At 44.3% G+C, this 72,089-nt stretch overlaps 2 protein-coding genes across 2 annotated transcripts; both read right to left on the bottom strand.

Annotated features, from left to right (window-relative positions):
- Nucleotides 1-30,898: 30,898 nt before the first annotated feature.
- On the bottom strand, nucleotides 30,899-44,015 carry LOC120930722 (olfactory receptor 10A7-like). Its single transcript, XM_040341898.1, has 2 exons — nucleotides 43,982-44,015; nucleotides 30,899-32,178 (listed from the first exon to the last, which is right to left on the bottom strand). The coding sequence occupies exons 1-2, from the start codon at nucleotides 44,013-44,015 to the stop codon at nucleotides 31,211-31,213; spliced, it is 1,002 nt and encodes a 333-aa protein (XP_040197832.1). The 3' UTR covers nucleotides 30,899-31,210.
- Nucleotides 44,016-60,521: 16,506 nt separating this feature from the next.
- Nucleotides 60,522-62,394, bottom strand: LOC120930721 (olfactory receptor 1468-like). Its single transcript, XM_040341897.1, has 2 exons — nucleotides 62,313-62,394; nucleotides 60,522-61,635 (listed from the first exon to the last, which is right to left on the bottom strand). The coding sequence occupies exons 1-2, from the start codon at nucleotides 62,392-62,394 to the stop codon at nucleotides 60,569-60,571; spliced, it is 1,149 nt and encodes a 382-aa protein (XP_040197831.1). The 3' UTR covers nucleotides 60,522-60,568.
- Nucleotides 62,395-72,089: the final 9,695 nt, after the last annotated feature.

The raw sequence follows: 72,089 nt of genomic DNA, 5'->3' as shown, positions 1-72,089 counted from the left end.
CGACGCATGCGTGGAAGCCTTTAAATGGCAGGCCCGCCCACGTCTCCGCGTCATCGCCGCGTCATCGTCGCGGCGACAACGCGGACACGCCCCGCGTATTGTTTACGCGCGGACTTCTGTACGATGGTTAGTACAACCATCGTACAGAAGCCCTCTGGCAGGCATGTACGGTGAAAACGGTCCGACCGATCGGTTTCACCGTACATGTTTGCTCGTGAGTACCCGGCCTTAGGGGTTTTCAGGGGTTTTCACTCTTCCTCACTTTATTGACAACAAAAATGGCTATACATACATTTTATTTCAAGATAGTTAGAGTGGATTGAAAATGTATTCATAACACATAACACAACTGCAAACCTACCAAGACATGGCTGTCCACGTAAACTGAGGAGAACATTCATTAGAGAAGCAGCCAAGAAGCCCATGGTAACTCTGGAGGAGCTGCAGAGATCCACAGCTCAGTTGGGAGAATCTGTCCACAGGACAACTATTAGTCGTGCACTCCACATATCTGGCCTTTATGGAAGAGTGACAAGAAGAAAGCTGTTTGTTTGAAAGAAAGTCATAAGAAGTCCTGTTTGCAGTTTGTGAGAAGACATGTGGGGGACACAACAAACATGTGGAAAAAGGTGCTCTGGTCAGATGTGACCAAAATTGAACTTTTTGGCCTAAAAGCAAAGCACTATGGGGGTGATTTATTTATAAGGCACTCCAGTTCACACATTAATTGGTGCACCTGAAATTTCATTAATTGAACATGTGAATCGGCGATCATTGAAGCACAAATAGTGATAATAAATACCTGCATATGTTGGGCTAGATTCAGAAACAAATGACTATCTTTAGGCGGGCGTAGCGTATCTCATATACGCTACACCGCCGTAACTTTGAGAGGCAAGTCCTGTATTCAGAAAGAACTTGCGCCCGAAGTTACGGTGGCGTAGCGTATATGAGCCGGCGTAAGCCCGCCTAATTCAAAATAGGCTGTTAGGGGGCGTGTTGTATGCTAATTAATCATGACCCCACGTAATTGACGTTACTAACGAACGGCGCAAGCGCCATCCGTGAAAGTATCCCAGTGTGCATGCTCCAAATTACGCCACAAATAGTCATTGCTTTAGACGTGAACTTACGCACAGCCCTATTCGCGTACGACTTACGCAAACAATGTAAACGACGCAAAATTCGACGCTGGTCCAACGTCCATACTTAACATTGGCTACACCTCATATAGCAGGGGTAACTTTATGCCGGAAAAAGCCTAACGTAAACAACGTAAATCAATGCGCCGGGCGGACGTACGTTTCTGAATCTGCGTATCTATCTCATTTGCATATTCTATGCGGAATCCTACGGAAGCGCCCCTAGCGGCCAGCGTAAATATGCACCTAAGATACGACGGCGTAGGAGACTTACGCGGCTCGTATCTAGGCAACATTGAGGCGGATCTGATTCTATGAATCAGGAGTCGAGATGCGACGGCCCGCATTCAGAGTTAGGACGGCGTATCTGGAGATAACTCCGACGTAACTCCTTTCTGAATCTAGCCCGTAAACTGCAACTGGCGCTAGGGTAACTGCTGTTTCATCATTGATTAAAATTGGTTGATTTCATCTTATTGGATGTGTCTTGTTAGGCAATTAGTAGGTGTTCTCAGTTAATTAACCTTTTTGATGCTAATCTCATTCCTATCACTTCTAATATATCTTTGAAATGTGTTTTTTTCTTTTTTTTTTACCCAAATCTTTCAATACATTACAAATTGGATTTAGTGCAAGAGCCTGTTTGATTTCCTATAATTTGAAGCGTTCATTCAAATGCATCTTCCTATTACCTGTTTTGCCTAAATATCGAGTTGTACAGAGATTGGCCAATCATGTCCCATGACCCACTTGTATTTCCCAAACAATATTTTCTGGGCATTATACAAGGCACATGAAAAAACACCTTTTTTTAAAGACATGCTAGAGTGATCAGGAAACTACGGCTCTCCAGCTGTTTTGGAACTACACATCCCATGAGGCATTGTAAAACTCTGAAATTCACAGACATGACTAGGCATGATGGGAACTGTAGTTCTTGAACAACTGGAGGGCCGTAGTTTGAAGACCATTATTATACCTCTAGAATTGGGAGTGTGGCATCTACCCAACTTTTCTCTGCTGGTGGACACAATTACCTACATCTATAAATATATCTATATCTATCTATATATATAAATATATCTATATATACACACACACTGAAGCAGGAAGCAATACACATTGGCCCAGAAGTGAATCTGTACACAGGAAGTAGGTGTGTGTTTTAAGACCAAATCATTTAGACATACACTCATGACCCACACAAACAGCACCCCATGTAAAAATTTAATAAAACAAATGATCTTAACCACTTCAGCCCCGGACCATTTCGCTGGCCAAAGACCAGAGCATTTTGTTACGATTCTGCACTGCGTTGCTTTAACTGACAATTGCGCGGTCGTGCAAAGTGGCTCCCAAACAAAATTTACGTCCTTTTTTCCCCACAAATAGAGCTTTCTTTTGGTGGTATTTGATCACCTCTGCGGTTTTTATTTTTTGCGCTATAAACAAAAATAGAGCAACAATTTTGAAAAAAGCTATATTTTTTACTTTTCTATATATTAAATATCCCCCAAAAATATATAAAAAAATATGTTTTTCTTCAGTTTAGGCCGATACATATTCTTCGAAATATTTTTGGTAAAAAAAATTGCAATAAGCGTTTATTGATTGGTTTGCGTAAAAGTTATAGTGTCTACAAAATAGGGGATAGTTTTATGGCATTTTTATTAATATTTTTTTTACTAGTAATGGCGGCGATCAGCGATTTTTAGCGTGACTGCAACATTATGGCGGATACATCGGACTCTTGACACATTTTTGGGACCATTGTAATTTTTACAGCAATCAGTGTTATACATATGCACTGATTACTGTGAAAATTACACTGGCAGTGAAGGGGTTAACCACTAGGTGGCGCTGAAGGGGTTAAGTGTGCCCTAGTGAGTTATTCTTACTGTTAGGGGGCGTGGCTACATGTGACACGTCACTGATTGCTTTTCCTGATCACAGGGAACAGACAATCAGTGACAGTTTTACTAGGCAGACTGGGGAGATGCATGTTTACACTTGCCTCTCTCCGTTCTGCAGCTCTGTGAACCAGTCATGGGACACTGACGGACATCGAGTCCGCGGGTCCCGCGGGCACGGTCATGGAGCTCGTGGCAGGGGCGGCGGGAATTTCAAAGTGACGTATATATACATTCTGCCGACGTATATCTACAGGAGCCGGTCAGGAACTTCCAGAACCAGACATGAGCCACTGGTACATACCTACGCGCACAGCACTCTCACATGGGCACACAACACTCGCGTATCTCGCATACACAGCTGTCATGCGTTTAGCTGCAGGAATCCATTTTTTTAGGGAAATTAATAGTAAAACTAATGCAGATTTCCAGGACTGGACTAACAAATGTTTCTAGTGAAAGGCAATTTGTGTCTTATAATAATCAAAGCCTTAATGTGCCATTGACATGGATCACTGTTGAATTTAGGAATGAGTCTTTGCAAAGTTAAATTAAATAATTTGTTAGTTTTGCTTGGGGATAGAGTACAGAGTGATTTTAAGTCTGGACATTTTTTGGGAATGTCTGCACCCCTGATAGGGTAAATACACCTCCCAAATGTGTCCAGTTTCTCCTTCAAATTTGTTGACAAAGTCCAAGATACCTTTAAAATTTGCAGTGTCCTCAGCACAATCCTAGAGTGCAATTTGCCTAATGGGTACGCTAGTTAGATTGACCTGTGTGTCCCCAAGAAAAGACATTAGCAGGGTTTTACCCTCACTTCCTGCTAATTTGAGGAAAAGGGACACAAAACCTAAAAAGCCAAGCAGGGGTTCTAACACTCACTTGGTTACCCGCAAATACCCACAATTATAATAGGATTGTCTTAAAGGGGTTGTAAAGGTAAATAGTTTTTTCCCTAAATAGCTTCCTTTACTTTAGTGCAGTCCTCCTTCACTTACCTCATCCTTCCATTTTGCTTTTAAATGTTCTTATTTCTTCTGAGAAATCCTCACTTCCTGTTCTTTTGTCTGTAACTCCACACAAGGCTGTCTCCTTGGTCGTGCTTGAGGGGGGAGGGGGCGAGCAGGAGAGTCAGGACGCCCACTAACACACAGCTCCTTTCTCTATCTGCAACATAGAGAGCGTCCTGACTCTACTGCTCGATCCCATCCCCCCTCAAGGGAGGGGGCAAGCACGACACTCCACACCAGGGAGAAAGCCTTGCATTACTGTGTGGAGTTACAGACAGAAGAACAGGAAGTGAGGATTTTTTAGAAGAAAAAAGGACATTTAAAAGCAAAATCGAAGGATGAGGTAAGTGAAGAAGGACTGCACTAAGGTAAAGGAAGCTATTTAGGATTTATTTTTTTACCTTTACAACCCCTTTAAGCTAGATTTTATTTAGCTCAGTGCTAAAGCAGTGGTTCTCAACCCTGTCCTCAAGTACCCCCAACAGGCCATGTTTGCAGGTCTACCTTCATCTTGCACAGGTGCTTTAAATAAGAGTCAATGGCTTGGTGTTTTGGACAGCTATTTTAGCTAAGATAAATTCCCAAAACATGGCCTGTTGGGGGTACTTGAGGACTTAGGCCCCGTACACACGACCGAGTTTCTTGGCAGAATTCAGCAAGAAACTCGATGGGAGCCGTATTCTGCCGAGAAACCCGGTCGTGTGTACACTTTTCGCCGAGGAACCCGACGAGGATCTCGTCGAGCCAAATAGAGAACATGTTCTCTATTTCCTCGTTAGTCAATGGGGAACTTTGGCTCGCCGAGATCCTCGGCGGCTTCACAAGGAACTCGATGAGCAAAACGATGTGTTTTGCCCGTCGAGTTTCTCGGACGTGTGTACGGGGCCTGAGGCTAAGAACCACTGTGGAAAATGGAAAATTGAATACTTACATCTCTGTAATTTTCCTTTCTGGTGCCTATCCATGGCAGCATACACACAATCCATGCATATGCTACCATGAGGGCACCCCGAAAAGTAGCTTTTAGACCAATCACACTTTTTTTTTGTTTTGCCATGCCAATCAGCCTAGTTAAGCTTCATATGGGAAATCTGCTGCATAAAAATAGTTTGGGGGATGGTGTAAAATGCATTACTTGGATTGAGCATGCATCTGCAAAACAAATTATTAACAAAACACATAAAACATAAAAATTTGCTACAAATTTTATTGGTCAACAAAACAGGAATTCCTGTCTCGACTACGCAAACTCCCTCTACCTAGCACTTCCGAAATACCAAATTCCACATCTACAAGTTGTCCAGAACACAGTAGACAGACTGGTAACTGGAAAAAAAAAACGGGAATCAATCACCCAGTCCCTGAGGACCCTCCTGTGGCTAGCCATGAAGGATCGGGTTACATTTAAGACCCTCTGCCTCATTCACAAATGTACACAAGGAAAATACCTCTGCATTAAAATAAAGTACTACACCCCAAGTTGCCCCCTCCGGTCAACTAACCAGAACCTTCTTCACATTCCGAAGACCCACTACAAATCAAAGGTGAATGAAGATTCGCAGTCCAAGGACCCCGGCTATGGAATGCTTTACCTGCGGACATCCGTTTGGAAAAAAACATCTGGCATTCAGGAAGAAGCTTAAGACCCATCTCTTCTGAAGACAGAGGTGGACACTGGCTGCAAAAGGGTCTTGAAGCGATTTAGTTCGAGTTTATAGCGCTATTCAAGTTACTAATTCATTCATTCATTTAAAATGCGATCGTGTGTACGAGGCTTTACAGAATATGCTTTTGAGGTCTGACCATTTTGCAGAGGAAATTAACAGAGAGTTAAAAGACAATTTTTGGTTATGGGCACCAGCACCAGTGTCTAAGGCCCAATTTTTCTGCCCCTGTTTAACAGGGAGGTGTAATTACAATTTTTGATGCAATACTTTGCAGCGGGCTCATTCCTGCGCTCCAACTAGAGTATCAGTGAGGGGTTGCAGTGTTGTGGCACCAGCACCAGTGCCTGAGGCCCAATTTTTCTGCCCCTGTTTAACAGAGAGGTGTAATTACAATTTTTGATGCAATACTTTGCAGCGGGCTCATTCCTGCGCTCCAACTAGAGTATCAGTGAGGGTTGCAGTGTTGTGGCACCAGTGCCTAAGACCCAATTTTTCTGCCCCTGTTTAACATGGGTGTGTAATTACAATTTATAATGCAATACTTTGCAGCGGGCTCATTCCTGAGCTCCAACTAGAGTATCTGTGAGGGGTTGCAGTGTTGTGGCACCGTGCTGGTGCCACAACACTGCAACCCCTCACAGATACTCTACCACCATTTTTTTGCCCCTATTCAACAGGGGCATGTAATTACAATTCTTGATCTAATATTTCACAGCAGGGCCCATTCCTGTGCCCACCAAGACTAACTGTGAGGGCTTACAGTGTTGTGGCAACACCAACACCTAGGGCCCAAATTTATGCCGAGTATATACGGCAGGCCCCTACTTTCAAACATCCAACTTACAAACGACTCCTACAGACAACAGGAAGTGAGAGGAAATCTACCCCTTGGAAGGGAAATTCTCTTCTATAAGAGGTGTTTCCTGTCCACTGATGCTTTATCACCAATCCTTGTTTCACTAAAAAAAATTTTTTTTCAAAAATTCATTTGTCATTCGGACAGAAAGTGAATTGCAATCTTCTGAACAGATGCACACAGACAGCAAAACAAATGTTACAGGGGTGATAACCCTTCTCTATGTTAAAGTGTACACCCAACAATCTGGCATGAGCATTGCCACCATCCCTGGTATATCAAAAAGAAGAAATTACCTCTTGGAAATGGGATTTTGTGGGCAATGAAACGAAAAATAAAAAAATTCTAAAAATATATATAATTTAATATACAAAAAATATATCCAAATCACATAATACATATACCACACAGTGGTGCATTAAAAACAGTACATAAATAAGATGTACATGTATACAACGAGTGGTGTTTGACAAATGGACCTCAAGAACCTACAAAGGAAGGCTCAAGGGTATGTATAAATAGCTGAACCAACGTGTTTCAACTTGTGAGTTACACTGAATGTCTTCATCAGGAAAAGACAGCATCTCTGCAATTGAAAAAACAGCCAAATGATACATGTACTTAATACAGAAAATGGACAATGATAAATGGTCATAAATCGATCCTCTGTGAAAATACCATTTAAATACAAAAAACAAGAAAAACTTACATGTACATGCGTCTGTCATCAAAGAATCAAAACGAACCATTCCCCTCCAATGGAATCCACATAGATCTCCCTCCACAAAAAGTAGATGTCCACAGCAAAGGAAACCAATAAATGAATAAACAATGGTTCAATCAAAAAAGGATTGCCACAATAATGGGTATAGATAATATCCAAAAAATCCAAAAACCCAAAAAATCCCCATAGAGACAATGCAGTAATGGGGAATAGGGGCAGGTTGACCTAAAAAGGAAGGGAAAGGAAGACAACTAAGTTATTGTACCAAAAACCCTTCCATATAAAAACAAGGATCCTATTCAATAGAGAAAGCCCCGTGGGAAAGACTTACCGTGCCACTAAGCAATGTCCCGAAAGGGGGAAAAGTCCAAAAGGGATCCCGAGCGGCCAAGGCAAAAATAGCTAGACGGTCTTAGGACAGACCCATCAGATACAAAGTCCATGGAGTGAATGGCAATCAAGGTTTGTCGGCGTTGTCCTAAATACCCTCAGGATCCCGCCCCCCGATGACACGCAAATGGGCGAAGCCATGGCGTTACCAATGGGACGGATTAGGATCGCCGAATGGGTGGCAGCTAATTGGCTAAACAGCCCAGCATTATACAGTCGACCAAAAAGACGCACCTACTGAATGTGTTCATGGCTTAAAAGAAAGTCATGACAGCCGCATATTTTGTGATTGTCCGGCCGCGTCACTGCTAAAATCGCCGTAATGACGCGATAATGTCACGCCGGTGTCATGGTCTTACCTCTTGCTGGCTTCTTTCATCTGACATGTGCTGGCGGCCATGTTGGTTTCTGGGCTTCTTATAACTTACCACACCCTGCGGCTCCTCCTTCCCACTGGGAGGAGCTGGATGCCTTGCATATATATAGGAGGTCTGTTGCTTAATTTCCCTGCTTGGTCCTCTTGTATTCACATGCTCCTGAGATTGTGCTGCTGCTTTTGGTTTCCGACCCGGCTTCCACGGACTACCCTTCTGGCTCCTGATCCCTGGCTTCGTTCGGACTACCCTTCTGGCTCCTGATCCCTGGCTTCGTTCGGACTATCCTTCTGGCTCCTGATCCCTGGCTCCGGTGGAAGACTCTGCACTGTTTGATCATCCGTTTGGACTTTTACCTTGCTGTTTGGTTTTCAATAAAGTCTTCCTATTTCATTTATCTATTGTTGTCTGATTCATGCTTCCGTGACACTAGGACCAAGCCATAAATTCTGACGGTACAGGGCCACCTTCGCTACCCATGCTGGTTGCCAGACTTGATCAGCAGGATCACCTGCTGGGTCAGTTCGCTCAGGCGTTGCAAACCCTGCTTGCACGCACGGCTCATCTCGCTCCCATTGCCGATAGGCCGGTTGTCGCTCCTGGGTCCGCTCCTACTGCCGCTCCGGTTGTTGCGCCAGAGTCTACCCCGACACCTGTTGCGCCTGCGGTGTCTCGGGGTATGACCGGTTCTGCCCCCCTTCCGCAGCGCTTTGGGGGAGAGCCAACTCTGTGCCGAGGTTTCCTTAACCAAGTGGGCATTTATTTCGAGTTGCTGCCACATGCCTTTCCCACTGAAAGATCTAAGGTGGGCTTCTTGATCTCGCTGCTCTCGGACAAGGCCTTGGCCTGGGCCAGCCCTTTATGGGAGAACAACAATCCGGTGGTTGCCGAGTTTTCCGGTTTTGTTGCTTCTCTTCGGAAAGTATTCGATGTACCGGCTCTGTCAGGAAGGGCATGCCAGCACCCAAAATGGCGACCATGGAGGTCGAGCTGGGTCTTCAGCTTCCACGGGAGCGCCGTTAGCGCGTGTGCGCGCGCCCGCGCGCATGCGCGTGCACGAGCGGGCACCGTGGCGTGCACTCTCTGAGTGTTTTTGGCGCCAGACAGGCTATTTAGGCTGGCCTCTTCTTGGACTCAGGTGCTGTCCGTTCTATAGCGTTTAGCGAACCTACCTAGTAACCTGTATCCTGTTTCCTGTACCGTTGAACTGACCCGCCTTGCCTTTGATACCCATGCTCTCCGCCTGCACCGACCCGGCTTGTTTTGGACCCTGCTTTCGCCTACTGATTCTGCTACTCTGCTGCCAGCCCAATACCGACCCAGCCTGCGCCGTCACCTCTCTTCCGGCTTCCGCCTATGTTCTAGACGTATCCGATAGTGCATGACCCGGCTTGACCACTTCCTCTACCCGCTGACAGCTGCCTGGGACTACCACCTGCACCTGTGCCTCTCCGCTACCTGCTCAGCAACTCCAGCTCAGCGACTCACCAGCGATCCTGCAAGGCACTCGTGCGACTTTGTACTTTGGAGTCTCCTGTCCACTTTACCAGGAGCTCGGAGTCAGAGCTGCAAGGGAGGCCGTCTTCCGCACATCAGGCTCTTACCGTCAGGGGCGTGACAGGCTCGCTCTGCCTCTGCTGCGAAGCTCCTTATGTCCGTCAGACAGGGTTCACGATCGGTAGCCGAATACGCCATTGAGTTTCGTACCCTGGCAGCAGAGGTGGGCTGGAATAATGAGGCTCTGGTCGCTGCTTTCTCCCATGGTCTCTCGAATGCTTTGAAGGATGAGGTTGCAGCTAAGGACCTACCAGTGGAGCTCGAGGCTCTTATTTCTTTCCTGATATTGATTGACACCAGACTCAGGGAGAGACCTTCCTTTAAGGAGTGCCTGCGGAGGTCTCCTAACAGATTGGCGCCTATGTTTGCTGTCCCACCCGTGCCTCCCTCTCCTCCCATGCCTCCTGGAGTTGACATGTCTGGGGGTGAACCCATGCAGCTGGGGTTTGCTCGCCTGTCCGAGGGGGAGAGGGCACTCCGGAGACACGAGGGCCGATGCATGTACTGTGGTCTCGGTGGGCATTTTCGGTTGGCCTGTCCGAACCGTCCGGGAAACGCTCGCACCTGAGATCCTGTCGGGGGCAGATCTTGGGTGGAGTCTCTTTGTCCCCGGTTTCCCGTGCTGATAAACCACTGATCACCGTTGTTCTCTCCTGGGTCAGGGGCTCGGTGACGACCCAGGCGTTGGTGGACTCTGGTGCTGGTGGATTTTTCATTTATAGTAAGTTTGCTGCCGCCAACTCCATTCCTCTGCAGGCTCGAGTTTCCCCGCTGGTTCTCGAGGCGATAGACGGCAGACCCCTCCAGCCATCACACGTGACTCATGAGACCCTTCCAGTGGGGATAGCCATTGGGGCCGTTCACAGGGAGTCGGCCTGCCTTCAGGTCATTTCGTCTCCACACTACTCGGTGGTCTTGGGGTACCCCTGGCTCCAGAAGCATAATCCGACTTTCGATTGGAGATCAGCCGAGATCCTCTCGTGGTCACCACAGTGTGGGGCTAGTTGCATCCATGGGCCTGTCAAGTTGTTGTGTACCTCCTCGGACTCTGTGTTGCCTCCTGAATACGAGGGGTACCGGGATGTATTCGATAAGGTGCGCGCTGTTGCCCTGCCTCCGCACCGCCCATACGATTGTGCCATAGAGTTACAACCTGGTGCCGTTCCTCCTCGTGGCAGGGTCTATCCACTGTCGGTTGTGGAGAATGAGGCCATGGAGGAGTACGTGAAGGAGGCGCTTTCCCGTGGTCACATTCGCAAATCCTCGTCCCCGGCAGGGGCTTGATTTTTCTTTGTGAAAAAGAAGGGCGGAGAGTTGAGGCCTTGCATCGACTATAGAGGCCTTAATCGCATCACGATCAAGAATGCATACCCGATACCCTTGATTTCTGAGTTGTTTGATCGCCTGAAAGGGGCCACGGTCTTTACTAAACTCGACCTGAGGGCGGCATATAACCTGGTAAGGATCAAGGCTGGTGACGAGTGGAAGACCGCGTTCAACACCAGGACCGGTCATTATGAATCCTTGGTTATGCCCTTTGGGTTGTGCAATGCGCCCGCAGTCTTTCAGGAATTCATCAACGATGTTTTCCATGACCTGTTGCAGCAGTGTGTGGTGGTCTATTTGGATGACATCTTGGTATATTCTGAATCCATGGAGGCCCACATTCTGGATTTCAAGCGAGTGTTGCAACGGTTATGAGAGAACAAGCTGTTCGGTAAGCTTGAGAAATGCGAATTTCACCGGTCCCAGGTAACCTTCTTAGGTTACATCATTTCCGCTGAGGGGTTCTCCATGGACCCTGAGAAGGTTTCGGCTGTCTTACAGTGGCCCCAGCCCAGTGGTCTTCGTTCCCTGCAGCGCTTTTTGGGCTTCGCCAATTATTATCGGAAGTTCATCAGGGACTTCTCCATGCTGGCCAAGCCTCTCACAGATCTGACCAGGAAGGGCAGTAATTCCCAGGTCTGGCCGCCCGAGGCCATCCGGGCTTTTGAGGCTCTAAAATCTGCCTTTGTGTCGGCTCCAATACTGTCTCATCCCAACCCTGGGTTGCCCTTTGTTCTCGAGGTGGACGCGTCTGAGATGGGAGTAGGCGCCCTTCTGTCTCAGCGTCGAACACCAGAGGGTCCTCTGCTTCCCTGTGGGTTTTACTCCCGGAAACTGTCTCCCGCGGAGTGCAATTACCAGATTGGTGACAGAGAGTTGTTGGCCATCGTGCAGGCTCTCAAGGAGTGGAGGCATTTGCTCGAGGGTTCGGTGGTTCCGGTTCTCATCCTGACGGACCACAAGAATCTGACTTACCTTTCTGAGGCCAAGAGATTGACACCACGTCAGGCCAGATGGGCTCTGTTCCTGTCACGTTTTAATTATGTGGTCTCTTACCTACCCGGTTCCAAGAACGTCAGGGCGGATGCCTTATCACGTCAATACTCCGAGCTGTCCAGGGAGGAATCGATACTGACTTCGGTCATACCTCCTAATCAGATCTTGGCCACCATTCGCACCAGCCTGACCTCTCCCCTTGGAGAGCAGATTTTGGCGGCCCAATCTGGTGCTCCCTCTGGGAGACCCAACGGCAGATGTTTTGTGCCTGAGGAGTTGCGCACTCGGTTGTTGCGAACCTACCATAACTCCAAGACCGCGGGGCATCCTGGAAAGAATCAGCTGTCCTGGGCTGTTTCACGTTTGTTCTGGTGGCCTTCTCTACGTTCTGACATCGCCGCATATGTAGCGGCATGCTCTGTTTGTGCCCAGAGTAAATCCCCTCGGCACCTTCCGTTGGGCCTTCTGCAACCCATCGCTACCGGGGAGCGCCCATGGTCACACCTTGGGATGGACTTCATTGTGGACCTTCCTGCATCCCGAGGCCATACGGTCATTCTCATGATTGTGGATTGGTTTTACAAAATGTGCCACTGTGTTCCTCTCAAGAAATTACCCTCTGCACAAGAGTTGGCCACGGTTTTCGCCAGGGAGGTCTTCCGGTTGCACGGTTTGCCCAAGGAGATAGTGTCGGATCGGGGGAGTCAGTTTGTGTCCAGGTTCGGGCGCGCCTTTTGCTAACAGTTGGGGATTCATCTCTCCTTCTCCTCGGCCTACCACCCTCAGTCCAATGGGGCCGCAGAACGATCCAATCAGGCCCTGGAGCAATTCCTTCGTTGCTATGTCTCCGATCATCAAGACAATTGGGTTGACCTTCTGCCTTGGGCTGAGTTTGCCAGGAACATGGCGGTGAACTCTTCCTCTGGGACGTCTCCCTTCATGGCCAATTATGCCGTGTTACCGGAGTCATTCTCTCCCCAAGATATTCCGGCTGTGGAGGATCACCTTTCCGCTCTACGTGCTTCTTGGATACAGATCCAGAGGTCCCTTGAGGTCTCTGCGCAGCGCCAGAAACTCCAGGCTGATCGCAGATGGGCGCCTGCTCCTTCCTACCAGGTCGGAGACCGTGTATGGTTGTCCACTCGCAACCTCAACCTTCGAGTGCCCACTCCCAAGCTGGCTCCTCGCTTTGTTGGTCCCTTCCGAGTGCTTCGCAGGGTAAACCCAGTTGCCTATGCCCTTGCGCTCCCACCTGGCATGCGGATCTCCAACGTGTTTCATGTTTCCCTGTTGAAACCACTGGTGTGCAATCGCTTCACCTCCTCGGTTCCTCGGCCTCGTCCGGTCCAGGTTGGCGATCATGAGGAATATGAGGTGAGCGATATCCTGGACTCACGCTTGGTCCGTGGTCGGGTGCAGTTTTTGGTCCACTGGCGTGGTTATGGTCCAGAGGAGCGTTCCTGGGTTCCCTCCGCAGATGTCCATGCTCCTGCCTTGCTCCGAGACTTCCACGCGCGCTTCCCCCAGAAACTGTTTTTTGCACCGCGGAGGAGGGGCCCTTGAGGGGGAGGTACTGTCATGGTCTTACCTCTTGCTGGCTTCTTTCATCTGACATGTGCTGGCGGCCATGTTGGTTTATGGGCTTCTTATAACTTACCACACCCTGCGGCTCCTCCTTCCCACTGGGAGGAGCTGGATGCCTTGCATATATATAGGAGGTCTGTTGCTTCATTTCCCTGCTTGGTCCTCTTGTATTCACATGCTCCTGAGATTGTGCTGCTGCTTTTGGTTACCGACCCAGCTTCCACGGACTACCCTTCTGGCTCCTGATCCCTGGCTTTGTTCGGACTACCCTTCTGGCTCCTGATCCCTGGCTTCGTTTGGACTATCCTTCTGGCTCCTGATCCCTGGCTCCGGTGGAAGACTCTGCACTGTTTGATCATCCGTTTGGACTTTTACCTTGCTGTTTGGTTTTCAATAAAGCCTTCCTATTTCATTTATCTATTGTTGTACGTCTGATTCATGCTTCCGTGACAGCCGGAAACTGGAAGTGGGCGTATCTACGACTCCACATTTCCAACAATCACCCGTAAACCAGAAGCGGTCACAACTAAGGCGCCGCATTCTAAACAATAAAACGGAAGTGGGCACGGGTCTGATTGAAGACACCCGGAAGTGAACAAAGACACCGCGGGTTCTTTCATGCATAAAAATGATTGTTTCATTGCACAATGAAACAATCTACTTTTTGTGGAGGGAGATCTATGCGGATTCCATTGGAGGGGAATGGTTCTTTTTGATTCTTTGATGACAGACGCATTCTAGTTTTTTGTATTTAAATGGTATTTTCACAGAGGATCAATATATGACCATTTATCATTGTCCATTTTCTGTATTAAGTACATGTATTATTTGGCTGTTTTTTCAATTGCAGAGATGCTGTCTTTTCCTGATGAAGACATTCAGTGTAACTCACAAGTCGAAACGCGTTGGATCAGCTATCTATACATACATTGAGCCTTCCTTTGTAGGTTCTTGAGGTCCATTTGTCAAACACCACTCACTCATTGTATACATGTACTGTCATCTTATTTATGTACTGTTTTTAATGCACCACTGTGTGGTATATGTATTATGTGATTTGGATATATTTTTTGTAATTTTTTGTATATTAAATTATATATATTTTTAGAATTTTAGAATTTTTTGTTTCATTGCCCACAAAATCCCATTTCCAAGAGGTAATTTCTTCTTTTTTGACCCTTCTCTATGTTTTCAGAAAAGCTTAAAAATAGATTTTATGGCTGGAGTTACCCTTAAAAAAAGTATCAGTTTTCAATTACAAACAGATTCTACTTAACAATAAACCTACAGTCCCTGTCTTGTTTGCACCGCCTATATACTGCTGTTCAAAGTATATAGGGCCACAGGGGCTTGTAATGACCTGGGGGGAGTTGGGGGAAACCCATGCTATTTTCTCAATGATTTTCATCCATATTGCAGGGACCAGACATTACATTTAAGCCGCAAGCAGTTTTAAATTACTTTTTCTTATAGTAATCTCATTTTGTGCAGGGACAGTTCTAAACATGTGCCACTTCACAGGCATACTATAGACACCCAGCAGGTACGATATTTAAAGGAATTTTTCATTTTTTTTTCACTCTAAGCATCATTAAAATCACTGCTCCAGAATAAACGACCGTTTTTAAAAAAAAAATTTCCATTGATACATGTTCCCTAGGGCAAGATCCGGGTTCTCAAACCAGTTTATCGACAATAACTTGCATATTAGGCTTTAAAATTAGCACTTTTGAATTTGAACGTTCGAGTCCTATAGACATCAATGGGGTTCTAAATGTTCGCGCGAACGTTCGGTCAGTTCGAAGGTTCTGGTGCGAACCGAACGGGGGGGGGATGTTCGGCTCATCCCTATTCCTCATTATGTCCTCCTTCAGAGGGAAGCTTTGCAGACAACAAATAATATCCCTGGGGGAGCCGAATCCGGGCCTCTGTCTCTGAGAGCACTGTGTGCATGCACAAATTCAATGGCCGTATCCTCCTGCCATTCCAGCAGGCTGTTGAATACTCTCTGCAATACAGGGACAATTTGATCTGCTTCCACTGACTCAGGGATCCCCTGAACCCTGATGATACATCTCCTCCCTCTATTGTCCAAATCCTCTATATGGCGGTTCATTTCTATGAAGTGAGAGGAGTGTGAGACCGCAACTTTCTCCAGTCTCTGTATTGCCTTATCTCTGTGCTTCCCAGTGTTCTCTGCCGCGGCCATCTTTTCCTGAAGGACAAGCAGGCTAGATTTCAAATCCGTTATTGCTGCAGAGAACGTGGATTTTATATCTGCGGGAAAACCCGACATGGCAGCAAAAGTTAGGGGCTGATCGGGCTGATTGTAGCACCTACCTGCGTCCTCCGTGGCTGATTGGGAGGCTTCACTGAAGTCCTCCATCTCCCTCAAGTCCCGCGCCATCTTGTTCCCCGCCGCGCTGCTCCTCGAGAGCGATTGTTCTTTAAAGATGTCAGAGATGTTCCGCACCAAGCTAGACGATGTATTGCGGCGGGATCTCGACTGCGGTGTCTGGTATGTCCTCTTGCCCATTTCCAGCTGCAGGTTCACAGGGTAATAGGCTGTTGGCTGTGTTGGTCTCCAGAGCTCAGCTAGTGTGCTACCATCTCAGCTGCGCACCAAGCCACGCCCTGTTACCTCTCTTTCTATGTTAGACCACCTGTTATCTGTTTGGCAAGAAAACCAGTACTGCATTCAGTCAAGTATTGCAGCTGCATATTCCAGACACTGTGTTTGGTATAAATCATAAGGGGGAACTCCACGCCAAATTTTAAATTAAAAAAACGGCATGGGTTCCCCTCCAGGAGCATACCAGGTCCTTGGGTCTGGTATGGATTGTAAGGTGAACCCCCTACGCTGAAAAAACGGCATGGGGGCTCCCCCACAATCCATACCAGACCCTTATCCAAGCACACCGCCCGGACGGTCAGGAAAGGAGTGAGGACAAAAGAGCGCCCCCCCTTCCTGAACCGTACCATGTCCTCAACATGGGGGGTAGATGCTTTGGGGCAGGGGGGCAGCTCTTGCAACTCTTTTACTGATTACCCCACCCCCTTATGTCATCACCACCCGGAGCATGACCCCCAGAGAGCGGAGAAGTCGGAAGAAGACCCCCGGAGCTGACTAATAAATAACTTTATAAACCTGTGTAGTGTGTTAATTTTTTTTACACTTTTCCTTCAGGTGAATTGGTAGGGGTACGATGTACCCAATACTCATTCAACTAGGGTGGGGGGCCGGGATCTGGCCGCTCCCTTATTAAAGGGGCTCCCAGATTCTGATAAGCCCCCCTGCCCGCAGACCCCAACAACCAATTGCCAGGGTTGTCGGGAAGAGGCCCTGTCCTCATCAACATGGGGACAGGGTGCTTTGGGGTGCCCCACTGCCCCAAAGCACCTACTCCCCCATGTTGAAGGCATGCGGCCTGGTATGGTTCAGGTGGGGGGGTGCTCACTCGTCCCCACTCCTTTCCTGACTGGCCGGGCTGCGTGCTTGGATAAGGGTCTGGTATGGATCATGGTAGAACCCCCACACCATTTTTTTGGCGTAGGGTGTACGATGGTTCCCCTTACAATCCATACCAGACCCAAGGGCCTGGTATGCTCCTGGAGGGGAACCCATGCATTTTATTACAAATTTTGCGTGGAGTTCCCCCTCATGATTCATACCAAACACAGTGTCTGGAATTGGCGGATCCAAGTTGGATCCCCGTTCATTCTAAGCTGGATGTATGTGAGCTTTCTCCCTTCCCTGCAAGCCTGCTCAGTGCTGGCTCCCGCGACGGGGCTCGTAGGTGGTCAATCTCGCAGAGAAAAGGAGCGAGATTGACACAATATTGCGGTCACTTACTGTATCAGGCCAGATTTACCGAATTTGTGCAGGGTGCTAGAGAGGTATGCCAGTGATAGGGTGCCAGTGGACCCTATCAAAGGCCTTTTCTTCATCCAGGGCCAGGAATCTGCTAGGTGTCTGTGAAACATTTGCGTATCTCAGAAGGTTCAGCATTCTCCTTGTCCCGTCTGGTGCCTGTCTGCCCTTTACAAAGCCCACTTGATCTAGTCCTATGAGGGATGGGGTGATCTCCATTAAGCGGTTAGCTAACACTTTTGCGAATATCTTCAGATCAGAATTTAATAGGGAGATAGGTCTAAAGTTTTGGGGGAGAGAAGGATCTTTACCTGGTGTTGGTAGGGTGACTATCACTGCCTGTAACATTTCTTTCAGAAAGGAGCCTTTGGATGCTGCAGTATTGAAAATGTCTACTAGTTTGGGGGTTAGAATAGGCGAAAACGCCTTGTAATATTCGGCGGAGAATCCGTCCGCCCCAGGTACCTTATGCATAGGGAGTGAATTTATGATGGTCTCAACCTCTCCAGCGGTGAATGGGGCATTCAGTGTATGGAGATTGTGGCATCTATTGTAGGAAGCCTGATCCCTTGTAAGAACTTGTTTATCTCTGCCTCCGTTGGTTGGTAGGTGAGCGGGTCTTTGTTAAGGTTGTCGAGTGATTCGTAGTAATCCCTGAAAACATTGGCTATGTCTTTAGGATTAAAGACAATGGAGTAGGATTGGTGGTGTCTAATGTGTGTGAGATTGGAGAGGGCTTTTTGAGTTGGGAAGCTAGTAATTTGCCTGCTCTGTTATTTTGTGAGTAGAAGGACAGTTTCAGTCTTTTAAAGTAAGTATCGTAGTCCGCTCTGAGTTCCTGTCACAATTTCTCACGGCAGGAAATCAGGCGATCCAGTATTTGTGTGGATGTTGTAGCAGGGTTGTTTGTATTGAGCCTCTAGGTCTGCAATGGATTTATAGAGTTGTGATAGTCGCTGAGTTTTCTTTTTTCTTTCTCTAGCTGCTATTTGGATGAGGATGCTCCTAGCGAACGCCTTATGTGCACACCATGTTGTCAGAGCTGAGCATTCTCCATTATCATTGATTTGAAAATATTCTCTAAGTTTTCCTGCTACCTCATCCTTAATTTTGGGTGTGATAATAGGAAGGTGTTTTTGCCCCACAGTGGTTTGTGAGAAGCTTTGGTTGTATCCACAACATCTATAGAAACTGGTGCGCAGTCCGACCACGTGGTGTTGTGTAATTCGGCTCTTCGAACTTTCTGAAGGGTATACATGTCTGTCAGAAAAAAGTAAATTCTGGAGTAACTGCTATCGGTCACAAAACTTGTTCCCAAAATGTAAAGGATCGACAGCCAGGGCTGTCTTAATGAGAGGGCACACCTGAGCACGGCCCAGGGGCCCCAGCTGCATGGGGGCCCCTGCACTTTCCCCAGCTGGTACTTGAGCCCACGCTCCCCTAAAATTGGGGGCCCCATGATGGCACTGAGAGTGATGAATACACAGGGAAGACAAGCTGGCAGCGATGCGCCGTGCTGTGCAGAACGATACCTATCATTTCACAGTCAACAGGGAGCGCCAGTACTGCTCTGACCCTGCCCCATGCAGCTTGAATGCTCAGGACTCGAAGGCTGAGGTAGGAGCTGATGTGGGAGCTGCCGAGTCAGCAGCACTGAAAGCCCACCTGCGGAAGTAGCATTGTGGATGGTGTCATGGTGAGCCCAGCTGTGCAGAACTGTTTTCACCAAAAGACTTGGAATGCCTGAAAGAGATGATCCCTCCTCTGTCCTGCTATAGTGCTAGAGGTATCAAAGATGTAGAGAAGCCACAGTGTAGGGTATATCAGGGATGTAGTGGGGTCACAATACAAGGGGTATTTTATGGTACACGGTTACAGTGCTGTTGTGGGATATCTGGGATGTAGAGGGGTCAGAGTACTGGGGGATATCTTGGGTGTAGAGGGGTCAGAGTGCTGAGGGGATATCTGGGGTGTAGAGGGGCCAGAGTGCTGGGCGGATATCTGGTGTGTAGAGGGGTCAGAGTGCCAGGGAATATCTGGGGTGTAGAGGGGCCATAGTGCTGGGGAGGCATCAATCTAGCAGACATATTATATGCACAGGACAGCTTTGATACTTTATGTACTGTATGTAGTATTTTCACACTGTTTCTTTGCTGTACAGAATGATTGTTCATGTAGTTAATGCTGAGCTCCAACCAAAAGGGGAAGCTCCGCTTGTCTGCCTCCTACCTAGGGATGAGCTTCGAGTTTGAGTCGAACTCATGTTCGACTCGAACATTGCCTGTTCCGCGAACAACGAACAATTAGGGGTGTTCGCGTCAAATTCGAAAAGCCGCGGAACACCCTGTTAAAGTCTATGGGAGAAATATAAAGTGCTAATTTTAAAGGCTAATATGCAATTTATTGTCCTAAAAAGTGTTTGGGGACCTGGGTCCTGTCCCAAGGGACATGTATCAATGCAAAAAAAAAGTTTGAAAAATGGACGTTTGAGCGCATGCGCGGGGTCTAGCTGCACGGTAATGCGGCACTAGAGCTCCGCTCCGTGGGGTGGACAGATCGCGGGTGAATTCTTATTTTTAATCACCGCTCAACATCGGGACTAGCAGGATATCATTCCCAGAGGTGAGGAGCAGCCTTTCATACAAAAATGGTGCTCGGGGGTGCCAGGAGTAAAGGGAAATCTAACCCTATTAGCGCAGCACAGCAGCCAAAGGGCTCAGTGAAAAAGGCGCCATTCACCTCAGGTACCTCAGAGACAAGCGCTGCAGGGAACAGCAAGCAGCGCTTGTCACAGGGGAAAAAGCCAACAGCATCTCTCAGTGTACTGAGCACGGACAGTGAGGAGGATAATATGTCTACATTATCGCAATTGCCTACAATAAATGCCACTGTCCCCTCAGAGATCCTAAAACAATTTGAGAGAATGCTAAATAAGGCACTGCAACGCACCTCAGAACAGATTACCACAAACCTGACTAAGGAAATTAGAGACCTGGGCAGCCGCACAGAAACTCTAGAGGCAAAAATGGATGAAATAGAAGTTTACACACAGGATTGTCAATCAGAAATAGATATATTGAAGGAAGAGAACATGGAACTCCATAGTAAATTAGAAGATTTTGAAAACCGCGCCAGAAGATCGAATTTAAGATTTAGGGGACTTCCAGAGTCAGTTCTTGACCTCTCAGGTACCATCCTGGCATTATGTCAGGAATTAGTACCAGGACTTGATGTTCAGAGACTGGAATTTGATAGGATTCACAGAGCATTAGCCCCTAAAAAAACGGATGGCCCCCCCAGGGACATAATAGCTAAATTCCACTACTACAGGTCAAAGGAGCAGGTTTTGGAAGCAGCTAGAGCGAAAGGTAATCTCACATTTCAAGGCCATACTTTTCAAATATTCGCTGACTTATCGCAGCTGACCATCACCAAAAGACGTGCTATGAAGCCCCTTTTAGTGGAATTGCAACAACGAAATATTAAATACCAATGGGGGTTCCCCTTTTCTTTACGATTTACATTCCAGGGAGCTAAAATAGTGTGTAGGACACCCGATCAATTGCACCAAGCCTTAATTGATTTGAAGCTCATTGATATCAGTAATACACACAGCTCCTCACGCAGACGCACAGCATCAGCATCATCCCGTAATGGCACCACTCCACCTGAGAGAAATAACGGCATACATCATACAAACAAGCGTGGCCGGTTTGTACCTCAGCCCCAAGATCAGGAGGACACCATGGACTGATTAATCTCTGGAGAACTTCACGATTATTTTTTCTCTCATGCCCATGAGAATGCCCAGTGAGATGAAGGGAAAAATGACAGAACCTAAAATAAGATGATTTTTATTTTTGTTTTTTATTTTTATTTTTATTTCTATATTCATTTTTATGTTTATCTTAGTTTTTCTTAACTGTTTCTTCTTTATCTGTTTTCACTTTTTCCCTTTTGCCCTAATTGTATTTTTATTTTTATCATCATTTGCTGATCTAATCTTCCGCTCCTCTTTCCTCTTTTTTGCTCAACAACTTTAGTTTGTTGATTTTTTATCTCTCTTTTTACATCTTAATCTTTCAATGCTCCACATTCTTAAACCATCTTTTCTCCTGCGTTATGGCCTTTTTCCCTCCCCCCTGCCATTTGGCAGGGAGGAGGGAGGGGAGAGGCATTAAAGCCAGTTGTGCCCACTGTAAGGCACCTTATACTCCTGCTGACAGTTATTGTTTCTTATTCCTTAAGACGCATTACAAGATCCTCTTTTAACAAACTCTTTTATTAATTTATAGTTACACTACCTGTATTTTACATCATATTGCACCCCCTCATGCATTGGCAGCTCATTCTGCTCCTGATTGAGTGGCAAACTAAGAAGTATAGAATCTGTTATGATTAATTATATGTAGTATAGATACTTCATTTAATATATGATTTAGGTAAAGAATTCCACTCCCGCATATACTGTAGTACAATACAATAGATCCTGTGCGGGTAGAATGTACAGACATATCTGACCCTTTTTATTGTGCACTACATACAGGTTGACTTATTTCTTTTTTCTTCCTTTTCCCCCTTTTTTATATGTATATTCTCTTAGTCAGTTTAACTAAGGATTTTTTGCCTCTGCACACACTTTTCACCCACTTAATAGATAGAGGGTCCTTAGCAGTGTCCCATATGACATGATAACACGGCTGTACCGTGTATTATCACTTATTACAGGTATACACTTGTACATTCGCCCGGCGGTCTTCCACCTCACGGAAACTACTTGTGCTCCTTAATGATCTCCTCGGTTCCCCGCACTAATTTGCGGGGAATTGATGGGATCCCCTTTCCCCCTGGCGGGGGCAGTTTAGCCCCGTCACGGGTTAACACGATGGACATTATTGGTCTAATGTTGAATATATATTTCTTAACTTTTTTTGTGTTTTTCTCCCCTTTCAAGGTTAAATACCCTACAGTTCCCTTTCCTTTTTCCATCCCTAAGTCTGCAGGGATTGGGTCGGTCAGCTGTTCTTTGATTTGTAATGGTAAGATGAGCAGTGAGGTAAAACTACCATGGCACCACTAAACGTATTATCGCTGAATGTACAGGGATTGAATGTACCACAGAAAAGAACTAAGGCGTTTAGAATGTTTCAGGCCAAAAAAGCCCATATAGTCTGTTTACAGGAGACCCACTTTACTACAAGCACAACTCCTAAATTTTTTAACCCCTCATACCCTCAAGTCTATACTGCCTCAGCCTCAGTTAAAAAACGGGGCACGCTAATTGCATTCCATCGTACCACTCCTTTCACTCTACGAACTGAAATTAAAGATCCGCAGGGTAGATACCTCATATTAACAGGTCAGGTGCTTGATTCGGAGATCACAATAGTTTCTTATTATGCCCCAAACCTCAATCCAGTACCATTCTTATCACATCTTTTTCAAATGCTTAACACACACAAAAGGGGGACGCTCCTCATTTGTGGGGACTCTAATCAAGTCCTTCTTCCATTTTTAGATAAATCCCCCTATGTCTCGCCTAAACATTTGAATACAGGATCCCTTTCCACCTTATTGGCTAAATACAACTTAGTGGACACTTGGAGAGAGCATAACCCCACCAAACGGAACTACACACACTTTTCACATCCACACCAATCATTCAGTCGAATTGATCACATATTTGTGACAATTGGTATGGCTCCAGAAATATTATGTTCCAGTATAATACCCATCCCTTGGTCGGATCATGATGCGGTGTTTACTACAATAGCTTCTACTATTCCGAAAAAACGTGATCCTACCTGGTACCTTCCTGAGGTAATTCTCAAACACCCTGCTCATTGCCCAGTGATTAAACAAGCACTGAAAGAATATCTTGATATCAATTCTAGTCCTGACATATCCCCGATTACGTTATGGGAAGCTCACAAACCGGTCCTTAGAGGAGTATTCCAACGACAAATAGGGATCCTAAAAAGGGAAAGGATTTTGATGGCAAATAAACTGGAAACAGAGTATAATGCAGCATTTCAGGCCCTTCAAAATCACCATTCTCATGCTAATCGATCTCGGCTCGACAAAGCGCGCTTAGAATACGATCTATTCTTGACTGATGCGGCGAATAGAACTCTTAATAGATCGAGACATACTTTTTACAAACAAGCCAATAAGCCAGGTGCATATTTAGCTAAAGCTCTCAATAAACTTGATAAGACCTATAAACCCATAAAATTAAAAATAGCTAATCAAATATATTCCAGTAATCCTCTTAAAATAGTACAAAAATTTAGCTCACATTTGAAAGCTCTTTACTCGGAATCCACAGAATTTAATACTTCGGAAGCTAACACCTTTTCTGCCCATGTCGACCTTCCACAATTAAGTCAATTGCAGAAAATACAATTGGAAGAACCCGTTACGAAAGATGAGGTTGCTTTGGCCATTCGTGAGCTGAAACTTAATAAAAGGCCGGGACCTGATGGGTTCTCGGCGAATTATCTTAAAACCTTCTCTGAACTACTATCACCCAGACTAGCTGAGGCCTTCAACAACTTGTTAGAGCAGAAAACTTTCAGACCGGAATCTTTGTTAGCAACGGTTTGCATGATCCCCAAACCACATTCGGATGACACGCTATGTACTAATTATAGGCCCATATCTATGCTCAACATAGACATAAAATTATTAGGCAAAATTTTGGCCACTCGCTTAAACAGTTTTATCGGTAATCTTATAAATCGTGATCAGGTAGGCTTTATGCCTTCAAGACAAGCAGGTAATAATGTCCGCAGAGCATGTGTCTTAGCTCACATAGCTAAAAAAAGGGGTATACCAGCATGTTTTCTTTCTTTGGATATCAAGCAGGCATTTGACTCAGTGTCCTGGGCGTACTTAGAGTTTACACTACAGAAATGGGGCTTTCGTCCTAACTTTATTAATTGGATTTTGGCACTATATAATAATCCGAGAGCATATGTTAAGTATGCGGGATACAGGTCAGACGTGTTTGAGGTCAGAAGAGGAACGCGTCAAGGTTGCCCGCTATCTCCGTTATTGTTTGCCCTTCTTATAGAGCCACTCTCCCAAAAAATTAGATCTGATCCCACTATACTAGGCATAGAATTAGGGGGATACAAGCACAAACTATGCATGTTTGCAGATGACATACTCTTATTTCTTTCATCCCCACAAGTCACTGGTCCAAATCTCATCCCAATACTTACCAAATTCGCATCGTTTTCAGGTCTAGCTATTAACCCCAAGAAATGTGTAGCTTTAAACATATCTCTTTCAACTATGGAATTAAGTGCAGCAAAAGTAGGTCTACCGTTTATTTGGTCTGAAAAAAGCATCCCTTACTTAGGAACACAAGTTACAGCAAACACATCTGACTTATTCTCCTATAATTACCCTCCGCTCCTGAAACAAGTAACGAAATTGCTCGGAATTTGGTCCCAACTTCCATTGTCCTGGATGGGTAAGATCAATGCGATCAAGATGACGATATTGCCGAAATTTTTATATCTCTTTAGAGTGCTCCCGAGTCCGATACCGGCTTATTTTTTGAGGGCACTACAAAAAAGAATGTCTACCTTTATATGGGGAACATCTAGACCCAGATTAAAAATGCAAATCTTGTATCTCCCCAGAACACGGGGAGGGCTAGGGGTTCCAAATTTTACGAATTATTATAGGGCAGCGCAAATATCTACCTTGGCCAAGTATCACGCTAAAAAGGAAACACCACTATGGGTGGCAATTGAGGCAACTGAATGTGATCCCATCCCTATAGCTAATTTGTTATGGATTCCTCCCAGGCTACGTAAGAAAATTGACAACCCCATTATCAGACACTCTCTCTCGATATGGGATAACTATAAATCTAAATATTCGTTGGTGTCCCCTCTTAACCCACTGCTATCCTTTTACAAAAATCCAGCATTCTATCCGGCATGGATCTACCCTAATACATTCAAGGCATGGGTTAGGAAGGATTGTATTTATATTTATAAATTTTTGGATTCCTCTGGTATTATGCCTTTCCCAACAGTATGTAAAAAATATGATATCCCTTCATCAGAGTTATTTAGATACCTCCAAATAAAAAAATTTGTGGAAACCCAGATGTCTAACACGGTGCAGACTAAACAACTAACTCCCTTCGAATATATTTGTAAAGATAATCCGCACGTTAGAGGTGTGATTTCGACATTATACTTACAGTCACTGTCCACTGATACCTCAACAAAACTACCTTATGTACAGAAATGGGAGATCGACTTGGGTAAGGAACTTAGTACCTCGGAATGGTGCCAAATATGGCGGAACACTAAGTCGGCCTCCCCGAATGTTTTAGCGCAGGAAACGAACTATAAGGTACTGTCTAGATGGTACTTGGTACCGAATAGGATAGCTAAATATGCCTTAGATTATGATGGTCATTGCTTTCGGGGTTGCGACACTGAGGGTACATACTTTCATATTTGGTGGACGTGTCCGATAGTAAAGAAATTTTGGGACAAGATTTTTAAGATGGTAAATGCACTGACTGATTTGAACATACCCCCAGAACCTAAAATGGCACTTTTAATTCTGAAGCCCGATACTCTAACACACGCACAATTTAGATTACTAACGCAACTTTTTACGGCAGCTAAACAGACCATAGCAAAAGCCTGGAAGACATCACGTATCTCAACGACTGAAACAATGAACAGAATGAATGTAGCTATGACACATGCCAAAATGGATGCGTTAGATACGGACACGCTCACCAACTTTGAATCACTATGGGCCCCTTGGATACAATATGTATTTCCAGACCATTTTCATGAACATGTTTTACTGCCATGGTAGCTTTCCTACATGACCATAATCGTCGTCTGTTCTCACTTTGGTGTCGAACAAGGACCCATCCCTGCAGACTTCCTTTCCTGTCCTCCCCCCCCACTTCCTATTCCCCTCCTTTATTTTTATTTTTCTGTTACCCCTTTTTTCGGTCTGATTTGTATAAGGGGGTACCACCACGGACCTACCATCAACTTTGAAAAGGCTATGAATTCTAGACTTTACTAGTTGATAATTGATATTGTTATCTTAAATAAGGTAGTATTGTCTTTCATAATTTACTCATCAGCCAATGTAACTACTAGTATGAATTTTATACATTGCTGTATTAGTTGCTGAAACTTTTTCAAATAGTTAATGGAAAGTGACTGACAAATATTTGTTTCTTGTAACTAATATGAAGATGATGCTATGTGTTAATTTTGCGACATACTAACCATCATTATATTGTAATACATGTATGCTTCTTGTTTAGCTTACTTTAAGCTTAATAAAGATAAATTTGACACGGAAAAATGGACGTTTTTTCGGGAGCAGTTAATTTAATAATGCTAAAAGTGAAACAATTAAAGTGAAATATTACTTTAAATTTCGTACCTAGGGGGGGTGTAAAGTTAGCATGTGAAATAGCGCATGTTTCCAGTACATAGAACTGTCCCTGCACAAAGTGTAATTTCTGAAAGGAAAAAAAGTATTTTAAAACCGGACTTTTTCAGTGCAATTCAAAGATAATTCATTCATAAAAAAAAAAATAGCGTGGCCCTTACCAGGCCCTTCAGGTCTGGAATGGATATTAGGGGGAACCCTGCCATCAATTTAAAAAAAAATGACGTGGGGTTCCCCCCAAATATCCATTCCAGACCCTTCAGGTCTGGTGTGGATTTTAAGGGGAACTCCACCCCAGATAAAAAAAATGGTGTGGAGTTCCCCCAAAAATTCACACCAGACCCCTTATCAGAGCATGTTAACATGGCCGGCCGCAGAAAAGAGGGGGGGACAGAGTGCCCCCCCCAGTCCTGAACCGTACCAGGCCACATGCCCTTAACATGGGGAGGATGTCCCCATGTTGATGGGGACAAGGGCCTCATGCCCACAACCCTTGCCTGGTGGTTGTGGGGGTCTGCGGGCGGGGGGTTATCAGAATCTGGAAGACCCCTTTAACAAAGGGGACGCCCAGATCCTGCCCCCCCCCTATGTTAATTGGTAATGGGGTACATTGTACCCCTACCATTTCACGAAGGGAGTGTAAATAATTGGAAAAAACACACACACACCGTAGGAAAAAGTCCTTTATTAATAATAAAAAAGAAAAAAAATCCAGCGGTGATAATCCACTCGTTCCCGGCTTCCTGCTCCAACGTTGTCTGTATCCAGCGACGGGTGCGGGTGATCTCCGGTCCAGCGATGAGAAGATCCATCCATCCAGAGCGCAGCATCGCCGACCTCCTCTCAACGCTGGACACAGCCCAGCGAATGATGCAGCTGAAGCTGTGACATTTCTTATATAGGGGAGGCGGGGCCACCCGTCACGTGACCCCACCCCCTCTGACGCACCCTCTGCTACGTCACTGGGAAATCCCAGTCTTCCCCCTTGCTGGGCTTCCCCAGTGACGTAGCAGAGGGTGCGTCAGAGGGTGCGGGATCACGTGACGGGTGGCCCCGCCTCCCCTATATAAGAAATGTCACAGCTTCAGCCGCGTCATTCGCTGGGCTGTGTCCAGCGCTGAGAGGAGGTCGGCGATGCTGCGCTCTGGATGGATGGATCTTCTTATCGCTGGACCGGAGATCACCCGCACCCGTCGCTGGATACAGACAACGTTGGAGCAGGAAGCCGGGAACGAGTGGATTATCACCGCTGGATTTTTTCTTTTTTTTTATTAATAAAGGACTTGTTTCTACTGTGTGTGTGTGTGTGTGTTTTTTCCAACTATTTACACTTCCTTTGTGAAATGGTAGGGGTACAATGTACCCCATTCCCAATTCACATAGGGGGGCAGGATCTGGGGGCCCCCTTTGTTAAAGGGGTCTTCCAGATTCTGATAACCCCCTGCCCGCAGACCCCCACAACCACCGGGCAAGGGTTGTGGGTAGGGTTGTCCCGATACCACTTTTTTAGGACCGAGTACAAGTACCGATACTTTTTTTCATGTAGTCGCCGATACCGAATACCGATACTTTTTTTAAATGTCATGTGACAGTTTTCAAACCACAATACAGACTAAGGATATTTTCTTTAGAATTATGAAGAACTCTAACTCAAGACATTATAAAAGAATAAAAATGAGTAAAAATGAATAAAAATGTTTTATTTGCTTGTCACGCAGTAGTAAAAAACTCAATGAATTTTCATAGAACATGTTGATAAATACAAAAAAAGTATTCTATTTAGGTATCGGGAGCATTTGCGCGAGTACGAGTACTCCCGCAAATACTCGGTATCGGTCCCGATACCGATACTAGTATCGGTATCTGGACAACCCTAGTTGTGGGGATGAGGCCCTTGTCCCCATCAACATGGGGACATCCTCCCCATGTTGAGGGCATGTGGCCTGGTACGGTTTAGGAGAGGGGGGGCCGCACTCTGTCCCCCCTCTTTTCTACGGCCAGCCAGGTTAACGTGCTCGGATAAGGGGTCTGGTGTGAATTTTTGGGGGAACTCGCCATTTTTTTTAAATTTGGGGTGGAGTTCCCCTTAAAATCCACACCAGACCTGAAGGGTCTGGAATGGATATTTGGGGGGAACCTTTCAGAAATGACACGTTGTGCATTTCCTTTCAGAAATGACACTTTGTGCAGGGACAGTTCTATGTACTGGAAACATGCGCGATTTCACATGCTAACTCTACACCCCCCCTAGGTACGAAATGTAAAGTAATATTTCACTTTTATTGTTTCACTTTTAGCATTATTAAATTCACTGCAACATTTGGTGTGTTCGCAAGTTCTGGTGCGAACGGAATAGGGGGGTGTTCGACTCATCCCTACTCCTACCTACTTGATGTCTGTTAACCTGCACTGTCTCCATTGAAGCATTACTTTGCCCAGGGGCCCATGATGTTATTAAGATGGCCCTGTCGACAGCCACCATACTTAAGAAGCAATAAGACCTCACCAATCACTATGTAAAGACATTAATAATGGTGGACCCATAACTCCATAGCTAGACTCTCATGCCGCGTACACACGATCGGAATTTCCGATAAAAAAAGTCAGATGGACTTTTTTCATTGGAAATTCCAAATGTGTGTGGGCCCCATCTGACTTTTTTCCGCCGGTGATTAGAAATAAAACATGTTTTATTTTTTTCTGATGGAAAAAAAACAATAGGAAATTCCTATCATCTGTGTGCAACGCTGATGGAGAAAAAACCCATGCATGCTCAGAATCAAGTCAACGCATGCTCAGAAGCATTGTAATTCATTATTCTCGGCTCGTCATAGTGTTTTACATCACCGTGTTTTTTACGGTTGGAATTTGGTCTGACATTGTGTATGCAAGCTTGAACGGAATTCCGATGAAAAATTCCATCGGATTTTAGGCCATTGGAAATTCCAATCATTCGTACGGGGCATCAGACTAACCCAAGTGTCCAAAAGCAAAAGGTCCCCAAGCCTCAAAGCATGAGAATCAAGCTCATACAGTATATCTGCATATTTACATTTGTAAAATTTCAATAAAATATATATTTAAAAATATGCTTGTGGAGTAGTTATTACATTTACGAAAATACAAATGAAATTATTTCAGAAAATGAATATGCCAGTCGCAAATCTTGTGCTTGGGCAGTGTTAATGAAGAAAGGAAGATGGTAGCACACCACAGTGGAGTCAAAATCTTAGAAGTTCTTTATTGTCACCATGCCAGGCAAAAACACAGGAACATAGTTGACGTGTTTCACGCGAATCACTCGTGATTACTCATACATTGGGAAGTGTTGTGGACATCATGCTGTTTTTTTAATGTAGTGTCCTGCTTCCATTGAGTGGGCCCTATGTGTTAAATTATAGTTGCCTGAGCAGTAGTTTTGGCTCAGAATGATTATTCTAAATTGTTGGTTCTGTCCAGTTTGGCTTTGTTGCATAAGTTTCCCACTGATGGTGGGTGTCGCTGTCACCGCAGGTCACGGTTGGAAAGGTAACAGGCTGGATGTATTGGGTATCTCTCTCTCAGAAGAGGCTCAGGGGCGTGGTCAACCCACTGTGCATTTTGGGGAGGGGTACATAAGGGACAGATGCCGTTTAGCGGGGTTCATCTTCCGATCCCGACCTGAGGGCCCTCCTGGCCTCAGGGATGTTGAGCTGTTTTATAGCCTAGCAACTGAGAGTAGGCCCAGGAGTTTCTGGGGTCTACTGATACAGGGATGGTCCTTCGCTACCTTGTCTATGGAAGGAAGCTGAACCAGTGGGATTCATTTGATGGACGTACCCTGTCGGATCTTCCTCACTGTGCTGCCGGTCTGGCTGAAAGATTGTTGGCACTGTGAGTCATGTAACTTTTGTTGGAACTATATCGAGAGTGCAGTCGGTTACATGATCTTGTGGCAGAAGATCGTGGGATGACCTGACGACACTTATCAAGTCTGTGGCAGAGACTTTGTCGAGCTTTGCATCAGCTGCTAGGCCGGTGAGAGTAGGCCTATCTGGTGGTTGCTACAATCCAGTGTGGAGCTGAGTTAATCCTCTGGATCTAAGTGGTACCCGTGATCCGCAAAGCGAAAGTGCCTGAGTCTTTCCCTGTCCCTCTACCCCTCTGTTGGAGAACTTTGTTAATAAAACCCTTGAAAGAGACTTTGTGTTGGTGTGTACATTCTTATGGACAACTCTTCAAAGACAACCCCTGAAACGAGCATATGTAACAGTAAGGTAACGTCAGGCCCAAATCTAAACCAGCAGCTTCTTCGGGGGTAGTGCTACATTAATGTTTCATACAAGGTTTTAAATAGGAAGCATTTCAGTTATATGTGACTTTTCTCAAAGCTTTCTTAATGTCTTCATTTCTCAAACTGTATATGAAAGGATTTAGTAAGGGAGTAAGCACAGTGTATAGCAATGACAGTGTCTTACTGAAGATTTTCATCTGTCCTTCCTTTGGAATTATGTACGTGGCAATTAGAGTCCCATAAAATATGGACACCACTGTCAGGTGGGAGCTACAAGTTGAGAAGGATTTTCTTCTTCCAGAATTGGTGGATATCTTTAATATGGTTAAAACAATATACACATATGAAATTACTATTATGACAAACGGTAAGATAATTGCGAGAACGCACATCAAGATGGCTTCTATCAGACGCATAGACACATCTGAGCAAGAAAGATCCATCAAAGGGTAATAGTCACAAAAAAAATGGTCAATAATATTTGAACTGCAGAAATATAGTTGAGTTATTCCATGTATCAGAATCAGTGCAACCAAACAGCCTAAGAGCCAAGAGGCAACAACCAATTTAATGCAAAGCATTTGGTTCATAATGGTGACATAATGCAGAGGAGAACAAATGGCTAGGTAGCGGTCGTAGGACATCATCGTCAGAATAAAACATTCAAATCCCTCGATAAAAATGAAAAAATAAAGCTGAGTGATACATCCAGGAAAAGATATGGAGGCCCCTTGATGTAGTACAGTATTTAGCATGAAAGAGGAAATATCTGTGGTCAGCAAGATGTCCGCTACGGAGAGCTGAGTGAGGAAGAAGTACATGGGAGAGTGAAGGTTCTTGCTGATGGACACCAGTTTAATGATCAAGGAGTTTCCACATATTGTTACAGAGTAGATGATAAGCAGCACGATGAAGAGGAATACATTAAACCTGTCCGTGTTATGGAACCCCAAAAGGATAATGACTGTGATGTTGTTCTTAGATGATGCCTTTGTGTTACAAACAAGCACACACAAAATAGTATTAGAACCAATAATATCTTAGTTTAGTTTCTGGTGCTGGGCACTGTGCTGGCCGTGTTTGGTGTGTTTTTTTTTTTCAGACTAAAAACTTCACTTAAGCCCTGTACACACGATCGGTTTGTCCGATGAAAACAGACCGGTGGACTGTTTTCATCGGACAAACCGATCGTGTGTGGGCCCCATCGGTTTGATTTCCATCTGTAAAAAAAAATTTTTTTTTACATTTTTCCTATGGATAAACCGATAGAAAAATCTGATCGTCTGTATGGAACTCCATCGATCAAAAATCCACGCATGCTCAGAATCAAGTCGACGCATGCTTGGAAGCATTGAACTTCATTTTTTTTTCGGCTCGTCGTAGTGTTGTACGTCGTCGCGTTTGGACACGATCACATTTTTTACTGATGGTGTGTAGGCAAGACTGATGAAAGTCAGCTTCATCGAATATCTGATGAAAAAATCCATCGGATTAGATTCCATCAGATATCCGATCGTGTGTACAGGGCTTAACAGTTAAAGCTTTTGTCTGTTTGATAGGTACAAAAAATGCATTATGTCAAAAATCCAGAGCTGTCCTGTGCACACTTCCTGCGTTATCTCGAGAAGTCTAATTAGACATCTTTATCATCTAAAGCTGGCTGATCGAAATTTGGGCAGTTCAGCAGGAACCAAATGATTTTCTATCCATCTATGGACAGGCTGGTTGTTCTGAAGTCAATCTATTGATTGACTTCAGTACCATTGGCCTGTCTTTTTTTTTTCGATCACTGCCAGTGGCCACAAGCAGTTATTATTGTATTTTGACGGCTGAGAAACCTCCCACTGTCAGAATACAATAACACAGTGGGATGGATTCCCCAATCAACACTGACTGTGTTAATGGAGGAACCGGTCAATTTTCTTTCCGTCAACCAGGGGTTGACAGAAAGAAAGTTGCTTAATTTCCCCATCAACACAGTCAGTGTTGATGGTGGATCCCTCCAGCAGCGCTATTGTGTTCTGCCGGTGCAGAGTACAGGGAGTCTAAACACTGCTGGCAGTGATCGGGAGAAAAAACAAAAGTTTGGTTGTACTGTAGTCAATCGATAAATCAACTTCAGTAGAACCAGCCTGTCCATAGATGGATTGAAATTCATCTGGTTCTTGGTAAACCAGACACATTTTGATACTTCAATGGCCAGCTTTAGACTGCAAAATGAATAGTCTCCATGCCAAGGGAGCGTCAGCCCACAACAGGATTTTAAAGCTGAGTGCATTTCTGGCTATTTTCTGCACATTTTTTTCTGTACTTGCCGGTCCCTTTGCTGTCATATATGTTTTTTTCACCAAAAATGGCATGGAAAGATTTGGGTTATTGCTTTTTATCTTACTTCTTATCATTTACTGTGACCTGTATAGGTTTTCAAAGCGTTGAACATTTAAAAAAGAAAGTGTTAAAAAAAAGAAAGAAAACTGTAGTCAATTGCAACTGTTATTTGCAGATCAAGCAGAGGAAAAAATATATGGAATCACTAAATTCTGAAGAAAATATTATGGATTCACCATGTGATTTTCATTTCTAAAACAAACATCTGCATCAGATTACATGCTAAAAAATGATGTCATCGACCCCAAACATCCTTTCAATTGATGGAATAAGAAAAGTGTCCAAAATCTCAATATAAACTATTGAAGATTTAATGAATGTCATATCCCCCCATACCTTTACCTGACATGCAACCCCATATCATCAATGATTGTGGAAATTTGCATGTTTTCTTCAGACGGTCCTCTTCATACATTTCATGGGTATGTCATGTTTTTTAATGTATTGAAAAAAAAAACATGTCTTCTTACATTGACTAATTTGTTTAGCCATGCTAAACCTACCTCATTTAACCACTTTAGCCCCGAAAGTATGACCGTGCCATTTTTTGCGATTTGGCACTGAGTCGCTTGAACTGACAATTGTGCGGTTGTGCAACGCTGTACCCAAACAAAATTGAATTCCCTTTTTTTCCACAAATAAAGCTTTATTTTGTTGGTATTTAATCACCTCTGTGGTTTTTATTTTTTTGCACTATAAACAAAAGACGAGCGACAATTTTGTAAAAAAAACAAAAAAAAAAATGGCCCAGATTCAAGAAGCACTTGCGCGGGAGCAAGTGTGATTTGCGCCGCGCAAGTACTGATTTGCTCCCATGCATATTTGCCGCTGATTCTGTAAACCAGTTAAGCCAGAAATGCGGCCATTTTCCCGCGCACGCAGCCTAGCTGCTCCGGCACAATTTTCGCGCAATTTTGCGCGGGGTGTAAGTTGCGTCTTCATGGAATTCCCTCAGCGAATATGCAAATTAGGTACTGCCGATGATTCAGCAACATGCGCGTGTGATGCGCATCTTGCGCTGGAAGCGCGCAGGCTTTTTTCCCCGGGCAAACTTGCTCCTGCTAAAAGCAGGGGCAAGTTAGCAAAAGATGGCCAAATGTCATCTGAAGGAGCGCGCAACTTCAGCAGCACCTAGACAGACGAGCTGAACAAGCAGAGCACCCACATTTTCGGGACCTCACATCTGTGCACCAACATGCCAGGGGCAGCTATGGTTCTTGATATTCTATTGACTGAGCCGACTCGTAGGAGGGCACGGGAGAGGATTTACAGAGGGCGCTACAACCTTTTTCAGATGACTGATACTGAGGTGTATCGCATGTTTCGCTTCAGCCCTGAAGTCATCCTTGAGTTGGTAACAATCCTGCAGGATGACATCAGCAGCCCGACCCATCGGGGACAGGCAGTGCAGCCACTGGTGAAGGTAGTGGCAACCCTTCATTTTTTGGCAAGTGGCTCATTTCAGCACACAGGTGGAGTGGTGGCGGGGATGTCCCAATCCAGCATGAGCAGGTGTGTGCACCAAGTGATCCCTGCAATACTCAGACGAATGGGCACACAATTTATCAAACCAACCACGGCTGACCTGCGGCAGAAGGCAATGAGTGATTTTTATGCATTAGCCAGATTTCCACGCACTGTGGGTGCAATAGATTGTACCCATGTGGCACTACGCCCCCCCCCCCCGGCTCCTCGAGCATATCTACTGCAACAGGAAACATTGGCATTCGATAAATGTGCAGATGATTGTGGATGCACATGGCCTCATATGGCATGTCCGTGCCAAACACCCAGGGTCAAGCCATGACAGTTTTATTTACCGACACAGCCCCATCCCAACCGAGTTTGACCAGAACATGTATGGAGACAGCTGGCTGATTGGTGAGTGACATGGGTGTCAGGTATGACTGCCCCTCCCCCCATGATGCACACATCACAAGGGGCACATGCACGACTAACATTCTCCTGTCTTTTCCCTTCCAGGTGACTCTGCATATGCCCTGGGACCTCACATGATGACCCCATTTCGTAACCCTCAAACACCAGGAGAAGAAAGATATAACGAAGCCCATGCACGTACCCGTGCGGTGGTGGAGCGCACATTTGGCATTCTTAAATCTCGATTCAGATGTCTGGATAAATCAGGGGGGACCCTATTGTATTCACCCATCTTTGTATGCCAAATCGTAGGGGCATGTAGTATTCTCCACAATTTAGCTCTAAGAAGGGGCATGCACATTGAGCTACGCAATGACCTTACCCCCAAACCACGCAACCCCCCCCCCCCCCCAAGAAACACTACCGGATCTTCTGAGGGAAGAGCAATCCGGAATGGTCTTGTGGAACGTCTCTTTGCACATTAAACACACCCTGATCTTGTCACAAGTATAATGCATGTATGTACACCACTGTAGTCCCTAGCACACACAGGACACATGCACCCCAAATTGGATTAGACCCAACAATACCCCATGGTATTAGGGAGCAGCAACGCCGCGTCAAGGCTCCAATTATGTTGCTGTCCATTCATACACCTTTCACATGGCAGAGGGTGACACCCCTTTTCCAGCAGGAGTGCCACCCCCCCCCATTCACACACCAGTCACACTGTAGTATACACTCCTCACCGTGTGTAGGGACTACAAATAAATATAAAAACTCAGATCCTGAGCATATAAAAAAAATAGAAACTCATATCCTGAGCATATATAAAAATAATAAAAAAATCATATTCTGTTGTGAAAAAAATGTAGACATAAAATTATTTTTTGGTTTTTTTCTTTGGGCCAAGGGTGCCCCGGCTCCAACTCCTCAATCTCCGTGGTGCAGAGGAGGCATGGGGTGGGGATGGAGGGGGGGGAGGAGGGGGGGAGGAGCATCAACCCCTACTTCCACACTCCGTGCAGGTGGTGGCTGCATGCCCTCCATGGCGTTGGCCAGGCGGGCGAGGATTGTGTTGGTCTGGGCCAACATCCTCATTTGGCGGGTGGTGGTATCCCGCTGATGCCGGCGGGTAACTCTCGCCTCCTCCTGCACTGCAGCGGTGTTGGCCTGCACAGCAGCGGTATTGGCCTCCACCGCAGCTGTCATCCTGCTTAACAAAGCTGGTGTGGTCTCCTGAGCCACCAAGCAGGTGACTATGGCCTTAGAGTTGCCACTAATTTCCCCCAGGCTCTGTGCGACATGTTTGTCCCGGTCCGCATGCAGGGTGAGGGCATGCTGCATAGAGGTGGAGGTGGATGCCATGCTGTCCGCCAGACGACGCACCTCTCCCACCATGGCCCCTATATGGCGGGTCTGTAGGGCCTGCTCCTCCAGCAGACCGTCACGGAGGGTGGAGGGTATATGCCTCGTTTTTGAGAGAGCCTTCCTGGGAGGAGAGGCTCGGCCACGGACAGAGGGAGAAGGGGAGGGGTCCACAAGGGAGGGGCTTGCCCTGGAGGGGCTTGCCCTGGAGGGGGATGATGTGCTGGGCGGGGGGGGTGGTGGGTTGGTCAGGGATGGTGGTCTCCTCCTGGAGGGAGCCAGAGTCCTCCTGGATAAGGAAAAAGGTATCCTCCTCCAATACCACTTCCTCCTCCATACTTGGCCCCGGTATGATGTCCTCCTGGACCAGCATAGCCAGAATGTCCATGGGGCCTGACTGGACCCCTGGCTCTGGTCTGGATGGGCTGGGTCGAGCCGAAGACGGCCCAGCTTCATCATCATCATCATCACCACCTGTGGATGACACCAAAACGAAATATTTTGCTGGTGCAACACACTTCTCACATGTTCACTTGTACCCCCTCCCATGATGCACAGCAGATATGAAAGAAAAATAATACTTACATCTTCACTTCTACCCACAAATATGTTCACTTGTACCCCCTCCCATGATGCACAGCAGATATGAAAGGAAAATAATACTTACATCTTCACTTCTACCCACAAATATGTTCACTTGTACCCCCTCCCATGATGCACAGCAGATATGAAAGGAAAATAACTTACCAGTCCCCAAGTTCCCAACAGTGGAGTCGAACCCTTCAAGTCCCTCCACCTGCTCCTGCACAAACGTCTGTGCAATAAGCTGCTCCTCCTGATTGAGCCGGATCATACATCACGGCCCACCTCCCGTGCCACCGGTATGCTTCCTGATAAGGGCCAGCTTATCCCGGACCCTGCGCCTCATGTCGTTGAGTTTTTTCTGGATGTCATCCCAGGTACGCACTTCATTACCCAGGGCATTGATGTCCAGGGCAATGGCTTCATATATAGCCCTCCTTTGGGCAATGGTGGTGTTTGCCCGCTGGGCACCATATAGGACTTCCTTATGCTGCTGGAGTGCAGCAATCAGGATGTCCATCTCTGCAGCCACAAAGTTGGCCTTCCTTTTTTTGGTCCCTTTGGGAGGTGCCATGTCTTGCAAAAGGGCTGAATTTCCTTGCTCAGGGGGGGTAGGAAAAAGCAGGATGAAATTCAGCAAAGAACCTGCGCAAGTCTGCTCCTATTTATTTGCTCAGTGCAAGCAGCTGAGCAGGATTTGCCCTGAAATTATGCTAGGCGCGGTTTGACGCATGCGCAGACGGCAGCGCTCTAACTGCGCATGCGCGCGCCCGGCGCAATCCTCTGCTGAGCCGAAAATTCCTCATCTACATAGGGGCACACCCACTTTGACTTGCACGGCCTTGCGCCCTCAGCTTTGCCTTAAACAGGAGCAAATTAAATGAACAAACGATTCCTGAATCAGGTGGCAATTTGGCAAATTTGCTCCAGCGCAGAGAAATTCAGCTGAGCGGCTCAGGTGTAAGTAATGGGCAAATCTACCTGAATCTGGGCCAATATCTTTTACTTTTTGCTATAATAAAAATCCCAATTTTTTGAAAAATAAATACATATTCTTTCCTCAGTTGAGGCCAATATGTATTCTTCTACATATTTTTGGTAAAAAAAAATGCAATAATCGTATATTGATTGGTTTGCGCAAAAGTTATAGCATCTACAAAATAGAGGATAGATTTATGGCATTTTTATTATTATTATTTTTTTACTATTAATGGTGGTGATCATCGTTTTTTATGCGATATGCAATATTGCGGCGGACATATCGGACACTATTGACACATTTTTGGGACCAGTGAGAATTATACAGCAATCAGTGCTGTAAAAATGCACTGATTACTGTATAAATGTCACCGGCAGGGAAGGGGTTAACACTAGGGGGCGATAAAGGGATTAACTGTGTTCCCTAGGTGTGTTCTAACTGTGGGGGGATGGGACTTACTAGGAGAAGAGAGAGATTGATGTTCATACTCAGTATGAAAACACAATCAGTTTCCTCTCCCCCGAGAGAACCAGGATCTGTGTGTTTACACACACAGATGCAGGTTCTCGCTCTGTCACGAGCGATCACGGGTGCTCGTCAGTCGTCCCGCCCGCCAGGCACTCGCATTGGCTCCGGCGGCGAGCCGCAGGCGCATCTATGTCTGTGACTGAACTGTAAGACATGGCCTAAAGCAGTGGTTCTTAACCTGGGGGTCGAATGATGATTTGCCAGGGGTCACCAAATCTTGGGCTGTTCCTGAATCCCACACTGCTCTCCCAGCCCAGCAGGGCTTTCCCTGGAGCCCAAGGCAATCCACTCAGTCTCTTCACAGCTGCCCATTCAGTTCATGGCATGGCTGGGGGGGGCAGAGATTGGAGGTCAGCTGACTGGTGAGGAATGTGAAGTGGGAGGGTCTGGAGGAGAACCCATCTCCTGATTTTGGCATAGGTGTCACTGCTACAAGACACAGTCACTACCTGTGATTGGAGTTGCCATTAAAAGTCCCCACTACAGTTCTCCGATCAGCAGATGACCTTGATCAAGAGCACCTAAGTTGGCTGATCAGAACTCCCCCCCAGCATTGTCACTGATCCCAACTCCCCCACCAAGAGAAGGAATAAAAATAGAGAATACATGGAAGGGAGAGGAAAAGAGGGGGAGGAACAAAGAAAAAGGGAGAGAAAGAATAAGAGAAAGAACATGAAAGAGAGAGGGATGGGGGAAAAAATGAAAATTAGGATAGAGATATAAAAGGGAAAGAAAGGAGAACAAAGAGAAAGAGTGGTAGATCCTAAAATGTACTAAAAGGGGTTTTAATACTGTACGAGTGGAAGGGACTGTGGGTTAGGGGTGCAAATTACTTGCCTTGCCTTGGGTGCTGCCTTACTAACACTATGAAAATAATTTTACTGTTAGGGGTCCCCACAACTTGGGACATTTTATCAAGGGGTCACGGCACCAGGAAGGTTGAGAACCACTGCCCTAAAGGAAATGGTAGTTACATACAGAAAAGCCAAACAAAAACCATCATTAACCACTTAACCCCCAGACCATATTGCTGGTCAAAGACCAAAGCACTTTTTGCGATCCGGCACTGCATCGCTTTAACTGACAATTGCGCGGTTGTGCGACGTGGCTCCTAAACAAAATTGGCGTCCTTTTTCCCCACAAATAGAGCTTTATTTTGGTGGTATTTGATCACCTCTGCGGTTTTTAGATTTTGCGCTATAAACAAAAATAGAGCGACAATTTTGAAAAAAAAATATATTTTTTACTTCTTGCTATAATAAATATCCCCCAAAAATATATAATTTTTTTTTTCCTCAGTTTAGGCCGGTACGTATTCTTCTACATATTTTTCGTTAAAAAAAATCGCAATAAGCGTTTATTGATTGGTTTGTGCAAAAGTTATAGCGTTTACAAAAAAGGGGGTATTTTTATAGCATTTTTATTAATATGTTTTTTTGGATTGGATTACTATAAAAATGCCACTGGCAGTGAAGGGGTTAACACTAGGGGGCAGGGAAGGGGTTAAGTATGTTCCCTCTCTGTGTTCTAACTGTAGGGGGGATGGACTGACATGGGAAAATGACTGATCTTCTGTTCATACATTGTATGAACAGAAGATCAGCATTTCTCTCCCTGACAGGACCGGGAGCTGTGTGCCCGGCGGCAATCGTGCCCGCCGGGCACACGCACGGGAGTCGGGAGTGCGCGCCCCTATTGGCTGCTGGGCGAGGTGACGTATAGCTATGTGCTCTTGCCCAGCAGAGCTGACCTGCCGCAGTATAACTGCGGTGGCTGGTCGGCAAGCAGTTAACATCTAAACAGAAAAAAAAAACAAGGTTACAGTGGGCTAAAGAAAAGCAATCATAGACTGTGGATGACTGGATGAAAGTGATATTTCCGTGATGAATTACCAATCTGCATTGGGCAGGGTGATGATGCTGGATGGGACTTTTTTTTGGTGTCGTTCCCATGAAATGTATGAAGACAAGCGCCTGAAGAAAACATGCAAATTTCCACAATCATTGATAATATGGAGTTGCATGTCAGGTAAAGGTAATGGGGAGATGACAGCCATTACATTTTCAATAAATGCACAAGATTATATAAGAAATTTTGGACACTTGTCTTATTCCATCAAATAAAAGGATGTTTGGTGATGATGATATCCTTTTTTCAGGATGTAATTGGATGTAGATGTTTGTTTTATAACTGCAAAGTACATGGTGATTCAAAAATATATTCCTCAGAATTTAGTGATTCCATATTTTTTTTCCTCTGCTTGATCTGCAAAAAACAGTTGCAACTGACTACAGTTTTCTTTCTTTTTTAACTATTTCTTAAAGCCAGAAGGTTGGAATGTTAAGTGAAAATAGTTTTGAGGCGTGCCTGTAATTACGGGATTATTATTATTATTATTTTTTTTAGACAAATAAACAATTGAATGAACATTTACCTAGAGTGGTGATTTCATAGTTTTTTCCAAGGGCTGTATATAATTTTGAGTAGTAACTAAATCCTAATGACGGGATAATAAAAACACACTGCATATTAAATAAAGAGAACATAGAATGAACCGTATTTATCGGCGTATATCGCGCATTTTTCCCCCCTTAAAATAAGGGGAAAATCGTGGGTGCGCGATATACGCCGATAGCCGCTTCCCGCGCTCAGTTTGAATTCCTGCGCCGACATATACCGAGTGCAGTACACTCGGGTACATTCGGCTAGGCTCGGCTTCGCTCGTGCTCACGCATAAACGTCACAGAGCGTGAGCGCGAGCAAAGCCGAGCCTTGCCGAATGTACCCGAGTGTACTGCACTCGGTATATGTCGGCGGAAGCGTTCGAACTGGAGAAGCCGGGAGGACACCACCGAGGCCGCAGACGGATGCCGGACCGGACGATGGACGCTGGGAAGACACCAAAACTGTAAGTAATAAAATCATATAACATTTTTTTTACAGGAATTTCGGGGGCAACTTTAGGGGTGCGCGGTATATGCGGGAGCGCGCTATACCCCAATAAATACGGTACTTACACCATTTAATAATAACCTATGATGTTGATCCATAGTTGTATTTAAAAAAAAAATCCAGCACCTATAAAAGGAAGAATTTGTTTTTAAAGTAGTAAATGTAAAGAAATGAAATATGTTGTTAAATAATAAAAATGGTAAAAAGATTGTTTCAGATATTTTAAGTCAGTGTTTTACATGTAAACCATGAGTGAACAATTTGTGAAAAAACATGGAAAATAATAAGTTGTCTTTTATCTGAACAATATATAAGATGATGCATCTCACTCAAAATGCTGATCAATACTGTTGAATAAACCCCGTCTGACAAAGAAGAGTCACGCTTATACATAGGCTATATAAAGAAAAACAAACAATCCTATAGGGAGTAAATAAAACCCTTGAGTGCCTATGTTTGTAAAAGAAAAATAATTATGCTGGATAAATGTAAGATTTGTAATGTAATGTTTTTTCAGTAATTACTTTATCACTACTTATAATAACAAAGTTATACATACAGTACAGTACATAGTTTTTAAGGAAAACAAGGCTAACTTTTTGCAAAATGTATTTAGTTTTTTTTTATGTAATGCACAGACAAAAAGTATTGAAAAATACACTAAAATTATTTTTTTCTTCTGTGATCATCAAACTTTGTTAACCCATTGATGCCGACATAACACAAATATGCGGCCCCACTGTGTCAAGTACCTGACCTGGGGCCAAGGTGCTAATAGGGCTCCCTGTGCGGCTCAGTGCGGTAAACCCCTGAAGGTGGTACAGGAGGTTGTAGTGTCCAAAGAAGCACAGGTTACCAGCAGGGAACTGGGGAGCTGGACCAGTTATCAACTAAGGAGAGCTGGAAATGGTAGCGTACACAGCAAGGCAGATGTCTCTCTGGGAAGTCCAGATGTACTTGGCAATCAGTGCACAAGGGCAGTCATAGGTAACAGCCAGGCCGAGGGTCAAACATGGATGATCAATCAGAAAGTAGAGGCAGATAGCGGAAACAGGAACTTTGGCTGAGGTAATACACAGGAAGGCAAGCAGACAAGAAGTAGCAAAGTCCGTAAGGCAAGTCGAGGGTCATACAGAGGTGATCAGAAACAGGAGCAAGGTCGGTAGAACAAGCCTAGGGGTCAATGCCAGGGAGAGGAGATCAGACAGGTCTGGAACAAGCCTAGTCACAATGGGAAATCCAAGGAATACACACAGAGGCTCAGGAACACAGGAAGGCTGACAACAACCCAGCAATCTTTTGGTTTAGCAGCAGTCTTTTATAGGCCAACAAGTGGCCAGATCTGTCACATAATGCACATGTTGAGCATGCCTGTTTGCCTAATTGTGTTGTTGCGCATGCACATTTGCATGTCTCGCATTTGCTCACCCCTGTTCATGGGAAAGAGCCAGATGTGCCCATTACCAGTATTGGCAACATTGCCAGTTCTTCTTTAGTCACTTCTCTGAATGTGCCCCCCAAGAGGCAGCCTTCGGATGCCCAACCGTCCAGTCTTTCTGGAAATCGGTTGTGGTAATTTTGTAAAACAAGAAGGCTCCCAAAAATTATCTTAAGGCTTTAGGCTTATTCAGATAATCATGGAATACCAGATGGATTTCATAGGAACTGGGTAGTGCTAGTTCAAAATCCACTGGATTTATTCCCTGTTGATCTCAAAAGGGCAATAAACTTTGGCCCAAGCTTTCTGGAAGGGCATGAGAGTTTGAGATTTACTGAGTAGAGCCATACCTTGTTGTTAATTTTAAAGACCGGATTCCCTCTTCTTTGCTTGTCATGATACCTTTTGTAATGCTCTTGAGCTTTCTGCATAGCCTCTTGAAGTGACCGATGATTGGTTTGAATAAAGCTTATCCAGATTTGGACCATGGGGAATGATGCTTCTAGTATTGTGTTTGGCAGAAAAGAGGGATGGAATCCATAATTTGCCCAGAATTAAGTTGATGTCAGAGAGCAATGAATTGTTGTATACAAATTCTGCACATGGAAGAAGGAATATCCAGTTATCCTGAGAGCAGGTACAGAAACATCATACGTATTGTTCCAAAGTCTGATTTGTTTGTTCCATCTGACCATTGTTTTGTGGGTGGTAGGCTGAAGAAAGACATACCTCTATCGACAAGGCCTTTCAAAGATCTCTCCATATTCTATAGGTGAACTGGACACCTCTGTGAGACACAATGTTATCTGGTAATCTGTGTAACCTGGCTATTTATTTTATAAACACATGTTCCGTATACAGGGCAGAGGGTGTGCCTATCATAGGCAGGAAGTGTGTCATCTTGGAAAGATGATCCACTACCACCAAGTCGGTAGTGAATCCATCAGGGGGACAATTTCACTATAAAGTGCATGGATGTCATTTTTCAGGGCTGCTCAGGAATCTATAGTGGTCTCAGCAGACCCCAGGACTTGGCGTTGGACCCCCTTGTCTCGTTGGCAAGTGATAAAGGAGCTAACATAATTCTTGCAGTTCTGTTTTAGGCTAGGCCACCAGAAGGAGCACTGAACAAGTTTAGAAGTCTTCTGTATCCCAAAAAGTTGATGGTCATGAAAGGTCTTTAAGACATGCAATCTAACTTGTTGCAGGACAAAAAAATTGGTCCTGAAACCATAGAAACCCCTCTTGACTTTTCAAAGAAGAAACCTCTGGTTCTGTACACTGAATAGAGGCTTGCCTAATTTATGTCTTCAGATCGGGTTAGATGAGCAAAACATTTTGTGCTGACAAGATAGTACTTGCTTCCGATACTTCAGGGGTATATGGGAACATCCAGGAGAGAGCGTCCGCCTTCCCATTCTTGGAGACTGGCCGGTACATAATTAGAAAATTTAACCTGGAAAAGAACAAGGCTCATTGGGCTTGGTGGGGTCCTAAATGTTTAGTGGTTCTGAGGTATTACAGATTCTTATGATCTGTAAAAACCATAATGGGACGGGCAGCCCCCTCTGACAAGTACCTTCATTCTTCTAAAGCGGACTTAATGGCCAACAGTTCCCGATCACCAACATCATAATTATTTTCTGGCTGACTAATTTTCCAAGAACAGAAGGCCACAGACTGGAGTAGAGCTTTGGGCCCCTGACAAGGTTGGATCTGGATGCTGGAGTACTTAAGCGGAGGCAAACAGATTGTTTAATTCAGCAAAAGCTAACTGAGCTTCTTGGGACCACTGGAATCGGGCTTTCTGGCGAGTCAACTGGGTAATGGGTGTGATGATGGCAGAAAAGACCTTCACAAACCTCTGGTAGAAATGTGCGAAGCCCACAAAACACTTGATGCCTTTCTTGTCTGAAAGGGCTGGCCATTTCAAAATTGCCTTCACTTTTTGTGGTTCCATTTAGACTCCATCTGTGGAGATAATAAGGCACAAAAATTGAATAGATATATTTTCAAAATCAAAACATTCTGCTTTACCGTACAGTCCGTGTGTCAAGGGATGCCTACGCAGGCATCTGAGTACTGGGTAACAGGTCAATGGGCTGCACTAACGGAAATAGGCACCAAGATAGTGAAAAATATATGTTTATTAAAGGTTAAGCACACGTGCAAAACAATCATAGAAAACCCCCAAGACAAGCAAGCATGACACAGCAAACTATAAACCACCAGAACTAGTGAATGAATATATACCAGAAATCAGAGCGTAACTAGCAGGTAATGCAGGGATGAGACACAAGCAAGTCCAAGGTTCAAGCCGGGGGTCCAGGATAGGAGAGAGCAGCAAAGTCCAAAAGTACAAGCCGGGGTCAATAAGCGACAAAGGGGAGAACCAGAGTCCAGGGCAGGGAGCAAATCAGGAACAGGTTGGCTACAGCTATCAGATCAGGCAGGGAACAGGCTGACAAGCAAAATACTGAAGCACTGACCTGTAGTGAAGGGCGGGATTATATACCTGTAGCAGTTCACCTTAATTGAGAGGAGTCATCCCATGGGAGACACCCGCTGGTGGAGACCAGAACTGCACCCCTGTTACTGGGAGAAACAGTGCCACCAGCAGGTGACCAAAGCCATGACACAGATCATGACAGTTCCCCCCCCCCCCAAGGAGTGGCCTCTGGACACTCAATTCTGTCCTTGCCCTGGTAGTGCATGTAGATGCGGAAAGGTCCCAAAAAGTCTTCCGGTCAAAGTCTCTTAACCCATTGGGAGACAAGCCCCCCGAGTCCGAAAACAGAGCATGCATCCTACCACCACCAGGGTCTGGAAGTTTGGATCTAGCGGTGAAAACAGGCAGGGCAACATGTATAAACCTCTCGGGGGCCGACAACACGAAAGCATCATAATCAGACTGATGATAGGACAGGGAAGAATCAGCGGCAAGCTGAGCATCCGGAACTGGTTTAACAGGTACCAAGACATCAGGCTGGGCAGAGGGCACCGGATCATAAGGCTGGGTAGCGAGCTCCGAGACATCAGGCTGGGAAGGTGACACATCAGGCTGAAAGGCAGGAACCGGGCCGCCAGGCTGGGCAGCAGACGGTGGCAAATCAGGCTGGACAGCAAACGGTGGCAAATCAGGCTGGACAGCAGACGGTGGCAAATCAGGCTGGACAGCAGACGGTGGCAAATCAGGCTGGACAGCAGACGGTGGCAAATCAGGCTGGACAGCAGACGGTGGCAAATCAGGCTGGACAGCAGACGGTGGCAAATCAGGCTGGACAGCAGATGGTGGCAGATCAGGCTGGACAGCAGACGGTGGCAGATCAGGCTGGACAGCAGACGGTGGCAGATCAGGCTGGACAGCAGACGGTGGCAGATCAGGCTGGACAGCAGACGGTGGCAGATCAGGCTGGACAGCAGACGGTGGCAGATCAGGCTGGACAGCAGACGGTGGCAGATCAGGCTGGACAGCAGACGGTGGCAGATCAGGCTGGACAGCAGACGGTGGCAGATCAGGCTGGACAGCAGACGGTAGCAGATCAGGCTGGACAGCAGACGATGGCAGATCAGGCTGGACAGCAGACGGTGGCAGATCAGGCTGGACAGCAGACGGTGGCAGATCAGGCTGGACAGCAGACGGTGGCAGATCAGGCTGGACAGCAGACGGTGGCAAATCAGGCTGGACAGCAGACGGTGGCAGATCAGGCTGGACAGCAGATGGTGGCAGATCAGGCTGGGCAGCAGACAGTGGCTCAACAGAAAGAACAGCAGGTGTATTGGACTGGATAACAGGTACTGGAATTTCAAACCGGGCAGCAGGTACTGGAACTTTAGACTGGGCAACGGGCACAGACACTGGCACATCAAACAGAACAGCAGGTGCATCGGACTGGATAGCAGGTACTGGAACTTTAAACTGGGCAGCAGGTACTGGAACTGTAGACTGGGCAATGGGTACAGGCACTGGCACATCAAACAGAACAGCAGGTGCATCGGACTGGATAGCAGGTACTGTAACTTTAAACTGGGCAGCAGGTACAACAAGCTGAGCGGCTGTCACTGGAACAGGCTGAAGCAGGTTGGCTGAAGTGGATGCAGATTGGGTTAGTGGCAGGATCGAGTGGGTTGGAAAAAACTTTTTCTTCTTCTTTGGTTTCACCACTGAGGATTTGTATATGGGTATAGGGTTGGAGGTAATGGATACAGCTGGTAGGGGTGAAGAGCGGAGGGGTGGTGAAACAGAGGGTCCCAACCTTGAAGAGGATTTTGGTGGAACAAACAGAGGCAGTTGAGGAGCAGCAAAGTCCAAAAGTACAAGCCAGGGTCAATAAGCGACAAAGGGGAGAACCAGAGTCCAGGGCAGGGAGCAAATCAGGAACAGGTTGGCTACAGCTATCAGATCAGGCAGGGAACAGGCTGACAAGCAAAATACTGAAGCACTGACCTGTAGTGAAGGGCGGGATTATATACCTGTAGCAGTTCACCTTAATTGAGAGGAGTCATACCATTGGAGACACCCGCTGCTGGACACCAGAACTGCACCCCTGTTACTGGGAGAAACAGTGCCACCAGCAGGTGACCAAAGCCATGACACAGATCATGACACCGTGCTTCCTAAGGACTGAAAGCACCTTCTTCAAATGAGCCCTATGGACTTCCAGAGTGGCGGAAAAGAGGAGGATGTCATCAAGGTAGACAATTTTATAAAGTTATCCAGAAATTCTCAAAATATATTGTTCACCAGGTGTAGAAATGTGGCTGGAGCATTACACAAACCCAAAGGCATGACAAGGTACTCAAAGTGTCCAAACCGAGTTCTGAATGCCATCTTCCACTCGTCTCATTCACGGATACGAACAAGGTTATAGGCACCCCATAGATCTAATTTGGTTGAATTAATGATAAGTTGGTGGATCATTTTGGTGAGAACTGGGTACTGGTTGAACCATTAAGCAGCGGGTGGGGCCAACAAAGCAGTGTTGCAAGCAGTATGCTGAAAAAAAGGAGATTTCTTTCTTGGCCCAGTTGATTTGCGGGTTATAGTCAGGCAATTCCCAAGATGATAGGAAACATGGGTGAACATAGGACATCGAAGCAGATGAACTCTTGGTTTCCGGAATCTGTTATGGTGAGAATGGGCCTGGTTTCTTGGATAACAAGTCCGGAACTGGGCAAGGAGCCATCAGCTAAATGTACCTCGGGTCTTTGCCTTTTGTTATGGAGGGGTACACAGAGTGTTTCTGCCAGGGATAAGTCCAGGAAACAACTGTATGCCCCGGAGTCAATAATTGTTAGAACCCGGACCTCCCCTTCCATCACCTGCAACGAGACAGAGAGAACCAGGTGAGATGGGAAAGATCCAGAGACCTGGAAATACACAGTTCTTCATGGAAAAGACTTACTAGGTCTCACAGGCCAGTTGCCCAGAAAATGTTTAGTCCCTTTGCAGTAGAGGCGGATTGGCCTGTCTGCGATTTTGTCTCTCATCAGGGGTTAAGGAAGAATGTATACAAGAAAAAAGGGGGGTGTTATGCCATGGGAAACCAAGAAATTGTGTCCCAAAGGATAACCAAGGGACTACCAAGGCAGTGGCGGACAATGATATAGATATAAAAAGTTTATTAGATATTAAAAAATTACATATGAATAAATAATAAGATATCAAAAAATTACTACCATTTGAGCTAAAAAGCTCCAATAACAAACCTATTTGCAGCGGCCGGCCAATACTGCACTAATGAACCTAGTTCATGTAAAGTGCAACAAGAACCACATGAAAAACACAAACAATTGACAAACATAAAAGACAAAAGTTGTGGCGATCCGGACGCCTAGTGGCTCACTCCTGCTGGCAATCCTGGTCAAAATAAACCATATGTGATTCTAGCAAAATTATAGAAAAATTAGAGGATGGGCAGCAGGAGTAACCCTGCAGAGGGCGACTGGAATAAGCAAAATCATGTGTTACTGCACTATTCAAAATGAGGGTGCATGCATGAACTGATAGAACAAGTTAGTTCTATTATGAGGGGAAGGACTAAATTAGAAGAACAGTGGATCCACTATGATGACAGTTCCATATAGGCTGATCAACCTGGAGGGGAAAAAAATATATACAGTTCCTTTCAAAGTTTCCTGTGGTTCCAAATAAAAAATGTGAATAGATGCATTACACTACAGTTCATGGAAAGCAATGATGAATGTGTACATGAATCCGCTAGGGAAAGGCAATTAATGAATGATCCCTAGGTTTCCTGGTATGGACATGCGTCTGGAGAAATAGAATGATCTTACCCGTCACAAACTCGAAGTATCCGGGAATGAGCAACTGGCTGTTTACCTCCCAATGTCCAAATTGCTGGTATGCTGCTAACAACGTCTGTGATCTTTCAGATGCGTCTGTATAGGCTGCAGGTGTGGAGGGTAGTGGCGCCGTGCATTCGATCGTATCATCCGACGTTATCTAGTTCCATATATTACCAGGTTCTGGCTGTAGATTCGATGTGTAAGCCATTCATTGTCGCAAGTAGTGTCCAGACGAAGCTACGCACCCTCGTTGCGAAACGCGTTGACGTCACAGGGCACCGGACGCCATCCAAACTACGCCCCGTCGCAGCGGGAATCTGGAAATAAGTTTGAATTACATCAAATGACAAGCAAACAAGGAGACTATAATCTATGAACACTACTTGCGACAATGAATGGCTTACACATCGAATCTACAGCCAGAACCTGGTAATATATGGAACTAGATAACGTCGGATGATACGATCGAATGCACGGCGCCACTACCCTCCACACCTGCAGCCTATACAGACGCATCTGAAAGATCACAGACGTTGTTAGCAGCATACCAGCAATTTGGACATTGGGAGGTAAACAGCCAGTTGCTCATTCCCGGATCCTTCGAGTTTGTGACGGGTAAGATCGTTCTATTTCTCCAGACGCATGTCCATACCAGGAAACCTAGGGATCATTCATTAATTGCCTTTCCCTAGCGGATTCATGTACACATTCAGCATTGCTTTCCATGAACTGTAGTGTAATGCATCTATTCGCATTTTTTATTTGGAACCACAGGAAACTTTGAAAGGAACTGTATATATTTTTTTCCCCTCCAGGTTGATCAGCCTATATGGAACTGTCATCATAGTGGATCCACTGTTCTTCTAATTTAGTCCTTCCCCTCATGATAGAACTAACTTGTTCTATCAGTTCATGCATGCACCCTCATTTTGAATAGTGCAGTAACACATGATTTTGCTTATTCCAGTCGCCCTCTGCAGGGTTACTCCTGCTGCCCATCCTCTAATTTTTCTATAATTTTGCTAGAATCACATATGGTTTATTTTGACCAGGATTGGCAGCAGGAGTGAGCCACTAGGCGTCCGGATCGCCACAACTTTTGTCTTTTATGTTTGTCAATTGTTTGTGTTTTTCATGTGGTTCTTGTTGCACTTTACATGAACTAGGTTCATTAGTGCAGTATTGGTCGGCCGCTGCAAATAGGTTTGTTATTGGAGCTTTTTAGCTCAAATGGTAGTAATTTTTTGATATCTTATTATTTATTCATATGTAATTTTGTAATATGTAATACACTTTTTATATCTATATCATTGTCCGCCACTGCCTTGGTAGCCCCTTGGTTATCCTTTGGGACACAATTTCTTGGTTTCCCATGGGATAACACCCCCCTTTTTTCTTCTATGCTTAGTTTTTGGCTACGGTGGTGATGCCTAAACTTACGGATGTGACTATTTATTGACCTATTAGATATCAATGAACAAGTGATTGTTGGGGACATGCTCATCTTTTCTTCGATGTTTGTTAAGGAAGAATGGACCAGACTGTCTTGCATTGGTTCTCCTTTGGAAGCTGCAGTGGAGAAAGGTGCAGGTGCTGGTGTAAAAGCAGGTCAAACTTAAGGCAACATCCAGCAATGCCGGAAAGTCTCTGAACGTTCTGACCGTAGGTGTATGTCGAGCTGGATGGCAAGCTAAATAAGACCTTCAATTGTAGCAGGAGTCTCTATTCAGGCTAGCTCGTCTTTGAGAGCTTCAGATAATCCTAAGCATTACAGGTACCTAAGAGCTGCCTTATTCCAGCCTGTATCTGCGGACCACTTGCGGAAGTCAATGGTATAGTCCTCCACTGGGCGCCTACCCTGCTGTAGCGTATGCAGGGCGGTTTCAGTGGTGGCCACACATTGCGAGTCATTATACAGTTGTGACATAGATTAGAAGAAAGCATCCATAGAGCTCAGAACAGGGCTCTTCTACTCCAGTAAATTATAGGCCCACATTTGGGGTTCTCCAGACAATAGGGAGATACTGAACCCCACTTTTACAGTCTCTGTGGAAAACATTCTGGGCTGAAGGGCCAAGTATAACAAGTATAACAAGCAAGAGTTTTTGAAGGCCCTAAACTTTTTCCAATCACAGGGAAATAATACAGGCGTTGGTACCCGTGGCTCGGGAGGAGGGACCACCACCGTAGGTGTAAATGTGGTACTTTCCTGCGTAGATGAAGCAAATGACGCTCTGGTGGATGTTGGGCTGGGATCCACAGGAGCCGGAGACAACATTAAATGCTGCAGATGACCCTGCAATCAAAAGTAGATTTCTTGTAGTCTCTGTACTTCTTGCATGAGGGCAGTGGCCTGCTGGCACAGAGCCTCAAATGGAGAAGCAACTCTGTTGGCCTGTGACATGGCTGGATTGTACTGTCACATACATGATCCGAGGCCAAGGTGTTGAGTGTGCTCCCCGTGAGGCTCAGTGCGGTAAAGGTGATGTAGCTGTCATCGGTAGCAGTGATCGCTGTCATGTCAGTGGTAGCCCATCCCCCCACCGTTAGAATCACTCCCTAGGACACACTTAACCCCCTGATCGCCCCCTTGAGTTTAACCCATTCCCTGCCAGTGTAATTTATACAGTAATCAGTGGCTATTTGTAGCTCTGATCGCTGTATAAATGACAATGGTCTCAAAATAATGTCAAAAGTGTCCGATGTGTCCACCATAATGTCATTACTAGTAAATTAATAATAAAAATGCCATAAATATATTCCCTATTTTGTAGACGCTATACCTTTTGCGCAAACCAATCAATATACACTTATTGCAATTTTTTTTACCAAAAAATGGGCCAAATTCAGAGAGAATCGCCTATCTTTAGGCAGGCGTAGTGTATCTCAGATACACTACGCCGCCGTAACTTAGAGCGGCAGGTCCCGTATTCAGAAAGAACTTGCGCTCTAAGTTACGATGGCATAGTGTAAATGGGCCGGTGTAAGCCTGCCTAATTCAAACTAGGCTGGTAGTGGGCATGTTGTATGTAAATGATTTGTGACCCCACGTAAATGATGCGCTTTACGAACAGCGCATGCGCGCGCATGCTCAGTATCACGTCAAATTTTCTCCCTAAGATACGTTGGGTCAATGTTTAGGCGACGTGAACGTAACCTACGCCCATCCCTATTCACGGACGACTTACGCAAACGATGTAAAATACGACGCTGTTCCGACGTTTCCAACGTCCATACCTAACATTACTTACCCCTGCTTTATGAGGGGTAAAGTTATGCCTTACGTAAACGGCGTATATAGATGCACAGGACAGAACTACGTTTGTGAATCGGCGTATCTAGGTCAATTGCATATTCAACGCAGAAATCAATGGAAGCGCCACATAGCGGCCCGCGTAAATATGCACCCCAAGATACGACGGCGTAGGAGACTTACGCCGCTCGTATTTTGGCAACCATGAGGCGTATCTGGTTCTTTGAATCAGGCGCCAAGATACGACGGCACACACTCAGACTTATGACGGCGTATCTGGCCCAATATGTAGAATACATATTGGCCCAAACTGAGAAAGAATTTTTTTTTTTATATATATTTTTGGGGATATTTATTATAGCAAAAAGTAAAAAATATTGCTTTTTTTTTTCAAAATTGACACTCCTTTTTTGTGTTTTGTTTATAGCGCAAAAAAAAATGCAAAGGTGATCAAATACCACCAAAAGAAAGCTCTATTTAAGGGGAAAAAGGGACATCAATTTTGTTTGGGTACAACGTTGCACGATTGCACAATTGTCAGTTAAAGCGACGCAATGCCGCATCGCAAAAAATGGCCCGGTCATTAAGCAGCCAAATCTTCCAGAGCTGAAGTGGTTAAGCAAGATCTGTGCTTTATTAGCTGCAGTGAAGGGCAGGGGAGACCTGTCACCTGCCCATGTTATTACATTGGATTCTTTTTAGCCTACTTGTGATAATAATAAAGCTAAATGACAAAAAATTAAAATAGTAATGAAAAAATAAGAAAAATAACATATGCAGTGTAGGGCAAGCATATGTATGTGAGCATAAATTGCTCCACACATGAGAGGTATCAATGCAACCATCAAAGTGAGTACAAAACAACGACAACCACCCCAACATATAACTGACCTTAACAGAAAGGAGTTCATGGAAGGGCGATGCATGTCAATCAAAAAAAAATATAAATATATATATATATATATATATATATATATATATATATATATATATATATATATATATATATATATATTAGCTCAACTTACCAGCCAGCCTGAAAAAAAACAAATTGTCTTGTCCAACAGTTGCACACATTTGCTAATGTTAAAGGGGTTGTAAACCCTGATGTTTTTTCACCTTAATGCATATAGGATCGCTGTATAAATGACAATGGTCTCAAAATAATGTCAAAAGTGTCCGATGTGTCCACCATAATGTCATTACTAGTAAATTAATAATAAAAATGCCATAAATATATTCCCTATTTTGTAGACGCTATACCTTTTGCGCAAACCAATCAATATACACTTATTGCATTTTTTTTTACCAAAAAATGGGCCAGATTCAGAGAGAATCGCCTATCTTTAGGCGGGCGTAGTGTATCTCAGATACACTACGCCGCCGTAACTTAGAGCGGCAGGTCCCGTATTCAGAAAGAACTTGCGCTCTAAGTTACGGTGGCGTAGTGTAAATGGGCCGGGGTGAAAAAACTTCTGGCAGTCGCCGCCCCCCCAGCGAGGATGCACAGTCTTTCTGCGCAGGGTTCTCGGGTCTTGATAGGATAGATTGATAGCAGCTCAGCCATTGGCTTCCACTGCTGTCAATAAAATCCAAAGATCCACAGGCGCAGACACGGGAGCGCGCCCGCAAGGTAACCCCAAAGAGAGCGCTTCTCCTAGGGGGTTATCTGATGCGAGGAGCCGGCGAGGGACCCCAGAAGACGGCGTTTGGGGCCACTTTGTACAAAACAAGCTGCACATTGGAGGTAAGTATGACATGTTTGTTATTTAAAAAAAACAACAACAAAGCTTTAGTATCACTTTAATGCCTAAGCACAGTTTTGCAACTTTGACATGTGTTAATAAAACTGTAAATATCATCACAACTACTTTGTGTATTCAGGTGAATTTTACCTGGACAACTTGGGCTTTCATTAGTAGACATGTGCGTTGCCGTTTGTAACAAATGGATTTTCATACAAATTTGTTAGTATTCGTACATTCGGATCAATTCGAACATCCGTAAAGCTGAAAGAACCAAAATACGAAAATTACGGAATTACGAATAAGCCAAATAACGAACAAGCGAAAATACGAACGTACGATTGGACAATCTTACTAAAATACGAAACACTGAAAAAGCGAAAGAACGAAAAATAACATCAATAAAGAACGATATGCATTCTGTATTTTAAATCCTTTGTCTGTTCGTATTTTCATTTGTGTGTTTTGTAAATCCGTTTCTTTGTCTGTTCGTAAATGTGTGTACTTGTATTGTTCTTTCGAATGGGCAGTGTAGTTAGTGAGTGATGTATCTTACTTAAAGTGGAGGTTCACCCTATAAAAAATTTCTAACACTATATCCAGCCCAGTTCTGCAAATAAAATGACACTGACCTTTTTTTTTCCCCTGTAGATATCGTTTAGCCATAGAATTCACCGCGGCTTCCGGGTAGGGAATCCCGCGGGAGTGGGCGTTCCTATTGACATGTCAATTGATTGACATGCTAAACGATGGCGCACACAGCACATCACGACTTCCCGAAGGAAGCTCGAGTCAGCTCGGCTCTATTCGGCGCCTGCGCACCGGCGCCGAATAGAGCCGAGCCGACCCGAGCTTCTTTCGGGAAGTCGTGATGTGCTGTGTGCGCCGTCATTTAGCATGTCAATCAATTGGCATGTCAATAGGAATGCCCACTCCCGCGGGATTCCCTACCCGGAAGCCGCGGTGAATTCTATGGCTAAACGATATCTACAGGAAAAAAATAAAAAAAGGTCAGTGTCATTTTATTTGCAGAACTGGGCTGCATATAGTGTTAGAAATGTGTTATAGGGTGAACCTCCACTTTAATATCTTAGCCAATCAGCTTGTCTCTTTTGTGCTGAGTCACATACTGTAGGAGAGTGTAAAGCCTCGTACACACGATCAGACTTTTCTGTGGATTTTTGCCCGAAGGGAGTTGAAACCAAAAAAGTTTGTCTGGTGGAGCGTACACACGTCGGATCTTTTTGGAAAATGCTAATTTTGAAGTTTGTTGGCAAAAAGTCAGACCGTGTGTACGAGGCTTAACCTGCCTGGCGGTCTTCCCGAGTCTGACACGGGGTTAGATTTTCCTGCTGCGAGCGGAAACCCCGAGTCAGACTCGGGCTTGCCTCGCTAGATCCACAGGCACAAGTTACTTACCTTGTCCCTGGATCCAGCGATGCCACCGCGCTGTGTGAGCGAGTGGGACCTCGCTCGATTCACACAGTGCCTCCGTGTGACGCCGATCTCCGTTCCCTGCGACGTTACGACGCACGGGGACGGAGAACGGCGCCAAATTCAAAAAAGTAAACAAACACATTACATACAGTATACTGTAATCTTATAGATTACAGTACTGTATGTAAAAAAAACACACACCCCTTGTCCCTAGTGGTCTGTCCTGTGTCATGCATGTCATTTTATATAATAAAAACGTTTCTTTCTCCCTGCAAACTGTAGATTGTCCATAGCAACCAAAAGTGTCCCTTTATGTCAAAAATTGTTTTAGATCAGCTAAAAAACAGCGATAATAAATTATAATCACTTGCAGAATTGTGCGATAGCGATTTGTGGGGAAATTCGTCATAAAAAAAAAATAAATAATGACAGCAACAATTCTGCAACTGAGCAAATTTCAGTGATTTTGATTTGATTACATTATTGAATAATTTTTATTATAATTATATTATTATTTGTTATAATTATTTATAATTATTTATTATATTATAATTTATAATTTTGTTTTTAAAAAAATGTCATACCTGGGATGCCTATTAGAATCTTGTTTGGTCAGATTTAAGTGAGTTATTTCTAAAAATTACAGACCTACAATATAAAACGCCAAATTTCCTTGCAAATAATGGTACCGCTTTTAGCATGTTTTTTCTGACAGAATCATACCGCCAGGGAGGTTAAGAGAAAGTCTATCCTAATATGGATTAGCCGCGTGTTGAAAATTAAACTAAAATACGAGATTGCGAAAGAAAATACAAAATTACGAATCCATTAAACAAAAATGATTATCTAACAAAATTACGAATTTCGAATCAACGAAAATAAATTAGACAGAATTACGAATCATTCAGTATAAACGAAAATAAAACTGTTACGAAATGACGAAAGGGTCCAAATAGGAAAACTTGCATATTACAAAATTACGAATCTTTATGAACCTACGGAACAAGACGAAACAAATCAAAAACAAAAATGAAATGTTGTGTTGTGCACATGTCTATTCGTAAGGCCCTGTACACACGCTCGAACATGTCCGATGAAAACGGTCCGCGGACCGTTTTCATCGGACATGTCTGCTAGGAGATTTTGGTCTGATGGTTGTACACACCATCAAACCAAAATCCCTGCGGACAGACAGCGCCGTGACGTGGCAGTGACGTTGACGCCGCCGCGTCTGCAAACCAGGAAGTAAAATGCTTCCACGCATGCGTTGAATCCATTCGGCGCATGCAGGAGATTTCACTCCACTGGTTAAGCGTACTAACCAGCGGACATGTCGGACGGACGGGTTTCCAGCAGATACGTTTTAAAGCATGTTTTAAAACTTTTGTCTGCTGGAAACCTGTCTGCTAGGCTGTACACATGGTCAGATCTGTCTGCTGAAACTGGTCTGCGAACCAGTATCAGCAGACATGTTCGATCGTGTGTACAGGGCCTTAGGTGGTAAATGGTAATGGATATCTACTGATTTTTTTATTATCAAAGGAAAACTCGCCCAAAAAATAATAATTTATTTTAAATTTAGCTGTATATTTTCTGCCCCCCCCCATCTTCAGTTGCAGAAGTAGCCTTCTTTGTACGAGCAGTCACAAATGATATGAGGAGATTGAGATGGGAGCAACTCCAACAGGATAACCTAACACAGAATGAAAGATCTGCATTACAATAGACATTAAAATATTTGAGAATGTGTCAACGAATACTCAACAATAGACAATTGTATACTCCCATCCCTATCATCAACCAGGAAAGTGATCAAAAAAGACTGTTTGCCATTCTTGAATTAATTTCATTGACAAAGACACTGTTGAATTCCTCAAGGTGGACTTACCAAAAGTGCCAATATTTTATGCACTGCCAAAGGTCCACGAGTCCATGGATGACCAATCAGAAGCTTCCACAGTGATCAGGTGACCCGGAATCAGTAGTTCCGGGTACTGATCTTTAGTTCAGGAGAGACCTTGGCCCCAGAACAAAAAGCCCAGTCCAGTGAGGCTGAATATATGTGTTAAGTCGGCGTGAAGGAGTTAAGCGACCTGAGACTGAACCATTTTTTCCTAATTCTAGAATCATCGATATTTGAATATGGCAATAATATCCCCTCTCAAGCATTTCTTCTCCAGGGAGAGTAGGTTTACTGGTGGTAGTCATTCCTCAGACCTGAAGTCTTCCAGTCCCCGTATTAGCTTTGTTGCCCTTCTCTGAACTCTCTTCAGTTCAAGGATGTTCTTGCTGAGTACCAGAGCTTTGTAAAGTGAAAAAGTTAGAGCTGTATCTCTTGTGTAAATACCCTTTTTTTAATACATGATAACAGTCTGCTGGTATTGCTTGCTGCATCTTGGCATTGCATGCTAGACATATGCACTGCTGAAAAATGTGTTTTTTTTTTTTTTTTTTTGGGTCATTCGTTATGATCGCAATTTGTAAATTAGAACATTTGTAAATTCTTAAATTAGAACATTCTTAAATTAGAAAATCCGAAAATCCAAAAATAAGAAAGAAAATACCAAAATTCAAAAGAATAACTAATTAACTAACTAACTAACTAACTAACTAACTAACTAATAATTACCAAAACAATGGGTATGTGCAGCGGAAATAAACTAATAAATGAAACAGCGATATGCAAATCACAACATATATATATATATATATATATATATATATATATATATATATATATATATATATATATATATATATATATAAGTCCCAATAGTAAGACCAAGGTAAGGATAAAGTCCCTTGTGAAGAAGGTGAGTTTGAATCCTCTGCTGGTGAGCATGACAACAGAATCCTCCACACAATGGACAATGTGCTTACCAGAAAAGATGGACCTCTCTGTGGGAGAAGGTCATGTGAACATGTATCCAATAAGGGATAATATGAAATGATCCATGCAGCAGGAGTGTCTCCAAACAGGTGAGCAGCAAAACTAGGGCTCTCACCTGTTTGGAGACACTCCTGCTGCATGGATAATTTCGTATTATCCCTTGTTGGATACATGTTCACATGACCTTCTCCCACAGAGAGGTCCACCTTTTCTGGTAAGCACATTGTGTGTGTGTGGTGGAGGATTCTGTTGTCATGCTCACCAGTAGAAGATTCAAACTCACCTTCTTCACGAGGGACTTCATCCTTACCTTGGTCTTACTATTGGGGACTTTTATATTATATATATATATATATATATATATATATATATATATATATATATATATATATATATATATATATATATATGTTTTGTGATTTGTATATCACTGTTTCATTTATTACTTTATTTGCGCTGCACATATCCATTGTTTTGTATTGTTTCTATAGGCTTGTGATTACCTATTTGTGTTCAGCTAACATTTCATTTTGTTTATTCACATTGGTTGTTTGCGCTGATTGTTTTTCCTGTTTTAACTAATAATTACTAACCCAATAAATTATAGTTAATGTAATTTCCTTTCAAATTTGGCTGTCAGTAAACGTATTGAATACAAATGTATCCAAGGTGTTAGGTTTAATCCTAAATTCTGACCTCTCCTTCAAGGCCCGTATCCAATCACCTTCTAAATCTTGCTACCTTAGCCTCCATAACAGTTCCAGAATTTCCCCCTTCTTAACTAATGACACCAAAAAACAACTTATTCACTCCCTGATTATCTCCCGCCTTGGCTACTGCAACTCCCTTCTTGCCGGCTATCTTTACAGGCTACCCCCTTCAGTCTATCATAAATGCTGCTGCTATACTTATACACCTCACTAACCCATCTGTGGCTGCTGCCCTCTCTGCCAATCCCTTCACTGGCTTCCAATAGCCCATTGTAAAGAAAAAAAAATTAACTACAATGTACAAAGCATTCATAACATTGACCCCAGCTACATCACCAACCTCATCTCAAGATATTGCCAAAATTGTCCACTCTGCTCCACCGAAGACATCTTGCTCTCTAGCTCCCTCGTCACCTCTACCCATGATCGCCTTCAGGACCTCTTGAGAACCTCCTCTGTCCTTTGGAACTCCCTACCCCAGTATGGCCAGTTAGCTCCTGCCCTGTCCACTTTTAGGTGATCCTTTATTGAATTTATTCAGGGAAGCCTACCCCACATCCAGCTAAAAATGGTGCTTCAACCACCTCCATCAGATCATTCCCTGTAGCCATGACTTTTTGTAGCACCCCCCCCCACCCTTTAGAATGTAAGCTCCATGAATTGTATTGTAATTGTACTATCTCCCTCTATTTTATAAAGTGCTGCACAAACTGTTGGTGCTATATAAAACATGAATAATAATGATAATATGTAATAATTTACATTTTAACAAGAACAACAATTTTTTGGGGAAATACAATTTTTTTAAAACACAACTGTTGGTGAATTAGTTACCTAACTTTATTGATTAATTAATTTGTTTTAATATAAACACATAAATAAGTCAACTGCATAGGCCCATAGAAAATGTTATGGTAATGCTTGGGGATTATTAGAAAAAGTTTATACATCAAGTTGTTTCGTATGTTTCATTCAAGTCTTTGAATAGGAAGCATTTTGCTTATATATGATTCTTCTTAAAGCTTCTTTAATGTCTTCATTCCTCAAACTGTATATAAAAGGATTTAGTAGTGGGGTGAACACAGTGTATAGAAATGCCAACGTTTTACTGAGAATCTTTGTCTGTCCTTCATTTGGAATTATGTATGTGGCAATTAGAGTCCCATAAAATATGGACACCACTGTCAGGTGGGAGCTACACGTTGAGAAGGATTTTAGTTTTCCAGAGCTGGAAGATATTTTTATTATGGTTAAAACAATACACACATATGAAATTACTATCACAAAGAATGGCAGGACAATCACGAGAAAGCACAATAAGGGGGCTTCTATTTGAGGCAAAGACATATCTGAGCAAGAAATGTCCATCACAGGGTAAAAATCACAGAAGAAATGGTCAATCGTATTTGACCTGCAGAAATATAGTTGAGCTATTCCATGTACCAGAATCAGTGCAACCAAAGAGCCTAAGAACCAAGAGGCAACAATTAATTTAATGCAAAGCATGTGGTTCATAATGGAGGAATAATACAATGGAGAACAAATAGCCAGGTAGCGGTCGTAGGACATCATCGTCAGAAGAAGACATTCGAAACCCTCAGCTAAAATGAAAAAATAAAGCTGAGTAATACATCCAGGAAAAGATATGGAGGTCCCTTCATGTAGTACAATATTTAGCATGAAAGGGGAAATATCTGTAGTCAACAAGATGTCAGCTATGGATAGTTGGGTGAGGAAGAAGTACATGGGAGAGTGAAGGTTCTTGCTGATGGACACCAGTGTGATGATCAAGGAGTTGCCACATATTGTCACACAGTAAACGATAAGCAGCAAGATGAAGAGCAATACATTAAATCTGCCCATGTCATGGAACCCCAGAAGGAAAATAACTGTGGTATTGTTCTTATGTGATGCCTTTGTGTAACAAAAAACAAACAAACACAAATTAGTATTAGAAATTAGAACTAATGATACCTTAGATTGGTTTCTGCTACTGAGAAGTGTGCTGGCACTGCTGGCAGTGTTTGGTGTTGTGTTTTCTATACAAAAATCATGAGTAAGTAAAATAGTTTACAAACATCCATGTAGCCTAGTAACACAACATGACCCTTATGCCCCGTACACACGATCAGATTTTCCATCGGAAAAATCTTGGATGGTTTTTCAGACGGAATTCCGCTCAAGCTTGGCTTGCATACACACGCTCACACAAAAGTTCTCTGGACTTTTGACTGTCAAGAATGCGGTGATGTACAACATTACATCAAGGCGAGAAAATTATGTTCAATGCTTCTGAGTATACGTTGAATTGTTTCCGAGCATGCGTCGGAATTTTGCACTTCAGAATTGCTACAGACAATCGGATTTTCCGATAGGAATTTTTTCTGTCCAAAAATTTGAGAACCAGCTCTCAATCTTTTTCTGGCAGAAATTCCAACAGCAAAACTCCAATGGAGCATACACACGGTTGGAATTTCCATTCAAAAGCTCACATCGGACTTTTGCTGTCGGAATTTTCATACAGGGCACAAGGTGTCTATTTTCCCAAGTCTCTCCTATCCTGTGGAACTCCCTACCCCAATCTGTCCGACTATCTCCTACTCTCTTTGGTTTTAGATGTTTCCTGAAAACCCTCCTCTTCAGAGAAGCCTATTCTGCCCCTACTTAACAACTGTACTTTTATTTTCTCCATCAGGTCATCCCAAATAGTTATTACCTTTTGTATCACTTGACCCTCCATCGTAGATTGTAAGTTCTAATGAGCAGGGTCCTTTGATTCTGCCTTTATTGAATTGCATTGTAACTGTACTCTCTGCCCTCATGTTGCCGTCAAGTGCTGTGCAAACTGTTGGTGCTATATAAATCCTGTATAATAATAATAATAATAATAATAATAATAATAATAATAATAATAATAATAATAATAATAATAATAATATATTTATAAAAAATGCTGTATGCATTTACAGAGCTATAACAAATAATCCCCTAATTTCCCTAAATGTTAACTAATACTTTAATCAGGTAAATACCACATTGTAACCACCATATGGAGCTCCATGAAGTCCAACCTATGTGTGTGATTATATGTCAGTATTACATTGTACATTCCTGTATGTTGTGGTTGTTCAGGTGCTTATCTAATAGTTTTTTGAATCAATGTTCCCCACTGAAACTACTGCATGTCTCTGCAAATGCTTGAGACATTCCCACAGCAAATTTTTAATAATTAAACCCTTAAAAGTGTATGCAAACTATAACAATGAACTTCTCTTATTTGCACTATTTTGTTATGTTTATTATACCACAAACATGTTTTGTTATACCTGTTCAATAAGTGAAAAAAACATGGTGATTATGCCAAATCCAAAGTTGTCCAGTCCTTGTGTTATCTCAAGGAGTATAATTAGATCTCCTAACTCTTTTACTAATAAATCATTAGTCTTTTGGTTGTGGGGAGTAGGATAGGGGCTGGATTAGAGTAGTTTAGCAAAACAATGTCCAAGTCCACAAAAATGTAAAAAAGAAGAAACCTGAGCGTCTGTATACTTACCTGTCACCGTGGAAACCTGCACATGCTCAAAATGACTTTGACGCATGCGCGATAGCTTCCAAGGCATAGGTAGGGCGAAGCAAGATGGTGGCGTCGGCATCAAATGTGACGAGCGCATGCTCGTCATAGTCGATGACGTCACCAAGTTAATGCTATTCAAAAGAACGGCGGTTCTTTGGAATGGTGTGTGTGTATACACGGCCGGCAAGAGAATCTTGCCAAGAGTCTCGTCAGGAAAAACAATGTTTTTTTCCTGGCGAGATTCCGGGCCGTGTGTACGAGGCTTTACAGTGACAATGACAGCAGTGTGTGCCGCAGCACAGATCACCGTCACGACATGTCCCCTCCTGAGTCACAGCGACGGTCACTCTCCACATCAGGTGATCCCTCCAGTCCACTCCAGTCTTAACAGCACTGACAGTCCCGCTCCCAGCCTGCCTTGCTCCCGACCCACATAGGAGGCTCTGGCTGCTCTGCTTGGCTCCCTGGCACCATGACATCACAGGACATGCTCAGGCACTGCCTCCGCCAGAGCCGCCCCGAACACACTGTAGCAGGCATTCAGATGGTCCCGGCTGGCTCCGGACCGAGCCAAGCGTCACAGCCATATTTTATACCGGCATTTACTGGCAGGAGAAAATTGCCTGTTTTTTACTAGACATGTGCATTTGTTTTCGTCCGAATGCATTTTCGTCCGAATTTCAGGTATTTTAGTTATCGTTTTAACAAACGAAAACGAACGCACAGAATACGAAAACCGAAAGACTTGACATAACAAATGCTTTATTTTTGTTTTCGTTGGTCGAATGTGCCTAACCTTAACTCTATTAATCCAAGATTATTCTACATAGATAGAAAAGATTTGACATTATAGAGAGAAAAGATTAAACATTATAGAGAGAAAAGATTCGACATTATAGAGAGAAAAGATTCAACATTATAGAGAGAAAAGATTCAACATTATAGAGAGAAAAGATTCAACATTATAGAGAGAAAAGATTTGACATTATAGAGCGAAAAGATTTGACATTATAGAGAGAAAAGATTCAACATTATAGAGAGAAAAGATTCAACATTATAGAGAGAAAAGATTCAACATTATAGAGAGAAAAGATTTGACATTATAGAGCGAAAAGATTTGACATTATAGAGAGAAAAGATTCAACATTATAGAGAGAAAAGATTCGACATTATAGAGAGAAAAGATTCGACATTATAGAGAGAAAAGATTCAACATTATAGAGAGAAAAGATTCAACATTATAGAGAGAAAAGATTCAACATTATAGAGAGAAAAGATTCGACATTATAAAGAGAAAAGATTCGACATTATAGAGAGAAAAGATTCGACATTATAGAGAGAAAAGATCACTGCTGAAATTGGGTGGGGGAAGTAAAATAAAAATAATGATGATGATGAATGTTATTGGCTGATTGTAACCAAAGAGGAGGAGCAGTAAAATAGCTAACTAACTTGACAATTCAACATGAACGATGAAGATTCGACAAAGCATCGAAAAACATACAAACGTTGAATCTGTCATTGAAGGCTTGAGGTGTCTGTTGATAGTTCTAAGAAGATTCAACGGAGCAGCTAAACTGTACGACGCCGCATTCGTACATTTCCGGTCAAATGCTCGGCCCATAGGCTATAGAAAAATTCTAATGTTGGTTGACTAGAAATAATAATTAATAAATATAATTATTACTAGTCATACAACATTAGAATTTTACCATAGCTTGTAGGCGGAACATTCGACAGACACCATAAGCCTTCAATGACAGATTCAACCTTAATTTGTTCGGATTTTAGATCGAATGCAATTTCCAACGAAAAACAAAATAAATAAATAAATAATTTCGGGAGTAACTAAATAAATGTATTTTTCGGACGAAAACAAACTTTGGAAACAAAATATTTCAGTGTGCACATGTCTATTTTTTACTGTCTGCCAGTAAAAATACTGTCGGTTGGCAACCCTGGCTCTTATGTGCTGCTATAATTATCAGGAGACCCTATAAAGCATGGCAATGCATCAATAACTGAATATGTTGGTCAACGCATTGTACAGAATTACAGATGTCAACGAACACCATTTAAACCAATGGCTAATCTATGTACATGCATTGACATGTATTAAAATACATAGCATCGAATGAGCCCCATAATATTAAAAATAATACCTAAAATCTCCATGACAGAAGAGAAGAAAAACATATGTTAAATAGAGGAAAAATAAAATGCACTTACACCATTCAAAAACGATCCATGATCTTGAACCATATTTGTTTTTTGTTTTTTATATAAATCAGCACCAGTATGTATGATTTTATTTTAAATTACTGAATGCAATATATTTATATAAACATATATTTATTTTACAAGAATTAAAAGATAATTTTTGATCTTATTTTATGTGTAAACCATAAACACAAACTGAGTAAATGATGCATCAAATAAATAAAAGTTAGAACTAGGGAGGATAAAGGGAAAGAAGCTGAAAAAGCTGTCTTCTATCTGTACAATACAAAAAACACACACAGTTCACTTGAAATGCTGATTAATACTGTTGAATAAACCCTTACCGACAAAGAAGAAATATTTATACACAATCTATGTAGAGATTGTGAGGATCCCATAGAGAGTAGACAAAGCCCTTGTGTGCCTATGCTTGTAAATGTAAAGCATTATATTGGATACAAATAAAACTTTTTCCAAGTAGTTTATTTTATTTTTTATATAGTTACTTAAAGCTATATAAGCAGTCATTTTAAAGGGAAAATGTCAACAGGTAAAAAAATTGATTGTGCAAACAGACACCATGGGGTGGATTTACTAAAGGAAAATAGATTGTGCACTCTGCTAAGAGCTTAGTAAATGCAGTAAAGCTTCCCTGTACAAAGAATACCCAATCACATGCAACAAAAAAAAACACTTTTGCCTGCACATCATTGGACGATGGAAGTAAACAAGGAGAAAATGCGCAAAACCTGAATACAAGAATTCCTTGATATTATAAAGTATGGTAATGATAAAAGTGATAATAGAAATAATAGTAATAATGTACACGAGATTTGCACAGTATAGAAGAGTCCAAGCTCAGGGAGGTACAGGTTTAGGGGAAAAAAGTCCAGGGATGGATGGAGAAAAGTTTTTGCAGGGGTCACAAATATAACCTCAGGGCTGCCATCATAGGGGAACAGAAACCATGTTCCAAGACTGTAACAAAAAGAGCAAGGGAAGAGGCGCCTCTAAGTGTAGATGTTTTAAGCAATTTAATATGTAAATAAGTACAGGCAACTCACATTTGGTAGAGTTCAAATAGGCATTTATACATAAAATCTTTGGAGGAAGTCATCAGGTCTGTCACTTTTGGTCCTTATCCTGCTGAGCACTGTGCTGTGGGGAGCTGTCCTTCACCGCTGTCAGGTGTTGAAGCCGGCGGCGGTGGGAAAAACTTTCAAGCCAGGCAGGATGGAGTTTGTTCAAGCAGAATGGCGGCAGTGACATCACTGGCATGCGACACGCTTCTTGAGCGGGCGTACTGCGATGACGCGGCAGTCGCGCTCCTTTATCGAGCTTGATAAACCTCATATTTACATATATATATATCATGCATTATTATTTGCAATGACATGCCTCATGCAAAGTCCCATCACCTTTCCTTTTTTTAATATACCCATAATCAGTGTTGGAGGTTCTTTCGCAACCAAAATCTCTCCTAGATTCTGAATCCTGCAGGGTCAGATCTAGTCTGATATGGGGTTGCAGTAAAAAATCTCAGGGGGGCATATTATCCACACCACTTATTTTATCCTTGTGGATTTATGTGTTTGAGCAGTTCTTATTTAAAGAAATTGAAGTGGAACTACATGGCATCTGAGCATTACAAAAAAAAAAAAAAAATAGTTAATTCATTTTTAATATTCAAAGCAAATTTCCCCATCCATCCATGTCTCCATGCTTTATTTTGCTGGGAAATCATTAAAAAAACACCTCTCTAGCATTGCTGGCTGTGGCCATCTTGAGTAAGGGCAGATGATGTAGAATTTACTTCCTGGAATTTCTCTGCCCTTAGCTCAGGCATGCAAGCAAGAGGGTCTGCTTAGCTGAGAAAACCCATCCTCCTCTACTGAAGACTATTGGGGTGTATGATATCATTTGCCTAGCTGCTTCCCGACCATCACACGACGATATACAATGGCAGAATGGTACGGGCAGGCAGGAGGACGTATATATACGTCCCCTTTAAAAGTAGGCATCGTGGACACCCGCCCGTAAGCTCGACCGCGTGTCCCGCAGACTCTATGTCCGCGAGGATACCTGCGATCGTCTCACGGTGAGGAAGAACGGGAAAATTCTGATGTAAACAAGCATTTTCCCAGTCTTCCTAGTGACAGGACAGTGATCACAGCTTCCTGTAATTCAGAAGCGGTGATCAGTTTCGTGTCACACATAGCCCATCCCCCTACAGTTAGAAGCACTCCCTAGGACACACTTAACCCCGTCATCGTCACCTAACGATTAACCCCTTCACTGCCAGTGTCATTTTCACAGTAATCAGTGCATTTTTATAGCACTGGTCGCTGTAAAAATGACAATGGTCCCAAAAATGTGTCAAAAGTGTCCGATGTGTCCATCATAAAGTCGCAGTCATGATAAAAATTGCAGATCGCCGCCATTACTAGTAAAAAAAATATTAATAAAAATGCCATAAAACTTACCAAAAATATGTAGAAGAATACGTAATGGCCTAAACTATGATTTTTTTTATTTTTTATAGATTTTTGCAAAAAGTAAAAAATATTGGGCCTGATTCCCAAAAGAGATACGCAGACTTAACTCCAGTTTTCTAAATTTACACGGCGCGTATATTTGCGCACGATCTTCAAAACGAGTTAAGCAAAGATTTCCGTATTTTCAGCCGTACTTAAATTAGTTACACCTGCGCATCCCCGGGCGCAAATTACGCTAGTCTCGCCGCTGTTTTTGATAGGCAAAGATGCAAATGAGGGAGTTAGGGCGATTCTCAAAATTAAGTGTGTGCGCCGTATTTTCCGCCCTGTGCGCACCTGTTAGTTTTCCTGACTAAATTTCCACATTATAAAACCAGCCCTAATTTTACACATGCTGTGGAAGGGTTTGCTGTAGGTAGTGACTAGAGCTTAGAGCTATAGTTGAGAAGGATCTTTGTTGAAAAATGCCAGGGCCAGCTATGATTCTGACGGCACTTGCTGCCTTACAGGCACAAAGGAGGAGGAGGGCACAGAGGAGGAGGATGAGGGCACAGGCGAGAGTTTATCGTCCACGGCGTGATCTTTTGCAAATGCCAGATTATGAGGTGTATGGCAACTACAGGTTTGATAGGGAGGCCATCCTGGAGATCACCCAACTACTTCATGAGGATCTTATCACCCCAACCAGACGCTCCCATGCCCTGACACCTCTTCATAAAGTGATGGCAACCCTCCATTTTTTATCCAGTGGATCATTCCAGCGTGCATCTGGAGGTCTGGCTGGGATGGTGCAGTCGACAATGAGCAGATGTGTCCATCAGGTGGTCCCTGCCATACTGCGGCGCATGACCAACCAGTTTGTGATGCCCACCCAGGAGGAGCAGCGTCTGCAAGCCATGACAGACTTCTACAGCATTGCTGGCTTCCCAAGGACCATCGGGGCGATAGACTGCACCCATGTGGCACTACAGCCCCCCCATGAAACTGAACACCTGTTCAGAAACAGGAAAGGCTGGCATTCGATCAACGTCCAGGTGATCGTAGATGCCCATGGCCTCATCTGGCACGTTTGTGCCAAGTTTCCAGGGTCGTGCCACGACAGTTACATCCTACGGCAGACCAAGATCTACCAAGACTTGGAGCAGAATGTGTATGGAGACAGCTGGCTGATTGGTGAGTGACATTGGTGTCAGGTATGCCCCCCCCCCATGATGCAGACATCACAAGGGGCACATGCATGACTAATATCCTCCTGTCTTTTCCCTTACAGGTGACACTGGATATGCGTTGGGACCCCACCTGATGACCCCCTTTAGGAACCCCCAAACACCCGGAGAACGCAAATTCAACGAGGTGCACATCCAGACCCGGGCAATAGTAGAGCGGACATTTGGCCTTCTCAAGTCCAGATTCAGATGCCTTGACAAGACTGGGGGTACACTCTTGTATTCCCCAGACTTTGTCTGCCAAATTATTGGGGCATGTTGCATCCTCCATAATTTTGCTGTGAGAAGGGGCCTGCATGTTGAGATATGTCCTGACCTAACCCCCCACCCAGGCAATCCCCCCCCCAAACCCCTCTACCCGGTCTGCTGAGGGCCAGGCAATAAGGAGACAACTGTCTGAAGGCATCTTTGCCCAGTAAATGGACCCTAATTATCTTTATTTTTTTGCTTTGCCCAGAAAAAATCACAGAGATTATGTGACCTTTAAACATTTTCTTTGCACATAAAATGCACATTACTTATATGACAATGAGAATGTTTTTCGCACATTAATTATCTCACAATGAGAATGCATGAATGCACGTCACTGTGGTCCCTAGCACAGACACATCACATGCACATCGAATTGGATTAGATCCAAGTACCCCCCCCCCCCTTTGGTACTTGGGAGCAGTAACGCCCCGCCACGGCTCCAATTATGTCACTGTGCATTCATACACCATTCAGGAACCTAGGATGACTTCTCCCTGGTCCTGGGGATCCATACTCCACCAAAACTGAGGGTGACACCCTTATGTTTTCAGGAATGCCACCCCCCCACATTCACACATCATTCACACACATAAACCAAATCATAAGTACAGTATAAAAAAAAAAAAAATCAAAAGTACCCCTGCAACTTAAGGATGTTGCCGAGTGCTCCTTCTGGGCTGCCCACGGGCACGGGCACGGGCAGGGGGATGGCCACGGCCGACTGGGGGATCTTCACGGGGGGGGGGTCTGTGCAGGGGAGGGAGTATTTTCATGGGGGGGGTCTGTGCAGGGGAGGGAGTATTTTCATGGGGGGGGGTCTGTGCAGGGGAAGGAGTATTTTCATGGGGGGGGGGTTCTGTGCAGGGGAAGAAGGAGCCTCCCCTGGTGTCTGTCCTCCTGCTGGCCTTCCCTCCAAGGCAACGGCTATCCTTGTCAGACAGGAAGTAATGTCAGCCGTATTAGCCTGGCCAGCCCGGGTATTGGCCTGCACAGCCCGGGTATTGGCCTGCACAGCCTGGGTGAGGGCAGTCACCTCCTGGGCCACGCCTGTTGTTGCGTTTTTCAGGTCCCACAAACACGTGATGACCCCCACTGAGTTGGTGGCCACCTCACCCAGTGACTCCCTCATTGCACCCAGGCTGTGCTCCACCTTGGTCATCGATTTTTTGATTTCAGACAGACTGCGGGTCTGCCGGACATTGTCCCTCAACAGACTGACCGGCAGACGCACACACCCCCCCCTGGTTTCCGGGGTCAGCCTCCTACTTGCCCCTGAGGCTTGTGGCCTTGGAGGAGGAGTTGGAGTGAGCCACGGGTGCTGCTGCATGTTGGAGGAGGGTTGGAAGGGGCGACCCATGATGGTGGCCTGACTGCTGGGCGCCTGTGGGGTTCCCTCAGGGGATGACTCAAAGGTCATATCTTGGCCCATCATGATTTGCTGCCCAATCTCAATATTGTCATCTTCCTCCCCCTCATCCTCCTCCCACTCAACATCCAAATTAGGGGAGTTGTAGGCCCTCCCCTCCCATGGCGAATCCTGCCCTTCTTGGGACTCTGCATTAGCCTTTCTTGGGGGTGGTGCAGCAGCCTGCCCTGATGGGCCAGCAACCTCCTGCCCTGATGGGCCAGCAACCTCCTGCCCTGATGGGGCTGCCACCTCCTGACCTGATGGGGCTGCCACCTCCTGACCTGATGGGGCTGCCACCTCCTGGGCTGATGGGGCTGCCACCTCCTGGGCTGATGACCCAGCAACCTCCTGGGCTGATGACCCAGCAACCTCCTGGGCTGATGACCCAGCAACCTCCTGGGCTGATGACCCAGCAACCTCCTGGGCTGATGGGGCTGCAACCTCCTGGCCATCTGGGGAGGACACAAAACAATCACAGGTTGGTGGATCCACACACTTGGCACATCTTCCCTTCCCCCACCCACACATGCTAATCACCAGATAGAAATTCAAAAAAATTACCTGTCCTCATAAGAGGATCATTGTCAAAGCCAGGCAGGCCCACCACCTGCTGTGGGTGGAAACACTGGGCCACTGCCCATTCCTCCTCACTCATCCTGACTGGGCAGGGTCCCCCTCCTCCAGTGCCCCTGGTATGGGCATGCAGCGTTGCCAGCTTGTTCCGGGACACGCTCCTCAAGTCATTGATCTTTTTTTGAACTCCAGCGATGGTCCTGGTCTCCCCCCCCGCCACATTGATCCGATCGGTAATATTTTTAAGGATCTCCTTCCTCCTGGCCGGGGTGGTGTTGTGGCTCTCAGGGCCATGGAGAAATCGCCCATATTTAATGACGCCCTGAGCAAGTATATGCTTCTCTGCCAGTGTAAAATGTAGCTTCCTGCGCTTGGGAGCCATGACAGACAACACCCAGCAACAGGGAACTCACCCAAAAAACAAACAACAATACACACACACAACAAAGAAACTAAAAACAAGCAAAAAAAAAAAATACAGACAGCTACTATAAATTCTAAAACAAACAGGCAAAAAAGGGAAACAAAAAACAATCACACACCAAAAAAGACACACTTATCAAAAACAAACAGGCAAAAAAGGAAAACAAAAAACAATCACACACCAAAAAAGAAACACTTATCAAAAACAAACAGGCAAACAATCAAAACAAAGAACAAATTAGCAAAAACAAACACCAACTATACACTCCAACTCCACAAACACTTTTCTCACAAACAAATCTTACCAACAAACACTGACAAA

The sequence above is a fragment of the Rana temporaria genome, chromosome 3 (genome assembly GCF_905171775.1).
Source record: "Rana temporaria chromosome 3, aRanTem1.1, whole genome shotgun sequence".
Taxonomy (NCBI): Eukaryota; Metazoa; Chordata; class Amphibia; order Anura; family Ranidae; genus Rana; species Rana temporaria.
Note: the sequence above shows the minus strand (reverse complement) of the source record. Positions and strands in the feature narration are given on the sequence as shown.

Bases quoted from the DNA above. Each gene is read 5' to 3' on its own strand.
- LOC120930722 (XM_040341898.1), bottom strand. From the start codon at position 44,015: ATGGAGAGATCTTTGAAAGGCCTTGTCGATAGAG. The intron at 32,179-43,981 runs GTATGTCTTTCT...AACTAAACTAAG, and splicing joins GAAAGGCCTTGTCGATAGAG to ATATTATTGGTTCTAATACT.
- LOC120930721 (XM_040341897.1), bottom strand. From the start codon at position 62,394: ATGCAATTCAATAAAGGCAGAATCAAAGGACCCTGCTCATTAGAACTT. The intron at 61,636-62,312 runs GTAATAACTATT...ATTTTTGTATAG, and splicing joins AGGGTCAAGTGATACAAAAG to AAAACACAACACCAAACACT.